The sequence below is a fragment of the Salvelinus alpinus genome, chromosome 4 (genome assembly GCF_045679555.1).
Source record: "Salvelinus alpinus chromosome 4, SLU_Salpinus.1, whole genome shotgun sequence".
NCBI classification, from domain to species: Eukaryota; Metazoa; Chordata; class Actinopteri; order Salmoniformes; family Salmonidae; genus Salvelinus; species Salvelinus alpinus.
Window position 1 is genome coordinate 42,996,122 of NC_092089.1, and position 56,142 is coordinate 43,052,263.

A 56,142-nucleotide genomic window follows, 5' to 3' on the forward strand; every position below is an offset into this window, starting at 1 on the left:
AAACATTTATTTTTACTGCTCCAATTACGTTGGTAACCGGTTTATAATAGCAATAAGGCACCTCAGGCGTTTGTGATATATTGCCAAAATACCATGGCTAAGGGTTGTGCCTAAGAACAGCCCTTAGCCGTGGTATAATGGCCATATACCACACCCTCTTGTGCGTTATTGCTTAAATATACCTCAACCAGCAATAGTGCACAAGTTTGCATGAACAGTTATATCCATTACGTCTGGATTAGGCTAGGTTTCTTCTTTTAGTCATGTTTCTATATGCATGTTTATGGAGAATGTGCATCTTATAAGCCTAGAGTTTCCTGGACTTAATTTTGGTGTTCATCTGGAACAATTAAGGGATATTAGAACAAAAACAAGAATGTGCACAACTGGCCTTAATGAGGTAGCTCAGCTTAGCTGTTGAATTTCACACAAATAGTGTATGATGTAAATGAAGACCAAGCTTTCTCCTGAACAATGATTTGTTTTATTTCCATTTATACTCAGCAGTCGACCCAGTAGCTGCTCCAATTTCCGGGGAGATATCCGTAAAATATCTATAAGAACTCTGGCGAAATCCACCCTTTGTGATATCCAGATCGATTGCAAATACTAACACTATAAGGAGCGTTTCTACTTTGTGCGACATTGTATTCTTTGTTTATTTGCAGGTCGCCTGACAGGACCCTACTGTTTGTTCAAACCTTCCCTGTGCCAATTCCACAAGGGATAAAAAAGGAGAGGAATAATAAATGTTAGTCTGCCTATTTAAAACATTACACAGCCTGGACCCAATGTCAACACGTCTATTTGCATGTTGTGTAGAGGCTCCCAGAGTTTTAATGGATGTTTTGATCACAGTGGGTGTCGTCACTGTGATCAAATGTCTTGATACATTATAATGATAATGTCTTGATACATTATATTATGACCTTAGAAAAATATATTTTTTATTACTATACTGAACAAAAATATAAATGCAACCTGTAAAGTGTTGGTCCCATGTTTCATGAGCTGAAATAAAAGATCCCTGAAATTTTCCATACACACACAAAGGTGATTTCTCTTAAATGGAACACAAATTTGTTTACATCCCTGGTAGTGAGCATTTCTCCTTTGACAAGATAATCCATCCACCTGACAGGTCTGGTATATTAAGAAGCTGATTGAACAGCATGATCATTACACATGTGCACCTTATGCTGGGGACAATAAAAGGCCACTCTAAAATATGCAGTTTTGTCACAACACAATGCCTCAGATGTCTCAGGTTGAGGGAGCATACAATTGAAATGATAACTGCAGGAATGTCCCCCAGAGCTGTTGCTAGAATATTGAATGTTTATTTCTCTACCATAAGCCGTCTCCAACATTGTTTTAGAGAATTTGGCAGTACGTCCAACTGGCCTCACAACTGCAGACCACATGTAACCATGCCAGCCCTGGACAACCACATCCAGCTTCTTCACCTGCAGGATCGTCTGAGGGGGTGCTGACGAGTATTTCTGTCTGCAATAAAGCCCTTTTGTGGAGAAAAACTCATTCTGATTAGCTGAGACTGGCTATGCCCTCCCAGGCCCACACATGTCTGCACCCTTGCCCAGTCATGTGAAATCCATAGATTAGGGCGTAATTTATATCAATTGACTGATTTCCTTATACGAACTGTAACTCAGTAAAATCTTTGACATTGTTGCATGTTACGTTTATATTTGTGTTCAGTAAATAAACTCAGCAAAAAAATTAACGTCCCTTTTTCAGGACCATCTTTCAAAGATAATTCGTAAAAATCCAAATAACTTCACAGATCTTCATTGTAAAGGATACTGTACTACAGTTTTCATTTTGCATATCTCCATTCCCTTCCCCCATATCCTGTTTTGTGCCACCCATAAGTAAGAAACCAACAGGCCTCCCGAGTGGCGGCCTGAGTACCACGAAAAAGGGGTGGGTAAAAATATCTATATCTAGATAGTGAGGATAAAAAAATATATATATATTTTTAAAGATGCCAATTATAGACTATAAACTCAGCAAAAAAGAAACATCCCTTTTTCAGGACCCTGTCTTTCAAAGATAATTCGTAAAAATCCAAATAACTTCACAGATCTTCACTATAAAGGGTTTAAACACTGTTTAATGCTTGTTCAATGAACCATAAACAATTAAAGAACATGCCCCTGTGGAACGGTCATTAAGACACTAACAGCTTACAGACAGTAGGCAATTAAGGTCACAGTTATGAAAACTTAGGACACAAAAGAGGCCTTTCTACTGACTGAAAAACACCAAAAGAAAGATGCCCAGGGTCCCTGCTCATCTGCATGAACGTGCCTTAGGCATGCTGCAAGGAGGCATGAGGACTGCGGATGGGGCCAGGGCAATAAATTGCAATGTCCGTACTGTGAGACGCCTAAGACAGCGTTACAGGGAGACAGGACGAACAGCTGATCGTCCTCACAGTGGCAGACCACGTGTAACAACACCTGCACAGGATCGGTACATCCGAACATCACACCTGCGGGACAGGTACAGGATGGCAACAACAACTGCCCGAGTTACACCAGGAACGCACAATCCCTCCATCAGTGCTCAGACTGTCCGCAATAGGCTGAGACAGGCTGGACTGAGGGCTTGTAGACCTGTTGTAAGGCAGTTCCTCACCAGACATCACTGGCAACAACGTCGCCTATGGGCGCAAACACACCGTCGCTGGACCAGACAGGACTGGCAAAAAGTGCTCTTCACTGACGAGTCGCGGTTGTCTCACCAGGGGTGATGGTCGGATTTGCGTTTATCGTCGAAGGAATGAGCGTTACACCGAGGCCTGTACTCAGAAGCGGGATCGATTTGGAGGTGGAGGGTCCGTCATGGTCTGGGGCGGTGTGTCACAGCATCATTGGACTGAGCTTGTCATTGCAAGCAATCTCAACGCTGTGCGTTACAAGGAAGACATCCTCCTCCCTCATGTGGTACCCTTCCTGCAGGCTCATCCTGACATGACCCTCCAGCTTGACAATGCCACCAGCCATACTGCTCATTCTGTGCGATATTTCCTGCAAGACAAGAATGTCAGTGTTCTGCCATGGCCAACGAAGAGCCCGGATCTCAATCCCATTGAGCACGTCGGGGACCTGTTGGATCGGAGAGTGAGAGCTAGGGCCATTTCCCCCAGAAATGTCTGGGAACTTGCAGGTGCCTTGGTGGAAGAGCGGGGTAACATCTCACAGTAAGAACTGGCAAATCTGGTGCAGTCCATGAGGAGATGCACTGCAGTACTTAATGCAGCTGCTGGCCACACCAGATACTGACTGTTACTTTTGATTTTGCCCCCCCCCCCCTTTTGTTCAGGGACACATTTTTCAATTTCTGTTAGTCACATGTCTGTGGAACTTGTTCAGTTTATGTCTCAGTTGTTGAATCTTGTTATGTTCATACAAATATTCACACATGTTAAGCTTGCTGAAAATAAACGCAGTTGACAGTGAGAGGACGCTTATTTTTTTTCTCCAGTTATATATATATATATATATATATATATATATATATATATATATATATATATAGTTGAAGTCGGATGTTCACATAAACTTAGGTTGGAGTCATTAAAACTCGTTTTTCAACCACGCTACAAATTTCTTGCTAACAAACTATAGTTTTGGCAAGTCGGTTAGAACATCTACTTCGTGCATGACAAGTAATTTTTCCAACAATTGTTTACAGACAGATTATTTCACTTATAATTCACTGGATCACAATTCCAGTGGGTCAGATGTTTACATGCACTAAGTTGACTGTGCCTTTAAACAACTTGGAAAATTCCAGAAAATGATGTCATGTATTTAGAAGCTTCTGATAGGCTAATTGACATAATTTGAGACAATTGGAGGCATACCTGTGGATGTTTTTGAAGGCCTACCTTCAAACTCAGTGCCTCTTTGAAAAGAAATCAGCCAAGACAAATTGTGGACATCCACAAGTCTGGTTCATCCTTGGATATTGCTGCCAGTAAGATTGCACCTAAATCAACCATTTATCGGATCATCAAGAACTTCAAGGAGAGCAGTTCAATTGTTGTGAAGAAGGCTTCAGGGCGCCCAAGAAAGTCCAGCAAGCGACAGGACCGTCTCCTGAAGTTGATTCAGCTTCGTGGAAATTAATATTTGTGTCATTCTCAAAACTTTTGGCCACGACTGTATATCATCCCACTTGACTAAAACACCTGAACTACCAATGAAGTTGAACCCCTACCTCTCATGATGTCACAGAGGAAGTGGAATCTCATGGACACACACAGGATGTGGTTGATAACTGGGGCTTTGATGGCATCCATGCAGTCCTGCCACTTGACCTCAAACCACTCCCGACAGCACTCTATCCCCTGCTCCACCACATCTGTCCCATAATGCAGAAAAACAGACGGTGAGTAATGTCAGTACATTCACAACTAATTATCTACCAATAACAACCAACTTCAATCTGCTGAATAGGTTTTTAAACGCAAACCAATACTCAGTCACATTGCATCATCGTCTTTGCTGCATACAAATCCTGGGTGCTGTTGCCAGCAAAACAGGGCCCTGTTCCATAGCCATACCTCCCCATGACCTCATATCTGATGCTCTGAAACTTCCTGCTCACACTCTTAGCCTCCTCCTGGAACTCCCCATTTATCCTCCTGACCCAGTAATGACATGAAGGAAACGTTGCGGCATATCCTTGAAATTTCAGTCGATAATGTGACACAAACCTACTGAACTAATACAATAGTGAACTGTATCGCCCTAGTGGATACTCAGACTGCTGTCAGGGCATATCTGCCAGTTATGACTAGCATTAGTGACTTTTCGTAGCAGGTTTGGAGAACTTACGCAGCAGGTTAGGATAATTATCGTGGCAGATTAGGATAATTAGGTTTAGGAAAAGGGTTAGGGTTAGCCAAAATTCACATCGCAAATATATCTAGCTAGAACCAGGCCTGCCCTGAGAACAGTCTTGGTTTCCACTAATGCTATTCTGGCAATAGTGATCCACTGAACATGATAATGTGCAACTTACCACAATACCCTGCACCACCTCCATGAAGGGCTCCATCATCACCCTCCACATGACCTTGCTGTGTTTGATCTGGAGTTCAATGTTGAACTCCATAGAGAAGGCCACATCCTGGACATTACGGTGGATGGGCCTGACAGGATGAGAGAACAGGGTGATCAGAGGATTGCCGGTTTGCACCACAGCGATGCCATACTGCAAGCAAACTATTTGGCAAGTATCAAGGCAATAAATTTTTTCCAGAGCTATTTTCAGTTACCCCTATACAGGCCGTAGAGGACAAACAGCATGAGGTACGTACTGCCACGGTAGCTGAGCATGCTGGGAAAGATCAGAGGACCGAGCAGCGACAGTAGGAGGAAAATGCCCCACCCAGAATACATACAGCTGAAAAATACACACAGAGCATGACTAATATGTTTCCAATTTGTTTACTTTACTGATTGACTCCAAACAGTGTTCAATTGCAGTACCACAATCTACTCACCAACAAAAGCATATCCTGCTAAGAGCCTGTTTACAGTGGGCATTGTGACATTGTGGAAGAGACTCAGAAATAAACCTGGAGGGAAGAATTCACAATGAGTTGGCCAAATTATAATAATAATAATTATTATTATACCATATAATGCTCCCAGGAAGAAATGAGCAACTGGGAACTCCTGTGACTGACTAAAGAGGAACCTTTGGGCAAAATCTGTCAGAACCAACTACTGAACCTCTCCAAGGCTGTGACAAAACACACACACACGGTAAGTATAGTACATTGAAGTTGTCTATGTCTATCAAATTGATCCTCAGTGGCACAAACACCAAGTCATTTTCTGGAATCTACTAACTGGAATGTGGTGCTTTTTTTGAGTCTTCTGAGTTCACTCAATTTAACCATCGTCACTGCCATTAAATAATTTTGAATCCACTCGTTTATAAGCAGGAAAAGGGAATAATTCCAGAAGAAAGAAGAATAACTCCATCTTGGTGACCTCAATGCAACTTAGTTCTGTGGAGGCCTGCAACAATAACAATTTCCTAGTGACAGAATTAGAAATAAGAAAACTGATCTTATGTCTATGGGGACAGCATAGCATACATGGTCTTCGGCAAAGGTCCGTGCAAAGTGACCAAGCTGCGATGGAGCGTTTGAGGGGGGTCCTCAAGCGGTAAGGAAATACATTGACATTATTGAGATGCATAGGCTTACTACATAATGTTGTCATTGGTGGGTGAGTTTAGCCTAAATATCTAACCTTTTTGACAAGATTCCCAAGGCGTCGCCCACGAAGCAAGACCAAACCTTTCCGTGATCCTCGTCTCAGTGGGCTCGTGCAGAGTTTGGGTGGGTTTTTGTTTGGCCTATTCCTCGCCCCTGTGTACGGAATGACTACACTGTTCGTACAGAACCAAGGACTGTGGTATTGCGTGTATACCACGATCGCCATAGCTTTCCTCTCAGCATTTGGCACGGCCTCTCCATCCGCGTGCGAGCGAATGTTGTGCTCATGATGCCAATGCTGTGTTCAAGTGAGTAGCCTACATGTGAAGATTGTTTTAACCATACCACAAAAAAATGGTATATGTGCTGTGAGTTGAAATGCACCCAGTTACACAGTCAAATCAACACTTTGGCAACATTTAGACAGATAGTCCAATTCTGATCTTTTTAAACCCACTATTTTGTCTTTTTACTAATCACATTAGCTCTGGAAAATATCTAATGTGATTTGTCAAAATACCAATTAGTGTGAAAAAATATCAGAATTGGGCTGCCTGTCTAAACGTAGCCTTTCAAACAGAGAGAGACAAACGGGATTGATGCAAACTGGATATATTGTTTCCCAGGCTGGTGAAGGCACTTGCAGTAGAAGGGAAAGACCACCATTTTGTACAAAACAGGTGGAGGTGCGTCCATGTCATAGCCTACCTGCAATCAATTAGAGCACACAAACAATTAATTCAAACGGACCAATAAGCTCAGTTCCAAAATCACATGGTTACCATGGTATTATGATACTGAGGATTTGTCTTCCACAGATTGTTTGTTTACATTTCTTCCATTGTGGCTAGATGGAGAAGGCCTACAGCTCAATCTAGTGGTAGGGTCGGGGACAACAATTGTTGACAACTAGCATTGTAGCTAAGCCTAACCCTAATCCTTTTCCTAACCTTAACCTCATTCTCCTAATGCATTACATTAATTCACCTAACCTGCCATGTTAGTTATCTTAGCCTGCTATGTAAACATACCATCTGTGACGACAAATCATCAGTATTACCACACTGGGAATGAACCTTTGTTTTGTTGTAGTACGCCAGAATACCCCACAGGCACCTCCAACCTGTTAACATTTTTCCCTGCTTTGAAAAGAAACATTTACTAAAAATAAAACACTACGTATGCTATCTTTCCTATAGGAGTTATGAGCAAGTGGCGACGCCTCCACGTTTACAAGTAGCTCACCCACTGGCTCAATCTCTTTAGGACAGTCAGTTTGGAGATGCCAGAAGGGCTGGTCCATATTCTTTCTAGTGGGCCTGTCTAACTTTTTTTGTGCAAAATTATCATGATCTGGCTTATAATGAGAGCCTCAAGGGGAAGAAAATGGGCCGTTGTGGGGGCCTCGAGGGGGGAGGGAAATGGGCTAGTGTTAGAAATGCCAGGACCGATTTCAGGTCACAGTCCGCCCCTGAGTTGACAAAAGCAGTGCAGAGGTGGAAGATGAGTAGGTAACTGCTGTTTGACTTGACAGGAAAATAAACTCAAGTTTTTAATCTTGGTGCTGAGCTAATGTGTTAATTAGTGCTAGCTAATTGCTGTAGACTATGGCATGTGATTGTTCTAGAATGGTATGTCCCTTATCGATGGGTGAATAAAGCTAAAGCAGCCAAGGTGATAATGGCTGGAGTTGTTTTTGCTTAGCCAAAGAACCCAACCAGACGTTCATTCAGGGGTTAAAGTTTTCCATTACTTCTGAGAGGTCGTTTTTTGAGTGTAGATCAGTGTAGATCCTCAATAATTTGAATATGGATTCATATGGATAATTTCAAATTCATTTATTTGAATAAATTAGGGCAGATGCAATGCGTCGCAGTTAAGCGAATTTTCAAAGCTATTTGTGATCCAGTTTGCTGATTTCCCATGGCGAGCCATCATGATTGGTTCTTGGCCACCCCAGGAAAAAAATCGGAGAAACGCCCCTGAGTGGAAGGAATGACCTACAATGCAATACTCAGTAGACCAACTTGTTCTGGGTACCACTAATGCACCTTTTTTTGAATTTCCTCACAGTGAAGGGCAAGAACTTCCTCCTGTTTCTTATCTTCTCCATCAAAGTTTTCCAGGGTGTTGGTCATGGGGCCCTGGACCAACACCCTGGAAAACTTTGACCGTGCAGCGGACAGCGTGGTGTGGGGCCGAACTTGCCATGAACCAGACCCAGCAGGTACGTCTGTGGGCCATGCTTATTCTAGCGCTGTCATTATTTGAAGACACTGTTAGTACAGTTACTGTATCTAACAATTTAACTCTCCAAATGAAGCCTTCCATTGATTTCTGTGCCCTCTGCCCCCTGTTACAGCTCGTTCCCTGAGAAACGTGTTACACTTCCTGGTCGGCATTGGCGAGATGTGTAATGACAAACTGGGCACCCCCTGTAAGAAATGTAACAAGCTGTTTTATGATGCCCGTGATGACTGCATGGAGCTCCTGTCTGCGTTCAACTTCCTTTGTCACATTGTGGATGGGTTCCGCCCCCTCTGTGGTCTAGCTCGAGGTTGGTTGACATGTTGTTCCATCATACAGTAGAATCACTATCCTCACTCACCCTTACTTCCATCAGCTGTCAGTAGTAGAGGAAGGGTAGCTGTTTGTCATAGTGTCAGATTAATAAATTATTGTCCACAGAGAAGCAGGTTAAAATCGCAAGAGTAGGAACCTGAAAGGCTTTAGCACATATACAGCTGTATCAATAGAGCAAAGGAAATGTGAAAAGGACATCAATCACTGTGGAAGGTGTCTGTTGTTTAAAAATAAGAAAATCTATGGTAGTGTTATAATTAGGTTGTCATATCTGTATTGTCATTGTCGCAGTCTTCGCTCAATGTTTCTCTTATAGAGCCATTATGAAGGACAACTTTGTTAGGGCCTTGCCTCCTAACCATTACATATTTTATCTGAGACGTTTGTTCTCTGTTTTTAAGTCATTCTCAGCTAGCACATTTGGTTCCTTAGCAGTTTTGGGAATGTACGTTTTTGGTTTCCCATTGGTTGTGGGAATGAAGCCATAAGTTTCCTTACCGTTAATTAAGGCTTTTGAAAAAGTTCTGAGACCAGAAGTGAAAATTTCACCTGTTCTGGGAACGTACATTTTCAGGTTGCAGGGAGGTTCTGAGGAAGTTTTCCTATGGTTTCCTGAGTTTTCCTGGGAGGTTTTATTAACAAATGGAAATTCTAGGTTATTTTAAGGTAATTAAATAACATTCTGAGAACATGTTTCAATAAGACTTAATAACACTGCTAGCTTAGGTTTACTGTTTTGAACTCCAAGCATAGATAGGACACATGGAAATGAATTTGCTTAGGCATTAATCATGCAAACACATTTGTTTTTTATTGTGGCATGGTGTCAGTGAGATTCAAACCTATGATATTCTGCTCTCTATCCATGGAATTAGTCCACTGCTCCATGAGGATGGAGCTAGCTAGCTAGTTTTTTAATTTTTGTCAATTCAAACAGATTCTATTTCAAAGGAAACAAGCACTCATTAAGATCAGGTGTGGCCAACACACCTGAAAACACTTAACAAGACAGAGGATAGAGATAGCTTTGTTGATGCTGAGAATGGAAAGTTTATGTTCTTTAAACGTTAATGTTTTTATGGAAACTTTTCTTAACGTTCTGAGAACATTACTTTAAATAGAACCACGAGGAAACCTGCAAAAATGTTATGCTGAAGTACTGGAATTCCCATAGTAGAACTTAATTTCCTAACATTCTCTGAACATTCTGAGAAAATTCCTTTAAATAGAACCATGAGGAAACCTGCAGAAAACATTATGCTGAAGTTCTTGAATTCACATAGAAGAACGTTGTTTCTTAATGTTCTCTGAACATTCGGAGAACGTGACTTTAACTACAACCATTAGGAAACCTGTAGAAAACCTTCTGCTGAAGTATTGGAATTCCCACAGAAGAACATAGCTTCTTAATGTTCTCTTAACGTTCTGAGGACATTACTTTAATTAGAATCATGAGGAAAGCTGTAGAAAACATTATACTGAAATGACCACCGAAGAACATTGTTTCTTAACGTTCTCTGAACAATTTGAGAACATTACTTTAAATAGAACCATGAAGAAACCTATAGGAAATGTTATGGGAAGGTTGCATGCAAAATAACCATAGGTCAACCACGCTCTCACCAAGCTCTAAACAACATATGGTTCTCAGAACATTATGTGCTAGCTGGGTGGTCAGTAGTTTAAAATCTTTTGAAACTCAGTTAAAATGTTCCCTTTTTTTGCACCCAAGCCTGTTTTTTCCGATTTTGGTGAAAAATTGCTGACATATGTTAGCTCATGGAAAAATATATCACCTATTGTTGTGAGGTTGACAATCAGTGTGGAGGTACAGCACAGCCCTCCTCTCTAGCTCTCTGGTAGCTCTGCGGTGCTCTGTGTTATTCTTTAGCCTAGGAGGGCAGGGTAACTTAGGATCCAAGGCCTAGTTAAAACCCTCCAGCCCCACACCGCCCTCAGGTTTCCTCTCACATTTCCCAGGAGGAGCGTGGCCGTGAGTCACCCTCCATCCCTCTACCTCCCCCTTCCATCCATCTGCCTCCCCTGTTTTCTTTTCAAATGAATTATTGTTTCATATCCACCGCTGCTCTCGGGCCAGCCAGGAGCCAGCCGGGCACTGGTGACTTTTTAATCCAAACATGACCCGAGGGCCAGAGACAGGAGGAAGAGAAAGAAGAGAAAGAAAAGATGAAACACACTTCCTGGCCTTTGGGAGATCTAGAATGCTGCTCTCAGCATAAAGTGAATGGTGGCATTTCACTTGCTAAACTATGAGTCATAAATCCTATATAATGCTGTCTTATAAACCTGACATGACACTTGGGTTTACTTTTAATGACCGTTCACAATGGTTTTATGAGACAATGAATACAGCCTGTGATGCAGAGATGCATTTGTCACGTAAATTAGCTAGAGGTTATGTCATTTGTAGGTATGAGGACAGTAATTATCAATACATTCCTCTCATGTCAGTTGGTCAGCTGTTTTGCATCATCCCTCCTTACATTGTTGGCCACATGAAGACAAAGATTGCTGCCCATAAGTAAAGTGCAGAGGTACAAAAACCTTGCCCTTATAATAGTTTCTACTACTTCTCTATTCCAAGGTAGAACATTTTTCAATTGCATAACTCTACTGTAACTCCTTTTTGATGACCATTCTAAACAGTCACAAATGCACAGTGGCATATTCTTGAAGTGCCTCTTTGCTCTCTTCCAGCAACCATAGCAGCTTTCGAGAAGATGGAGTTTGAGTTCAACATATCGGCCTCTATGCACTTTGACATGAATGTGAACACCAGTCAGTAGCTGCAACAGGTGTCACAGGATATGATGGAGGAAGTGTCGGTGTAGCTGGGACGTTTCCAGGAAGTGATGGGGCTAATAGCCTACATAGGTCTCTTCCTTCTGCTGCTAATGTACCTACGGTGAGTCTATATTCATTCACATGGGTCATGGAAACAAGGTTTGACAAGGAGCGGTATACTCTATAGCAGGGTTTCCCCTGATTTTGGGAAACCCTGCTCTATACTGTGTGTGTGTGTGTGTTTTTAAAGGGCTGTCCTGTACAAACACAAGTACCTGCACCAGAATGACTGACAACACTTACATCACAGAGCAGTTTGAGGAGCTCAAGGAGAGATTGGCTAGAGAGGGAAAACCCCCTGTCTAACCGCTCAGCCAGAGAGAGGCCCGCACCTACATCAGACCATGTGAGTGGAGCAGGAAGAATGCACAGGAAAGAGGAGAAGAAAAGATAAATGGATTGTAGGGGGGAAGCAGTGTGGGTGTTGATAGAAAAGGTAGGGAGCGAAAGGATATAGAGAAATAAAAAAAATGACAGAGAACAACAACAACAAAAACATCTAGAAAGGTGAAACGAGAAAGTCAGTGTAACATTGATGTCATGGCAGTGAAAACACCCATCTAACCTAACCTCCCCTCCCACACACCCATCTCTGTCCTCTAGTCTCAGTGTACCTGACGACCAGGGAGCGGTGGACGGCTGCCCTCAGCGCAGTGTCCATTCTCAGGCACATAGCCATGGGATGCCTGGTGGTGGCACTGGACCTGGTGGTCCAGTGCACCACCAAGCCCAGGGGGACATCGTGGACAGAGGTGAGACAGTCCGGCTACAGGGAAATGGATGATGTCCAGGTCAATTCAGTTCAAGGTTATTTACTGTAATAAATACATTTAAATCTTACTAGCCACCCCACCCATCAGTGTACTCACAGGTGCATGGTTAAAAACAGGAATAGATGAGAGGTATAATATCTGCATTCGTTATTGCTTCCAAAAAGTATATTTACCTGAATGAAACCAGAAACACTGCTAACAAACCGAGTCTCAAAACATGTTTGTACAGCTATTTTGTTTGTACACATTTTGTTTGGGCTGTTATTTTGGACATAACAGTTTATTTTATGAGAGAAAGTGGTTGTTCCGTGTGATGAATAACCTTGCCTGGAACCTGAAGTCTATCAGTTTACTCCATTCTATTCAGTCCAATAAAGGAATTAAACTGGACATCAGTTTCCAATTAAATACTATAGTACAGATTATTCTAATGAAATTGTATATCAAACCATATTTGGAACAAACAACATCATCCAAGACATTGTGCTCTCTAGCACCCATCGTATTGGTAGTGGAAGTAAATGGCACAGGCAATGCCTCGGACATCTTCAAGGACATAGTAGCTGCCTTTGCCATTCTGCAGAAGGGCAGCATCACTGTTCTCAGCAAGAAGTGTCTGATGAAGCCTTCAGAGCCAGACCACTCAGGATACATGCTCATACGTAGGTAACACTTAGACTAGTAGTATTTAGTATTTACTAGGATCCCCAAGGACAAGGCAGCAGCTACTCTACCTGGGGTCCAAACAGGAATAAAACAATTACATGAAAACAAAACAACAGCCTACATTATAAATACAATAATACAATACATTATTACACGTATTACAAATGTAGAATAGAACATTTACAATACTGAAATGAGGGGCTATGCACTCTATGGAAAATAATGAATGACGTGAAAGGTGTGTTCCACCAAGCCTTAGTGGAGTGGAACTGACCGTCCATGGAGTTACATTATTTTCCAGAGAATGCATAGAGCCACAAGTTGATTATCCCTTTTATACCATGGATATAACTAGTTAATTTAACACATTTGGCACAATTCAGTCAGAGTTTCCTCTTGTTTGTGAGCAATAGCATAAATTATTTGTTTAACAGTGTTATCTGACAAAGGTATTGACGTGAGTTTCTGTGCCTCTGCCTCCCAACACGTTGTTTTCACCATATCAATTCCAGCCGGTAATATCAAAGTCTCTGCAATAGTGTATCGTTTCATAGCGTAGTGGGCCTAGCCATTCACCGTGGGAATGATTCAAGTGCAACGGTCAAGTGCGGCCTTTTCCCATGATCTAAGAGCGCTCTCTGGTTTAATAATTTATATATAAAGGTATATATTTAGATTTTGGGGGGATTTTGGAAATTCTCCCGCAACTCCATTTTCATATCAGGCCCCCGCAGGGGGTCGCGAACCCTCGTTTGGAAACCGCTGGTTTGGCGAATGATTTGTACCAAGTACAATGCATTTAGGTTTTGATATATTTAGGACTAGCTTATTACTAGCCACCAATTCTAAAACTGACTTCAGATCTTTATGTTTTGCAGTGATTTCACTTGCTGTGGTAGTTGACGTGTATAATGTTGAGTCATCAGCGTACATATACGCACTGGTTTTACTAAGGCTAGTGGTAGGATATTAGTAAAAATAGAAAAAAGTAAAGGGCCAAGACAGCTACCTTGAGGTATGCATAAATCTACTTGGTTTAAGTTAGAGACATCCATTAAATAACACCCTCTGCGTTCTGCTAGACAGGTAACACTCGATCTACAATATGGCAGAGGATGTAAACCCATAAAACATAGTCTGCTGCTGAAAAAACCTATGATCGATAATGTCAATAGCTGCACTGAAGTCTAACAAAACAGCTCCCACAATCTTCTTATTATCAATTTCTTTCAGCCAATCATCAGCCATTTGTGTCAGTGCCATACATGTTGAGTGCCCTTCCCTATAAGCGTGCTGAAAGTCAGCTGTTAATTTGTTTACTGTGAAATAGCATTGTATCTAGTCAAACACAATTTTTCCCCAAAAGTTTACTAAGGGTCGGTAGCAGGATTGGTTGGCTGTTTGAATTAGTAAAGGGTGCTTTGTTATTCTTAGGTAGCAGAATGACTTTTGCTTCCCTCCAGGTCTGAGTACACACACTTTCCTGTAGGCTTAGATTGAAGAGGTGGCAATATAGTCCACAACCATTTTACTGAGTTACAGTTCATATAAGGAAATCAGTCAATTGAAATAAATTCATTAGGCCCTAATCTATGGATTTCACATGACTGGGCAGGGGTGCAGCCATGGATGGGTCTGGGAGGGCATAGGCCCACCTATTTGGGAGCCAGGCCCACCCATTGGGGATCCAGGCCCAGCCAATCAAAATAAGTTTTTCCCCACAAAGGGGCTTTATTACAGGCAGAAATACTCCTCAGTTTCATCAGCTGTCCAGGTGACTGATCTCAGAAAATTCTGCAGGTGAAGAAGCCGGATGTGTAAGTTTTGGACTGGCGTGGTTACATGTGGTCTGCGGTTGTGAGGCCGGTTGGATGTACTGCCAAATTCTCTAAAATGACGTTGGAGGCGGCTTATGATAGAGAAATTAACATTAAATTCTCTGGCAACAGCTCTGGGGGACATTCCTGCAGTCAGCATTTCAATTGTATGCTCCCTCAAAACTTGAGACATCTGTGGCATTGTGTTGTGTGACAAAACTGGGCATTTTAGTGGCCTGTTATTGTGCCCAGCACAAGATGCACCTGTGTAATGATCATGCTGTTTAATCAGCTTCTTGATATGCCACACCTGTCAGGTGGATGGATTATCTTGGCAGAGGAGAAATGGACACTAGCTGGGATGTTAACACATTTGTGCATAAAATGTGAGAGAAATAAGCTTTTTGTGTGTTTGGAAAATGTCTTAGATCTTTTGTTTCAGCTCATTAAACATGGCACAAACATTTTACATTTTGTGTTTATATTTTTGTTCAGTAAATGTATTTTTTTGTGGACTTTTAACATTAAAATATCTGGTAGAACTTGCCCCTAAGATTAACATGCAGGTAACTGCCAAAATAATGGAAACACTTGAGTAAATGGGGGATACAAAGTATATTGAAAGCAGATGCTTCCACACAGGTGTGGCTCCTGAGTTAATTAAGCAATTAACATCCCATCATGCTTAGGGTGATGTATAAAATTATTTGGGCCATTATTTTTGCTACCATGGCTATGCTCCCATAGGATGACAATGCTCCTATCCACAGGTGGTCACTGAATGTTTTGATGATCATGAAAACAATGTTAACCATATGCCATGGACTTCTCAGTCACCAGATCTCAACCCAATTGAACACCTATGGGAGATTCTGGAGCGGTGCCTGAGACCGTGTTTTCTATCATCAACAAAACACTAAATGATGGAATTTGTCATAGAAGAATGGTGTCTCATCCCTCTGATAGAGTTCCAGACACAACAGTCAATGCCTGGGTGCATTGAAGCTGTTCTGGCTCGTGGTGATCCAACTCCCTATTAAGATGCTTTATGTTGGTGTTTCCTTTATTTTGGCAGTTATCTGTATCTATGCCTTGGCCTAGGGTTATGGAGTAAATTCTACAGGGTCTCTGTATTTTTTGCTGTTTAACACTGACACCCAGTGGCCAAAATAAGCTGTTTGCTTTGCTTCCTCTCTCTCAACACAGGATTCCTCTATGGACTCTCCTTGTTCATTGTGTTCGCTGGAAGCTACGTCAAGTGCTTAAGGAGGCTCGTGTGTGCCAGGTACTACCCGAAACGAGAACGGGTACGTTATGACCCAGTCACAACTCTCTCCTTATCTGTCCAGTCCCAAACCCCTCTAGCCCTTACCACCTCTGTGTTTTGCTGATCTGAGGGAACCAGGTAGGTGTAGTAATAGCTGGATACATTCCCAGTGGACTTAGCTGTCGCTTACACCTATCCATTTCGTTTAGATCTGCAAACACTGACGAGTTACGGGTTGTCAGTTACATAAAAACTACACTGAAATAAAAAGATCCACAGATAGATTTGTTCACAATAGCCACTTCAGGTTGTGGTTTTGGGCAGGCACAATAGAACTTGTTCTGCAGTAGTCTGCTGGTCTGGGAGTCTAGGAGAAAGAGGAATGTGAACCATGCATAGAATTGAAACAATGCCAAGACTTCAGGGGAACAGGCAGGTCAGCACTGCACAACAATACAGATGTGCGTATCTTGATTCCAGGACAAAAGAACAGACAGAAATGTTATGCTTAAAAAGTTAATACAGTTTGATCACGTTCTCTTCTTGTCATGTCAAAGGTAGACAAACTATTTAACCAGATAAAAAAACTATATCCATTTTGTTGCCGATTCTGGTCTTATGTAGTGGCGGTCTTTGTCATTGTTTGTATACTAGTAGTGGCATGGTTAGCATCACACTCAGCTATTATCTTTTACAAACTGGTGTGACAGGGAAGGTGTTGCATCATTCTAATGGCAGTGTTCATACACGTTGCCAGCAGTTTCAGGTTTAGTGTCACTACATTTTATACTAGACTGTTGGATCAGATGGAATTCAAACCATGTACAGAATGTTGAGCATCAGCACCGGGTCTGTGTACCGTAACTTAATCTACGTGCACACATAACTCTATGTACAGGTAACTGCCAAAATAAAGGAAACACAAACTAAAAGTGTTCTAATAGGGCGTTGGGCCACCACAAGCCACCAGAACAGCTTCAATGCACCTTGGCATAGATTCTACAACTGTCTGGAACTCTAATGGAGGGATGCGACACCGTTCTTCCACGAGAAATTCCATAATTTGGGTTTCTGTTAAAATGGTGGTGGGAAACGCTGTCTCAAGCCTCGTTCACATCACCCATAAGCACCACGTTGCGTTGCGCCGGATGTCATGCATTTCAATGGGGACGTCCATAACGGAGTGCAAACGCAATGCCCCCTTGCAGTTTAAGGCTCCGTTGCAGGACGGACGCTGCAAACTTTGACATTTTTCAAACTTTGCGTCATCTTCAGTCCAGCCAGAGTCTGTCGAAGAACAGGAAGTTGCCAGACCACAGAGATATGTGGTTTTCGGTAATGGCTTTATGGGATAGCTAGCAACTTCCTATAAGTGAATACTATTTTAATAGCAATGTTAAATAATTATATTATACGACTGTTGCCTCCCGTTTTAAGTTTATTGTGATGATAATAACGTTTGTTTTTGATGATAATTATTAGGCGGAGGTCGCTAGCTACAATGGTATCTTCAACCTAGCCTAGCTTTTAGCTACCTGCTCTGCAGTGCCAGCTAGCTTGACTTGCTATAAAGTTATAGAAACAAGTTGAGGAAAAAGTAACTAAACAAAACATGTTTTATTATCACCTGTAACAATATATTTACCCTGTCTTGAATGAAAAGGTCACATTTGGTAATCTCACTAAATAAATGCAATCTCTGACGAGAAACAAGCTCTCCTCCATCTTGCATTACAAACACTACACTTGTCCATTCAGTAGTGGGGCAAGACTCCGTGAAGATGACGTACGGTGTAATGAAGTACGTCACAATGTAAACGGGGAGGGGGGGCGCCGTAAACATGCGCCACTACAGAATCTCCCATAAGTGTTCAATTGGGTTGAGAATTGAGATCTGGTGACTGAGACACACACACACACCCTTTAAACCCCCTGCTTTGAGACCCCTCTTTCATAGTCACTGAGAACGCTTCTAGCCATGGTAGCCAAAATAATGGGCAACTGGGCATTTTTATACATGACCCTAAGCATGATGGGATGTTAATTGCTTAATTAACTCAGGAACCACTGTAGTGGCATATTTCTGCTTTACCAAATGAGTTACAAACTACACACCAGTCAGAGTTATACTTAAACTACATCTTTAATAATAATAAGCTTTGCAATAGCATTTGACTTTCAACAATTCACTATTTCTAATGAACCGTTAAGTACCAACAGAAAAGTACAAAGATCTTTTATAGCCAAGATACACCCCTCTCAACTTACATGATGAATCACAGATCTTAGGAACAGTTCACAAAGAAAGACTTTTACTTGAGAAAGATATCTATAAACCATAGCAGACAGTTACTGCTGTGTCAACAGTTTTCATTGTAAAGACCAGTGTCTGGCCCCCTTACTCCAAAAGGGAACCGTCTCTCCCTGGTACGGCATAGAACAGAACCATTAGCTCATCCAATGGCATATATCAATTGTCAACTCTAGATACTCCCATCTCAAGTAAACCCCCTCTTGACTCCACTCCCGGACAAGCTCACTGAGGGGAGTGAGCCTCTAGGTCATACACTGTCCCAGGATAAGTGTAAGATCAGAGAGGACATACAATGTTTCCAGACACTGCCATACACCTCCCCCCAATGGGAAAAGGAGGGAGTGACTGGCGCACAGACATTGTGGAGACAAGTAATTGGTTCTCCATTAATCACGCCATCCCTTCACATGGTTTAAGAATAGGTAAAGACACATTCACATATGAAGACAATGTTCCATTCTGTCCTCTTCCCTTTCTGATATTCTGCATAGCACCAGGGACATGTGAAAGACAAGCCTGACCTCTCTGGGCCTCAGGTGACTGAGCCCCAGCTGAGGGAAAAGTGCAACTGCCAACACTATAGTCCAAAAGGATACATTCTAATGACAAGTATCTCACATAAGCATATTATGCAAATAAAACATCTTAATTATCTATGTTACCCAACTAATTCTGATTCATCCGCCACACCTGTGTGGAAGCATCTGCTTTCAATATACTTTGTATCCCTAATTTACTCACGTGTTTCCTTTATTTTGGCAATTACCTGTATATGTCTATTGTCTGCCGATAGGTATTTATTGTCTTTCCCTGGTGGCAATCTAATTTCTTCTCTGAGATTGACAAAGCATGATCAGGAAATTATATAGATTATCTACTGGGCCAGGCTGCAGATGCATTCTATTTGTCCAGCGCCTTTTCCAGATCCAGACACTTTAAACATAACATAGAGCAGGTAATGGTGTTTCTCGTTCCTCTGTGGGGCAGGAGCGGGTGCAGCTCCTCCACAGGAGGATCCAGTCTCTAGGTAAAGCCCTGCTGAGGTCTGTAGCCAGGAATAGGGCAGAAGGAGAGGGACCCAGATTCCTCCAGACACTCAGAACCTAGTCAAATGAACGTCAATTTCACCTAAATCTCCCATTCTTGAAGCCATTTCGCATCTTTTCACCATGTTAGTCTTTTAACTAGTGCATTTTTTTTGCCCATGCAAATCCAGAATGTACAGGACTGTAACACATTACACATATTTATAGTGGATGTGTGTACAGATAACTTTGACACATCACTAATGTTATTACAGCTAATGATGTGTTCTTTAATCTAGCCTCCCAGGTGGGTCCTACCTGGCTGAAATTCTGGGGGTGTCCTCTGTCTCTTGCATGGCCTGTGGAAGGGGAGGAGAGGGACAGGATGACCCCAGCATGGTCACATGCATCACCCCTCAGTGTAAAGGTACAGCAGCCGAACTCAGGCCTTTAAAGTTGTCTTTGTTTATAGGACCTCCTTGAAAAGTAGATAGATCTGTTTCCTCTACAAGCTCATAAATGTTACCTGCCTTTCATGTACCGCTTTTTTTTGTGTCATAAAATCTTTCCTTTTTCCTTGTAAAATGAAATGGAGTTTGACCTTACTGTGTGTACAGTGAGGGAGTTGACCCTGTTAAACTGTTGACTCAGCCTAGAAGGATAAGAATTCAGCTAACACCTTTGGTGAAGCACCACGAGGGGTGTTTCTCAAAGCCAGATTTGCAACTCTTTGGAACCACTTGTTACTTGTTGTTTCAGAATGTTAACCCATGTTTGCAGCCCATATCTTTGATGCTATTTTGTGAAATAGCCCCTGGTCTTGATGAGTTGTATGTTCCTCTTGGCAATCTGACTTTTCTGTTCCATTCAACTGCTCCACTGTGGTTTGTTGCACTCTAATCCGTGTGCTGTTTTAACGTTACACAGGGGTATACTGTAAGCAGTGCTTCCAGAGTATGGGCCAGGTGTGCGCAGTTTGCATGGGACCCCTGACCTTTCAGGAGGACTGTGAGGAAGAGCTGGGAGTCTTCCACAGGGACACATTACACATGATGACCACCTGTTAGACTGTTAAACCTGTTAGACTCTAGCTGACCACCTAACAATCATGTTACACTTTGTTTGGTTACACTTAAAATACAGTAAGTTACTCACTTGCCCCAATTGCATTTTGTCACTAGAAACCACTTGTCACATGGAGATGTGGCTCTTCATATTTATGATTATGATCACTACTATCATTACCATCAGAATTAACATGATCTGACATTTAATTGAGCATTCATTAACTCTGCCTGTCAACCCCAGTGAGCCAGATATGACTTACCAAGACTACTCAGAACAGGACCACTCTGAGCCTAGTGACCATTACTATAACCACAACCCCAACCCAACATTGTCCCTCTTGGCCGTCTGTGTGAGCGGGGGGGCTGGAGACCCAAGGGTGCGAGAGTGACACTTCATACAGTGACGCCTCATTTCACTCTGTCACCTCTGACTGGATTGACCACTCTCCGTATGGATCCCTGAGAACGGTCACAGTCCACAGCCTTGACCACAACTCACAACTTTCTCAGGGATGACCACCTTAACCAACCAGCTCCACTTACATTCAGAAGGAACTAATTGTGCTCAGCTCAGAATACTGCAGTCTGTGATAAAGAGGCTACAGATGCTAATAGGGAAGAGCAAATTACTTTCTAAGTTATATACATTTAATTTAGTATTCAAATACATGTTTTCCATGTTATCAAAGCATTAGCCCATTTTTATTTTCCATATGTAAGTACGATAAAAATAGGGGAACTTCATAGTGAACTATTAGATGCATTTGAAGTGTTCTCCAAATCTAGAATGTAAATGAGCTTTGGTTTTGGTTAAATTCCCACCATTTATGATTTAGTAACATTGGAATGCACTGCATTTATCACCTGCACTCCAGCGGTTCATTTATAATCAAACTGATGATAACCTTAGATGCTATAGGGCCAATGACCTTAGAGTTATTTGAAAAATGAATAGTACAAGCTGATTTTAAGAGAATAAATACATTATTTAAGATTTACATTTTATAATGTTAGTCAAAGACTGTTTTGTGATATTCATATTTGTATGTCTCTGTGGAAAGTTGGAAACAGAAAATGACTTTGTAAATGGGGTGGTAAACGCCCACAAAATTTGAATTAAAAAGTACAATAAATAAGTAAACTGAATAACAACGCACACGTCTCATGTTTCCACCCTCAGTTCATTATACAGTCCCAGTGTTAAATGTCGGCGTTTCTCCTCCCCATTCCTTGTCTGATGCCAGGGTGGATTCCAGTTTTTTTTTTTTTTTGTGGGAGGATACGAGATTCCAGCCAGGATGGCAATGGAACGCTGACAAGAAAAGTTTCCTCTTGACTGGACAGACCAAAACGGACTCAATGGCGACCAAGGTATGATATACCACCTTGTAAGAGTTGTTTTCTTGTCATTAATAATCTTTAAGTCATTAATGATCTGTTTATTATTTTGATATTTAGAATTTGTGATTCAAACGCACAGGAGACTAATCAAGTTTATTAGCTAGGTCGCCGGCGCTCACCTATAGGACTTTCGTGCAAACTGACATCAGCGCATGATGTACGATAAAGCGCTAACATGTTAGAGCGTAACAAATCGAAACCAATTTTTCTATTTTACCAGAGTATACCATTAGCCTACATTATGCTCACTGGTCTTGTCGATTTCATTTTGACACGGAATGCGCAATCTGGGTGCCAGTTATTTTGGAGCAGTTGAGTGCCCTGTGCCTCGACAGTCGGCGCAGAGTAATAGAAAGCACGGGGAATCAATCAGGTTCACGCATCCCTTTCTACGGAAACGTTGGAATGGGGTCCATTGCATGCACAGTTTCGATACGCTTTTTTGTTAAGGAGGAACGTCTATAATTTTGCGCGGCTATTTGAATGATATCTGAATTTATTGCATTGACAATTGGTTTCTAGCCACCATTGATAGTAAATGTTGATGCCTCGCACATATAATAGGTGCAGTGCAGTGGGATTTAATGAGCCCAAAGTTCAGCTATGGATATGCAATGTATTACAAAAGGCTACCCGAGATTTAATAGGAATAACGTTCTACAGTTTTGGCCAACACCCAGAAGGTAAATCTGTGAGAGCTGCCAGTGCAGACTGACAGGGGGTGCTACAACGCTTGAGTGGGATTGTTATATGAATGAATCAGTCAGTCAACCATTAGTTTAATAGAATTCTGATGAAATATACACTAAGTGCACAACACATTAGGAGCACCCCCCTTTGCCCTCAGAACAACCTCAATTCATCTGGGCATGGGCTCTACACGGTGTCGAACGCGTTCCACATTGATGCTGGCCCATATTGACTCCAATTCTTCAGAGTTGTGTCAAGTTGGCTGGATGTCCTTTTGGGTGGTGGACCATTCTTGATGCAGACGGAAACTGTTGCATGTGAAAAACCCAGCAGCATTGTAGTTCTTGACACACTCAAACCGGTATGCCTGGCACCTACTACATACACTTAAATATTTTGAATTGCCCATTCACCCTCTAAATGGCACACATACACAATCCATGTCTCAATTGTCCCAAGGCTTTAAAATATTTCTTTAACCTGTCTCCTCCCCTTCATATACACTAATTAAAGTAGATTTAACCTCCACGGGACAGTTGAGCAAATGTGCACTAATATGATTAGCATAAGGTTGTAAGTACCAAGAAAATTTCCCAGGGCATAGACATATCTGATATGGGCAGAAAGCTTAAATTCTTGTTAATCTAACTGCACTGTCCAATTCACAGTAGCTATTACAGTGAAATAATACCTGCTATTGTTTGAGGAGAGTGCAGAGTTGTGAACTTGAATGTATTAATAAACCAATTAGGCACATTTGGGCAGACTTGATGCAACCTTTTTAACAGAAATGCAATGGGTCATTGGATCAGTCTAAAACGTTGTATATACACTGCTGCCATCTAGTGGTCAATCTAAATTACGCTTAAACTGGAATAATACATTGGCTTTTGTCTTGCATTTCAAAGATGATGGAAAAAGGAGGGAAAAAACGGCATGTTTTTTTCTTTGTATTATCTTTGACCAGATCTAATGTGTTATATTCTCCGAAATTAATTTCACATTTCCACAAACTTAAAAGTGCTTCCTTTCAAATGGTATCAAGAATATGCATATCTTTGCTTCAGGTCCTGAGCTACAGGCAGTTAGATTTGGGTATGTCATTTTAGGCAAAAATTGAAAAAAAGAGTCCGATCCTTAAGAGGTTTTAACAGGTGACATCAATAAGGGACGATAGCTTTCACCTGGTCAGTCTCATGGAAAGAGCATGTGTTCCTAATGTTTTGTACACTCAGTGTATATGTAAACAAATGAAACACTTCAGAATGCTATACAATCCACCCTCAATTGAATTTTGGAATTGTACCAATTCTTTCTGAATCTGAGATTCTGCCATCAATGTTTTTCCCATGATGATGCAGATATTGTGGCAGATAAATCAACATTTGCTGTAATATCAAATAAATTAGGAAATGTCACAATCTGTCTGCTGTGTAATAGCGGTTTAACTCATTACAACTGGGGAACTCCATTCAAATGCTTCAAAAGTACAGGTCATTTTATCATAAGGGTGTGTCAAGCGACAAGCCCTAAACAATGTTCATGACTAGCCCTGAGGCTTAACACATTGTGGTATTGTTCTTGGGTAAACATTCTTCTAACAGTAGTGTGTGTGACGCATATATGTTTTACTACCAGGTGTGCACTGTGCAGGATACTGATCATAATGTGATTGCAAATGAGTAACTTACACTCATTATTATGTTGTGTTATGCATAATACAATTTATCTGTCAAACACTATTAAAGTGTATACTTCCTTCAAATCTGCTCTTAATCTTTGTGTTATTCTCTCTCACACACCACAAGTACTCAGATCTGGAGTTGGCGTTGAACACCCTGGTAAGTCAGTTCCATGGTGCTGGAGCCAACAATGCCCCCACACTAACCACAGAGGAGTTCCAGACCCTGGTCTCCACACAACTACCCACCCTTGACAAGGTAATATGAACCCACACAGTAAAGTATAACTCTGTTCCAATATTTCCAATATGTTCCTTCCTTCCTTGCGGTAATCACTAATCTGACATCACTGAATTCAGGAAATCTATGTAGTTTAACCCTGGCTTAAACCTATCCAGCCATGTTATATACATTTTTATCCCAAGGAAAGGATGAAGGAAGAATGCATTTGAAGTATTGGGCCAGGGAGATGTCTCATTTTGATTGATAAATTCTTCCCTTCTATGGCAACCTCTGAACAAATAGAAGTGCAATCCCAAAATGATTCCTTAGCAGTCTAATCTCTACCATCAGGCTGTGTGTTGCCTCCCCCTTGTGGATCTGAGAGGATTGGAATTAGGTTGTGGCTCCACCTAGTTCAACTGGATATATTGCGTAATTACATGCTTACATCTATCCAGCCATTACTGATTCATGGAGGGTGGATTGATAGTGTGTTTGGATGGCTCTATTTAAATATGGACCGTAAATTATGTTATATTTTTCAACCCTTTTTTTTTCTCAATATATATATTTTCTTAACAAAACATACAAACGACAACATCACACAAACATCAACTACATCACACCTGCCCAGACCCACATGCTCATGCCGCCATCTCCAGCGCCCGCCTCACTCTCTGACACATGGCCTCAAACTTTACCATTTTATTTCTCTGTCACCCACACACTTTCAACATTGTGTTAACGATGAATGATTGGTTGATTTCCAGTTTAAGTGTATGTTTTTTCAAGATGATTGACGAGAAAAGTATCGTCCAACCCATCGGGTGTCCCACTGCACCCTCATATGCCAAGTCTTGAAATATGCTGCCAGACAGATTAAAAGTACATTTACATTGTAATACTTCTGACAGACAACTTTGTAACTCCGCCCATAACTTTTGGACTTTTTCCTAATAGACAGCAGGAGATGAACAAGGCTTGAGCCAGCTGCTGCAGCAGATTGGAGTGAAGGATGGAAAGGGGGTCTCCTTTGAGAACTTTTGGAACTTAGTCCAGACACTGGCCACCATTCAATACGGACAGAGGAGCCAGGAGAAGACAATCAAGTGTAACTGCGATCTACAGTGAGGAGCTGGTCAAACATTATCTTGGGAAACCTACCACTTAAGGGAACAGTTTACACCACCCAGAAAATCAAACTTTAACCTGGGCCTCTCCACCCACCCCATCCTAGTATTCTAACTCCCTAACTCCTCCTCCCTGGCTGTTCACACCTGGTTGTTATGTGTCTGCCGCAGAGAGGGTTAATAAAGTTGTAGGCCTATTGGATGGTTAAATGAAAGGTTTACATTATAGTCTTCTATTCCATCTGCAATTACCCAACATTATTATTTCAACTTCATTGTTATGTCAGTTCTTATGGATAATAGCATGCTATTTATGTTTTCATTATTTACATTGTTGTCACACTTATTAAAACCAACATGTCAAATGCAAAAATGACTAGAAATGAAACATAGTATGTGTGTTATGTTCATGATAATTGTATTACTTGTTGAATAAAACTTAACATTTTGTTACCTGTTTTGTGTTATTCATGCTTTTTTCCCCTAACATAAGTATAGGCTATAGGCTAGGTCTATATCATGGAAACTACCAACTCTAGAATACACAACAAAACTATACAGTCTACTCCTTTATGTAGGTCTTACTCTACCTACTGACTCTGGATCTGATCATATGTCATTCCTAGAGCTAATGTAAGAATTAGAGGTAGAGTAATCTGATCCTATATCTGTGGTTATGGTCTCGCTCAAAGCAACCGAACCAGAGAGTTTCTAAACCCAGAGGTGCAACATTGCGGAACTTCCGGGAAGGCCTGCTAAACAGACCAAGCAGACCAGGCCTGGACTTTGGGTTTGAGAAGTCAATGGGCCGTGCTCGATAGTATCACAACTGTAATGTATCGTGGCTAAATGGACTGATCTAAAAAAATAATAAAGAGTAGTTATTTATGATGGAAGGTGATTTGTAGATCAGTCAGTCGGCGGTCGCCTGCACAGTCTGCTGCAACTTCGAACAAGTTTAATGAGAAGTAAAACATTCTTAGTTGTTCATTTTCTCTAAAGGCACACCTAAATTGGAGCCAATTTCTCAAGTTGTTGAACAATTTCTAACTCTAACCTCGTGAAAGTGACAAACTGTCACATTTTCGTCAAAAACTAATTTATATGGAAGCAGTGCCTTTGACGGCCTGCACATGCGCAGTTCGGCGCAAAACCAATGTTTACGTGATTCTGCGCATGAGTTTAGCTAGCCAACGTCGCCATGGACCTCGCCTAATGCAACCGTCGTGCTTGGGAGAAGCAGTTTATGCCTAGCTGGACTATCTTTGACCAAACTATGCTCAAACTTCTTCCGTTGCAATGTTTTTTTAGTCTGAAAGAATATCCGGAGTAGCCTGCCCTGGTTTAGAACCTGCGCAAGGTAAATACAAAAACAGTTTAACGGTTTTTATTCTCATTTGCGTGCGAACAATCATCAATAGAGGTAAGTCTCGCCTTAGATATGCATACATTATGATTATGAATAGTAATGCAAGTCTCGTTTTTCTCTCATTAAAAGCTATTTATCCCGGAATAACTCTTCCACACAGATGTACCATGGCGGGCAAAGCGGCGGTGACTTTCCGTTTGGGCCGAACGTTGTAAAAGAATCGGGAACCTATGGAAATTGTGTCCTCTGTGGGTTAACTTTAAACCATGAGCGATATCCCCAACTTCTTCCCTGTTTGCACTCTATTTGTCAAGCATGCCTGCCCCCAGACAATCCAGGGTTGCAGAAAGGTATGAAGCACGTTTGTTGAACACATGGGTTTGGTGAATTTACTGTATCGAGCCCTTGGAATAAGGACTGTTCTATCTGACATTTGGTCAAAAATGAGTTATTCACATAGCTAGTTAGAGTTGTTCTTGACTTTAGTTGGTGTCCTTCACAGCTCTTTAGATGGTCTTCACACGTGAGACCTCAGGTTATTGGAAAAAGTCAATTTACGACGGGAAAAGAAATAAGAAATAGGAAGTTTTATTTGCACAAACAGCTTTGGTTTGAACTTGGTTTTATAAGGTTATATTTGCAATGCAATCACACAATGCTGGGTTTCCAATAAAAAATAATGTAAAGTGATGTCATGAAAGGGGAAGACATCACAAAACAGTTCTGACATCTGGGACTCTCCATATCTTAAAACTATACATTTTGATAAAACCAATAGTTCCATGTCCTTGATTATTCATATCATTGGTTCTGAAGCTCTTTTTCAATTATTTCGATTTGTTTCACCATTTTTGTAGAATAATGCCTGGCCACAACTTCTGCTCTTTATGGCAAAAATAAGTAAATACGGGTACCTTGGATGATCCCTTAAAGGCCCATTGGCGAGGCATCCCTGTTTTTTATCTTGTTCTATATAGATATTGAAAGAGTATTTCACTGAAAATACAAACTTACCAGATTGCATGGATAACTAGTAAGTCGTTTGCTTTCACTGGGCATCAAAGACCAGAACAATATACCAGTTTACTCATCCAGAGCTAAGCTTTAGCCATGTTGCTAGTTATCCATGGTGTATTTGTCATTTTAGTGAACTATTGCTTTAACAAATATATGGTGAACATGAATGAATGTATTTATGTGGTTTGAAGGATGGAGGGGATACTCTTTATTTAACGATTACATGGCTTTACTTTTCTTTTGAAATTAAATTAATCTTATAATTCAGTGCCAGATAGAACCGTTTTACTCAACCCAGATCCACATATGAGAATGCTCAATATCTCATAACTAGACTTTTGGCAGATAGAACCTTATAATTCCAAGGTCACAGTATCATTATCTAGGGGAGAGGCCAAAGACTATTCAGAGAAACCCACAAGACAATCACACAGTGTTTTAGACAGGAAACACTGAGAAGGGAAACGTTACAACATTACAACAATAGTCTATTTCTCTCTCTCTCTCCAGATCTCTCTATCTCTCCAGCATGTCCGTCCTGTGACCTGCCATTTAATATTCTGGAAGTCAAAGATAATCTCTTTATTAAGAGCTCTTCCAACGAACTCTGGACTGGTAATGTCCAGGTGAGACACTTTGGGGGTTAATATGAATAACTCAATAATATTAACTCAGTCAATGATAGTGCTGTTCCCATAGCCTGTGAATGCCTTTACAAATTCTGTGTATTCCATCATCACGTCTGTGACTGCAGTGTACCTGTTGTGAGGGGTTCGTGGCGAGTGGCTGGTGTGTGGAGTGTGGAGAGGCGCTGTGTTCGGAGTGTGTATCTGCACACAGGAGAGTGAAGGTGACGAAGGACCACACTATCCGGCTCCAACCCCCAACAGGTCTGCCCTAGAAAATCATCATCTGGAATTATATACCCTCAATACCATGCTTTTGAGCATTATGGCTATTTTTTTCAGAGACTTCTACTCATGTAGATTTTGATTAAATTATCTACAGACATATCTTATCTGCTTAAAGATTTTTACAAACATCATACCATCTTATGCAAACACTTTGTAATATTCAAGTTATATTTTATTATCTGGTCACTACGCGCACACACACGCACACAAAAGACCTGGGCCTCCCAAACATTGACTTAGAGGTCAGACTGAGTCAGACACAGCCATCAAACACTTGTTGATAATACCAGGACACTGAAATAGCATGTTCATATACTAGAATGTATCATATTTTTGTATTCCCCTGCAGGAGTCTCCGCCCCCACAGTGTTTTGTCCCACACACAAACATGAGCCAATCAAGCTCTTCTGTTTGACCTGCGATCAGCTGACCTGTCGAGACTGCCAACTAATGGATCACAGGAACCACAGGTAAGTTTCCTGGCATATTGTAAAAACAGTCACAGTATCATGGAATGTGAGGTTGGGCCTAGTTCAAATACTGTAGAAGAAGCATCCTTACCTACCTTGAAGTAATCACTAAAACACAATTCGATAGGTAAAAAATAAGTCACGTGATTACTTCAAGGAAGAGAGGAGGACAAGATGGATTCTTTAAGCATTTCAACAGGGCAGAAGTCTGTTCTCCTGAGTCTCCTCTTCCATTCCCATGCAGTTTCCAGTTCCTCCATGAGGCGATGGTCAGCCAGAAAGAGCAGCTTCAGTCCCTGGTGCAGAGAGTGAGGCAGCAGAGAGTTGCAGTGAAGCAGAGTCTCCTGGACATGGATGGCAGGTAATAACTAGTCAATTACACTGGAATGAAATTACAATATTGGTAGTCATGCTGGTTAAGTGTGCCTTAATTTCATGAATTCAAGTGTGCCTTGAATTATTTGCTTATTTGATCTGTTCTTGACATAATTTGGACTTGTTCGCCCTATTTGGTAAAAGACCTTCTGTATACCACCCCTACCTTGTCACAACACAACTGATTGGCTCAAACGCATTAATAAGGAAAGAAATTCCACAAATTAACTTTTTTAACAAGGCACACCTTTTAATTGAAATGCATTCCAGGTGACTACCTCTTGAAGCTGGTTCAGAAAATGCTAAGAGTGTGCAAAGCTGTTGTCGTGTCTTTACTGTGATTATATTATATGACATGCTATTTTATCAAATCGATTACCTAATGTTTAATTGATTACGTGATTGAATTAAACCATGCAACAATTAAAAGATGAGTAACCTGGGTCACCACGGAAGCATTCATTTATATAGAGCGGTTATCTCCCAAATCCACTCTCTTAAAGTTTGAAGGTCTTTTATATCAATAGCAGTCAATTATTAATCACTATTAATTGTTACCTTCTATCAGTCTCATCTGAACGTCTTAAAATCCTTGGTTATCTGCACGAACCATAGCTTAAATTATGAATAAGCGATATACAAATTGGCTTAATTATTTATTTACTAACTAATCAAGTCACAGAAATACATGAAAACAAACAGTAGATATTATACATTGGGTTGTTAACAATGATACAAAGAAAAAGCCCCTATATGACGGCTTGATAGACAAAAGAAAGGGGTGTGCAGTTCAAGAGCGGGAAACTCATAGAGGATTACTACACTCATAGAAATTGCTAATACTTTACATGAACGACCGCTCATTCCAAAATAAATTGCAATTCATATTTACGCCCTTATGTCGTTGTTGTCTTCTCTGTTGGAATCCTTGATCGTCCTGTAGGGTTCATCAGAGTTTCTGGTTAACTTTCATTGAAGTCAGTCTTTCGTGGTTGAAGGTGGTTAGAATGGATACTTCAGAGTACCATTCAGAAATGTTCTTATAGAATAGATGCTTCGGCGGGTGTCTGTATTCTCATCCTAGGTTTACGTAATTTCTAGCTACAGACTTGTAATTCGTGTCTAAGATTTGCTCTTATTCTGTAGGGATCGATAGTCTCAGAGTTTAACCATTTCCAGCCATGTAGCCAATGCTCCACGTGGTATAGTCTTGTCCTTTGGTAGAGTTGTAGTTTAAACCACTTCACACACCAGCGTCACCCGGCATGTTTTGGTCTTAGAAATTCAACCATTTGCAACCTTTGCTTACACCGGGGTTTGCATGGTCTGGTGTGAATTTCATCAGGAGTGTGTTTTATGCGTTTCAGTAGAAAAGGGCAGTCCATGAGCCTGACGTAATGTCTATGCTCACGTGGGCGTGGCCACTGACTAGTTAATCTCTATATGAAAATCCATACTCTCATTTAGGTTAACATTACATTTAATCTTTTCACAAATAGTTTCATGTTTAATCACATACGTTTCACAATATTTAGATGTAAACCTGACAGCTGGGAAATGTACACTTTAAGAGATACAGTTGCTGTCCTTCATGAGATCACCAAATGAAACACACTCGTCATAACTGTCCCTTAAGTGTCCACGGACCCTTCCCACATTCTCAAAAGTAGAGATATTGTTTAATTCTCCCATTTTGGGGATTTAGGAGTTTGGCCAAGTGAAGTCCTTTGTGCTCTCCCTCTCTTTCTGCATGACCAGGGGGAGAGAGTCTCGGCCAGGAATTTATGACCTGAGATAACAAAACCTGGGTTTAGGAGAGAGTGTGAGGGTGGGGGGGGCACGATCTACACCCAGAAAGGGCCACGTCATGACACTGTCCTCAAGGCAAAGGGTGGCTACTTTGGAGAATCTCAAATATCAAATATATTTTGATTTGTTTAACACTTTTTTTGGTTACTACATGATTCCATATGTGTTATTTCATAGTTTTGATGTCTTCACTATTATTCTACAATGTATAAAATAGTACAAATAAAGAAACCTTTGAATGAGTATGTGTGTCAACGTTTGACTGGTACTGCATATATCAAAGGGACGCAAAAGCCATTAATTTCATGGAAAGACCCACATGTTCTCTCCCACTTGCAGATTGCTAGACATAACACAACTCAAGTCAAAGCTGAGGGAGAGCCTGAAGAGAATACTTCTTGCTACTGTTCAACTCTTGAAATCGAGAGCCATGTCGCTCTACAGCAACATACTGGTATTTCCGCTATACAAGACTAACACAATGCATGAAAGCTAAAGAAGGTGTGTGTGTGTGTGTGTGTGCATGCTTGTATGTGATTTTACTCAGTTTGAGTCGATAAAATGCTTGCTCATGTCCATCCAGACAATGTGTAATGCCGAGGTGGCAGGGATCGAGACGAGACGGAGTGCACTAAACAGACTGGGGCAGAGGCAGGAGTATGTTGCTGACTTTGCTGAGAAAGCCCTGAATGTGGAGGACTTCTTTGCCCTGCTCTCCTGCAAAGGGCAGGTAGGAACCCACTTGTTCTGCCTGTACAAAGCTGCTCACACATTTCTTTGTTTTTCTTTTGGCTTATATGAAAGTGCCTTATCCCCCATCTCCCCCAAAGACACTTCATTCTGAATTGAGTTGTGAATTTCTATTTAATTTAAATTTTTGAATTGAACTTGGATTGGCCACACCCCACATGAAGCAGAATTTGAATGAAAGGAAGTAGAATTGAATTCTATCAAATTCAATAAAATTCAAAATGGCTTATTTTTCCAACAAATCACCATAGAATTTTTTTTTTTGACATAATGTATGGTTACCAATACCATGTAGCATAAGTTTGAACATTTTCATTTTAAAAACTCATTTTCCTAAAACCATTTAAAATGATTACTGTTGTCTGGAAATATTCTAAGATCATGTTGTGGGTTTTCTATAATAATTCATCATTCCCTTAATGGTTTTAAATATCAGAATACATTTCCCAGAATGCATTAGGTCAAACACTGCACTATGGAAGGGAATAATCTAACATCTCATGACAAAGAAAATTACATATTTGAGTTATAATCAAACTAATATTTGAAATGGTATGTGTGTATTATTTGCATCAATAAGTGGCATATCCTTCTTGATAAAATATTTGTCAAATGAATGATACTTTCATGTTTTATGTCTTAGTTCAATTGGTTTGAATTAAATGTTACTTCCTTCAATTCAAATTCAATTCAAATGTTGCTTTCTGTGGGGTGTGGCAAATTCAATTGTATTGTTCGAAATTGAATTAAATTCCAAATTGACCCCAATTCTGCGTCACAAACATTACCACATCAACACACATGCACAACCCTATGGACACATGCTCCTCTCACTCCACAGATTGGATCCCAGTTACAGCATCTCTTGACTCAGAGTACTGAGCCCCCGGGGACCATGCTTAAGTTGCAGCTGGTGATTACTGATGACTTCAAGAAACAAATAGCTTCCTTTGGTAAGTCAAGATACTCAATCTCATATTCATGTAGGCTTTGCTGGCTTGGATCTTAACAAAATTCTTAGATTAAATCAGGAAAAAAATGTTTTCGCATTGATTACCACATAACGATGTGGTAGTCCAGTATTGGCCATTTTAGTGTTGTTAAAATAACATGCCAAAATCGACCCAAGGAAATTTTTCAATGGGTATGGGACCCCAGGACGCAAGCTTGAGACTGTTTGGTCGTGACCATCGCATTTTATATCATCGCTCCTACAATTGTATTATTTTTCTTCCTTTTTTCCAGGTAAACTTTTGGGCGATATTGTTCCCTTTGCCCAATCACATGTTAGTCAAGACAACCCCATGGAAAACCAAGAAAGACCCAATGCTCCCTCTGGCCAGACTTCTTCCAGTGCTTCTAACATGTCCATCCATTCTGTACCCCCTCATAACCCTGTCTTCCAGCCCCCACGCCCCTCTTACACTGCCCCATCCAACCCCCTCAGTCAGCCCTCAACTTCCCAGCCCCGCACCTCCCGTGAGCCTCCTCCTTATCGCTCCCTGCCTGTCCACACCCCTTCAAACCTTCCATTGAGCCATCCTGTGACACCCCAGCCCTGCCCATCTACACTAGCACCATCTCACCCCTCCCTGAATATACATAATCCACCATTCTGTCTTCCATCAAACCCTGCCCAGCCATCACTTGTCCCTGCACTTCATGTCCAATCAGCGTTGGTCCCCACAAACCATGCCCAGCTATCCCCTGTTCAGCCTCCAAATTCCCCATCTCCCCAATCACTGATCGAAACCACACCTAGACTTTATGGTATGTTCAAGGCAACTCCTCCACCTGCACCTGGACGATCTCGGAGAGGTAAGGATGGAAAGTCCTGGACGTTCCACTCGTACTCACCTGTAGAGATCTGCCTCCCACCTTCTGGCTCCTCCTCTCCTGCAGCCGTAGCTCAGCATCAGAATAGGAACTTTCCAGAATCGCACCTACTGTGGATCCTCCATCAGCCTCCCCCTGTAAACCCCATCCCTGTCCTCCCGGTTAAGGCCCTAGCAGACTCCCCCTGTGATAGAAGCCTGCCTCCTACTGGTCTGGCAGACCCTGACCCAAACTCTCAGGGCAGGGAGAACGAGCCTACCTCTACTGTCACTGAATTAGAGACTGACACAGAGGCAGACAGTGCAATCGAGTTGGAGGTCCCGTCAGCCTGGGGTGATAGAAAGGCAGCTGCCTGCTCGGACAGTACTTCTTCAGATCTGCCGTTCACAGGGACTTTGTCTACTGAGAGGACTTCTAATCATCTCTCTCACAGTGTCTTAACCCACACCCACCACCCCAAAGAAGAAACTGACATGGACCCTAACAGTAAACCCTATTCTGTGGGTAGGACCCATACTGCCCCCCACAACAATAAAAAGATAGCTTATGACCAAGAACATGAGGACGCTAAGGCTATCAGGTCACTTCATCGGCATGTGAATAACTGGAGAACTGAGCTACCAACACGCATTAGAGTGCTACTGGAGGGCCCCTCTCCAAGCCCCAACAGGACAGGTTTGGTGGTGGCCTCTGAAATGCCAACCAGGCAACCCAATACCACCGAGCCACCGAGCTTGACCAATGTTAACAACTCAAGGTACTGGCAACCCAGGGTCTTGATGTTTCGGCTACCCATCTCCACTCCCACTCCTGGAAGCGCTCTTCCTCAGTTCCTGCTCGTCCAAGGGGCCAGCAAAGATGAGATTATTCTGCAAGAGATTGCAGAAGACCACCAGGTAAGCATGTTGCTGCACTACATGTTTTGTTCCTGATTTAAAGTCTGGGTTAAGGTTAGTGATAAAGCACTTTACATTGTTCTTTTTAGCTTAGTAAGATCGTGATGATGATCTATCCCCTCTGCTGTTGTTGCAGTCCCATGGCGATGACATCACACCACCAGAGTCAGACAACCTCCTCTGGACTAAGGCCCTGTCTTCCCCAGAGAGTCCCCCACTGCTCCAGTATGTGACCTGTGCGGCCTGCCACACTGTTGGCGGTTCGCTATTCTGTGTGGAGTGTGGGAGGGGCTACCACCAAGATTGTCATATCCCACCCATTGGTCCTTCCTTCTGGTAATCTCCCTAAAGACTTACAGTAGTAGTTTCTGTGTGAAGTTCCAGTTTGGTGGAGTTGATATGGAGGGAATATGCTAGTCTGAGTTCCTTGTGTTAAAGCTGTGTGCTGTCTGTTTCCCTCTTTGGTAGGGAGGAGTGGAAGTGTTCACTTTGTCAGGACCTGGCCGACACCACAGACCCCTACAGTGATGACAGGCACAGGACTATGTGCCTCAGCCTAGCAGACCAGAGGGTAAGATTCACCCTGTTGTGGATCTGAATTTGGATCCTCCTGCTGTGTTGGATAGCATTTTTAAATTGAACTTTTGGACCTGTAACTTCTTAGATTCAATGCTGGCATTAACCAGATCTTGTTATTTTCTTTGCTAACAGAAATGTGAGCATCTCCTACTCTTTCTAAGGTGTGAGAATGACAGAAACATTCTTTGCAGCATGGCTGAGGTGTGTATGAAAATATATATTAAAAACATGTTCTTTTTTTATGATTATTCTGTCCTGACCAAAATGGCATATTGTAACTCAATGGCATTAGTGATATTTGTAAATAATCTTATCTGTTGCTATTATTTAGCACATTTCTAATGAGAGCTCTCATACTTTTCTCTTCAGCCCCCCTCAGATTCAATATGTCTTGACTCCATACATGGAAGGCTGCTACAACATCGATCACCCCCTTACCGTACCCCCTCCGAATTTGTCTCTGACGTCTGGGTCCTTTTCGACACCATGTTGATGAACTCAAAGGTTGCCACATATTTTCAAATGTAATTTATATAGTAAAAATGTCATTACTGGAAGCATTTTCTAAACTTACCAAATTACCTGAGAATTTACAGACAAAAATACCAGACAAATTATATTGAATGTGCATTTTTTATAATCTCAAAGGACCAGGAATTGGTTGTCACGCTACGGGGCAGCTTTCAGAGGAAGTTAGGGGAAGTGTTTGGGACAGCTCTCCACCCCTCCCTCCTCAGCCACCCTAACAGCAACTGGACTGCGACGGGGGAACCTGAGGAACCAACAGCTGCAGAGTCTCTGAAGAGGATGAGGGAGTTGCTGAATATGACCAAAGTGCCAAAAGCTAAGAAACATCACTCCCAGGTCAGAGTTGAAACAGATGAAAATGAAACTAATGTGAAAAAAATGAAAAAAGATGCAGACTGAATAATGGCCATTGAAGTGGAGTCTCAGAGATGCTATGTTAGTCAATTATATACAACTGACATTGTACTTTGTTTCATTAAATTAAATACAAAAGGGATTGTGTGTGTGACTTTGTTTTTGCACATTTGTAACAACTATGCAATACTGTAGCCTTTTGTACTGTACGCTAGTATATCAAATATTCTATGTATGCCTGTGTTTCAAACGTGCTAAAGTTGGCCTAGATGAAAGGTGCACTGCATGAGCATAAGGCAGCTAAAGAGTCAACCAGTGTTCTTGGCGATGCTGATACAACGCCACCAGATGGCGCCTGAGTAAAAGCACATTGATCAGGGGTGAACAACTTCTGACTGTCCTCCAGGGCTGCATTCCTGGTTGTTTATGATTTTCCCCTAACTGATCAATTAGTAGACACCCTGGGGAATCAGTGATATTAACTGTCAATGGTGTGTGCAATGCACACATTTGCCCTCCCAGAGTTAAAGCAGTTTAAATGATCAAAATGTTTATAAAATGATTTGGTTAGTGGTTCACATTTCTCTGATATGTTCATATTTTCAGTAGTTTTGTGTAGAGGGGATTTACCAATTGATTAAAGTAATGAAAAATGTTGAATGTGAGATTTTAACCAACCTGAAACAGTTAATTAAATTATCACAAGAAAACTAGCCATCATGATCACATAACTAACTGTATGAGCTCTATTATCAACTCACACGAAGGCAATACAGTCAGCCTTATCAAATGAATCAGAGTTGTGACCCAGCCCACTTAATTAAACAGGCTATCTTCTCATTGGTTCATAAATGGCTCTACCTATCCTCCAGCTCTTGCAAACTATGTATTTATAGTCACTGTACAGTACCCTATATAAAAACAGGGTATTGAAAATAGCTTTTTGAAGCATAATCCAGTCCAAATGGTTGTCCAGGTCAAACCCAGCTCACACCACTGCAGCAAGACAATTGAGGGAACTCAGCAAAAAGTGGAAGCTAATATCTTATTACTTGTGGCTGAAAAAGTCGGGAAATCAGGTAAGAATATGTTATTGTCTTTGTGTTTAATATGCACCTTGCAATGTTCCCAGAGAGAGGTGTTGTCAACAGTTAACGAGTTATATGCTCTGCCATCCTTCACTCAAAAGGGCATTCAAGTATCTGACATCTGACAATACTGTTGATCTGACGGAAGGTCTACCAATTGCATACTGTTGGGGAATTTATTTTCGGTGACGATGTACACTCAAAGTTTGTACAAGCCATTAAAATACATGTTGATTAAACTGTACACAACTTTTTGTCTTTTCCAGCGCTCACCGTCCGATTTATTACCAGAAGATTTATAGGCGAGTACGGTGAAATAGGTACGCTTGCCATATTGTGCGTAATGCTGACCATTTAATACATTATGACGTTTTTTATTTAATTCATATGTTTCTCCGTCAGAATCAATTTACAGTCATATTGACACAATTGACGGGAGGGAAATATCCTTCAACATATGGGACTCGCTCTACCCACAGGTAAACACTCTTGGACTACGCAAATGTCGCTATTCATCATTACGCATTTGCCAATTTGTCATCGAACCATACTGACAACTCATACGTCAAGTTTGTATGTGTTTTTAGGACAGTGCAATCACTGAGTCGATAAGTGAGAAACAGCTTCAATGGGCAGACGGCGTGATACTGGTATACAGCATCTGCGACCGCTCCAGTTTTGAGGTAGTGCGCCAACATGTGCAGCGCATCCGCCACGTCAGTAGGAAGATGTCTGCAACAGCGCCCATCATCATTGTTGCTGGAAACAAACGCGATTTGCAGCACGGACGGACAGTCTCAAGTGAGGAGGGCCGACTCCTTGCTCTCTCGGAAGACTGCGTATTTTTTTAGATATCCGCAGCTGAAACATACCACGGTGTTTTGCTGGTGTTCCATGGACTGATAGATCTTATCGAAGAGTCGAGAGCGGAAAGGTGCTGCGGGTATTAAAAGTATAGTGAGGAGCATGTCAGCTGTATTCGGGAAGAAACGTGCAGAGTAATCTACCACAGGATAGGCTACATTATGCGCAATGGGATTTGGTTAGTCAGAACATGTAGGTAGCTACACCGTTGGCAATTGAGAAACATGGTCTATGGCAGGTTGTAGTGCAACAGCAGGTGCGTTCTAACAACTTCAACTGGTTTTGAGAGGGAACTTAATTGGGACGGTTTTCAGAAAGGAGAAATTGGTTATCTTGTAGAGTTACACGAAAGATTGAATTGCAGATGGAAGCAGTCATTCAATAATTTATTCTACTTTTTGAAGTTGAAAAGTAGGCTTACAGTACTGTAGATAAACTGTATGAGAAATCATGTGCACTTCCATCCTTCACTCAATATGTATTCAATGTGAAGCATGAACAGGAATCTGGAGTAGTTGACATCTGACACTACTGTTGATCTGATGGAAGTCTTACCCATTGCCAATTGTTAGGGAATTTCTTTTCAGTGACAATGTACACTCAGTTTGTAAAATGTTGAAGGCTTGATGTGTGTATAATCAGCAATGCAAAACAGCAAACAATTACATTTCAGTATTATACTTTATCTGAAAACAAACAACTTTAAAATTAGTAATGTAACTATGTTACAAGTTCTAGCAGACTTGATGCTTATTTGTTTGAGAATTGTAAATAAATAAATGAATATATTAATGTGAGAGATAATACAGTAGACGGCACGCGTCAAACGTTTGATTTATGACCCTATGTCCGGATGACGCATGCATGCCCATATTTGGGCATCCGGTCAGGACATCCTGGCGGGAAGTTATCACGTGCTCTAGGGAGTGCCAATACAGGGGGATCATGTCAGGACATCCTGTTCCTGTTCTCATGCCTTAGAGTGAGTGTTAATTTATGCATATAGTGCATCTATTCCTTTGAAGCTGTCACTCTTTAGTTGGTGTTTATTTAACAAGATAGTATTTCTAGTATTCTAGTATTTCTACTTTGCACATTCACCTACTGCAAATCTACAATTCCAGTGTTTTTAATTGCTATATTATATTTACTTCGCCACCGTGGCCTTTTTATTGCCTTTACCTCCCTTATCTCACCTCATTTGCTCACATTGTATATAGACTTGTTTTTGTAATGTATTATTGACTGTATGTTTGTTTTACTCCATGTGTAACTAACTCTGTGTTGTTGTATGTTTCGAACTGCTTTGCTTTTTCTTGGCCAGGTCGCAGTTGTAAATGAGAACTTGTTCTCAACTTGCCTACCTGGTTAAACAAAGGTAAAATAAATAAAATAAAAATAGTGCATCTGTATATGTTAAAGTATGTGTAGGCATTTGATCTATCCTGGTGTGTGTGTGTGTGTGTGTGTGTGTGTGTGTGTGTGTGTGTGTGTGTGTGTGTGTCTCTGTCTCTGCAGGGGTGTTTGAAACAATGTTTTTTTTTTTATCTAAACAATTCAACAATAGGAGGGCATATACATATCGCTTATTAATTAATGCTGTGGGATAAATCAGGTGTTTCTTGGTGGTCTTAAACAAATCTACTGTGAACACATTCTTGTAAGTTGTCTACGTTGACATTTCTGGGTATGTCTCGCATGTAACATAATAATAATAATAATAAAGATTATGATAATAATGTTATATTATTTTTATAATAATACATATCTGCAAACCAAATGTATTTCTGAAAACCCCTTTTTTGCATCTTCAATAGTTATAACCGTTAATGTTGGATGCCTCCAAATCAATTATTCCCGGTCTCAGCTGAGTATCCTATAGACGTTTTAAATAATTGAAAGATTATTGGAATCTGTGCTGGTAGCTGGACAGGTAGTATGACTGACAGTGAAGGTGAACAGGTACCCGAGGAATGGTTAAGACTGTGGCCTGAATTGCTTTAACCATAAAAATTGTATATTTACGGAGTAGTATGTGCTGCATAACATAGAAACAGAATAACAGGTATCACAATCAAATTCAAAACCGGTATCCAAGCAAATTCATAATCACAAAGATCAAATCCTAACAATCATTATTAACATACTTAGGGAATTCCACATGCCGGTTCATTAAGAAGTCAATAGGTATCATCCTTGAGTCATTTATATTTCACCCTTTCAAGTGTTTTCATGTGTACATGTAATTTCATGACATATTAACCATATAACTTTGGCATAATTAGCCTGTGATAATCCGTAGAGTCTTGATCATTGACCAAATCACATTACACGTTAGATTTGAAGCGTGCGCTCCAAGCCGCTCGCCGCGGTAATAACTATAAACCAATAACTGATGGCCCACTCTCCCGATCGCAACGGAAAGTTCCTATGAAAGGTAACCGCTTCGGTGGACTTCCATGGATTCCTGGACGCATAGAACTTCTGGATTAGATGGAGTTAAGGAAGAGAAAGCAGCGAGATCGGGTTATGGCTATTTCCTCATTTGATGGGATGAGATCTGTTGTACATTACCACCCGACCTAATTAAGGCATCCCCCGGCACTGCTGAAAATGAGGCCTCGAATTAAAGGACGTTTCCACCAATATCCTTGGGATTTTCTACAATAATATTCAACTATAATTATTGAAAATATATACAAAAAAATCTAAATATATATATTTTATCATAAAAAATACATACAATTGACATAGAGATATATCGTGAAAATCGTTGTCCTCCAGTTTTAGAATATCTTGACTGAATATTGGTTCTATCTCGGAGTTGTCCTTATCATGTTGTCTGTCCATTTCAAACAAATGTATTTCTTAAAACCCCTTTTTGCATCTTCAATAGTTGTCACAATGTGTTTTACAGATACCCTGTCTATAAAATCTAAGACCTATCAATGCATATGCCTCAGCACAGCCTCTTGGAAACACTCCTTAGAAGTCATAAACCTAGGAACAAAATTATAGAGGTACCATGCTCTGAGTGGACATTTAAGAGTACATGTGCCCCTTACTGTTTTTCAAGATGTTCCAACGTTCGTAGATGACCCTCAGGGTCATATAATAACCAGGGTGGCTGTAGAGTGGGCATAAGTTCAACACTCGGGAGTCAATGTCCTGTCTTTTGTTTTTTTCATAGCCTGAGAGAGAGAGCAAGAGAGAGAATATATCACCTAAAGTTAGCACAGCTGCACTCTATGAGGCACATTATATTGATAATTGTCTAAAATTGTATGTCATTGTCTTTCATAAATGTTGCAATACCGAATGTTTAAACGTTGTTAAATATTTGTTACTTTGGTATACATTGAGAGAGTAATATTATACACTTAAATAATAGATCATCATTCACACACACAGCCATTCATTCACACACTTCATAGTTTATTATCATAGTTTGATCATAGTTTTGTCATAGTATCTAATTATCGTTTCTAATCACAGTTTGAACATAGTTGGCCATGGTTTCTAATCATACTTCCTAACCATACTTTCTAATCATACTTTCTAGTCTGAGAGGTTTGATATAATAAGCGGGTCAAATAGACCCTAAGAGGGCCGAAGCTATTGTTTACAAACAGTATGAATAAAAACAATGGTTCAATGGATAAATAGCCTTCATTTTTAGAAAACATACATGTAAATGCAAAGAATTAATACCTATCATTCTTAAATAATATATATCTATATACAAACATCCCATTGAATATTCAACTCACCTTCAAAAAAAGTTCCATGAGAAAGGAAGGATCCACCGATTATCTTTTAGCTGTTCTGGGCTGATGGCTGGTGTTTGGAGTTAGGCCGTTAGTACAAAACCCTAGAATAGCATCTGTTTCATCTGCTCCTCCGAAGTCGTGTCCCTAACACGTCATGTGGGGTAAATTTACAGAGTGGTGGTGTTTTTATGGGGCGCCGTCCTGTATGCAAAAATGGACCTGTAGTACCCCAGAATGTTTAGAGAACAAAACAATGATTTAAAACAACAGGAGGGGATGTCTAGACATATTCTATGCTGGCTGCATTGCCTTTTGATTTCCTACAACGTCTGGGATATAACACCTGTTTTTAGTTTTTTTTTGAGGAACCCAGTATGCATATGTCACCGGTATAACATTGTTTTAAACCCTAGGGGCTGTCTCGACATAATGTATTCTGTCTGGGCTGTTTGACTTTTGCGCCCCACACATCTTCTGGGGTGAAATAAATACGGATTTGAAAGGCTTGTGTGGTAATGAATCGAAAGTGCCGTTATTGTTTCAAGAGCAATTGAAGAGACGCCCACACACTTCTTGATGGGGGTAGACAGATATCTGTACATACAGTTTGCATGATAGTGCAAACCTTGGTTTCAAATGCCCCATGCAGAGACACACACCCCCCACCCCTCTTTGTTTTTGAAACACACACATACACGCACACGTCTTTCCAGAAAGCCTTTTTTCTCAGGGACATGCTTGGTGATAGAGCGAAAATACATATTCCTTTCATTAAAGGTGAGATACTGTTTTAAATTCCTTTATTTAATTCTAAATCTTTAGTACAAACCTTTTTAAAACATGCACTGCTAATATTTAAACATGCACAAATGTGTTATGTATAAACATTGTTGTACTATAGTTGTACATCATTACCACACACAGTCCTGCACTTTAATAACCTTTTAAATATTTATGTTTATAACATGCTGTTGTAGGAAAGACGTATAAAATAATACATTGTTTTGAAACGCACAGACCCATTTTCCCAGAAAAGCCTTTCTCCGCGAGAGAGAAAACGATCGATTCCCGTTCGTTAAAGGGTGAGATACAAATTTAAAACCATTTATTTAATTCAAAATATTTAGTACAGACCTTTTAAAACATGTTGTAATTAATTAAACAATTTTACTATTCCTTTCTTACAGATAAAGGGCCCGGTTATAGGTTTATACATCCTGCCGTTTCCAATTCCACCCCGTCGTCAAGACAGGCTCTCTTGCTCGTAGGATATCCCACACAAGCCCCAGCTCCGTAAGTTTTCCAGGCACAATGTAGTTCACATCCAGACAGGCTTTGGATAATACATACAAACTAGCAGATTTTGTAGCATCTCTACTATATCTGACATGTTACTGTGGTCTTTTTTTAAAAAGTCAAGTGTACACTTTTGTTTCACAGTAGATTTTTTTAAGACCACCAAGAAACACCTGATTTATCCCACAGCATTAATTAATACGCGATATGTATATGCCCTCCTATTGTTGAATTGTTTAGATTAAAAAAAAAACATTGTTTCAAACACCCCTGCAGAGACACACACACACACACACACACACAACTTCCCGCCAGGATGTCCTGACCAAATATGGGCATGCACACGTCATCCGGACATAGGGTCATAAATCAAACGTTTGACGCGTGCCGTCTACTGTATTCTCTCTAATGTGGATTAAACTATTTAATTTCTGTGTAATAAATCTTGGGGAAAAGTTATATGTTGTAATGTTCACCTTTATGCAATGCATGAAAACGGAATGGGTTAATCTGGGAAAGTACATGTATGAACTGAATACTGTACTGTAGATGGGGAAATGACACTTTATTTCACTCTTCATAACCTCAAAATATTTCACCGCAGCAATAAAAATGTTATTTATTTCTTGAATACAACCAATATTATGTTGATGCATACTGTAGGACAATCTAAACGTGTCATGTATTATATGTTATGAAATATTAAATGTTATGACATTGTAATAAAGACATACACATTTTCTACTGTCTATTCGATGCTCATTCCTCAATCAACACATTCAACATGCTTCCATCTTTAGGCCAATCCATCCATATTCTACCTTTAATCATGACAAGCTATGTTTCTCACGCCTACTTAGTGTAACAGAAAACAGAATGCGACATCAGGTTAGCACATCATTGAAGAATAGTTAGGTCTAATATATAATGGGGTACAAGGTGTATAATGTCACATGATGCTCAGTTAGGAAAGCAAAACAAATGTAGGTTGGCATCTGTACATGAAGTAGAGCGCCTGAATCTTTCAGTGACATACATTGACACATTTTGTATTCCAATGGACCTATCACAGATTATGTCTGCTGAAATATGGCCCCCCTATGTGTACCCACAAACTAAAATCAACTAATAAGTCTTACACCTGGGCCTGCAAAGGGGGGCCATTTCTAGGACACTGGTGACTTCTTAATGCTCTGTGGCCTCCACCACGGGTATTTCGGCCTCTTCTATATCGGCCTTTTCTGAGTGCCCAGGGTTCAGGTACTGCAGGATGGGGTCTAGGAGGACCTCGACAGCCCAGGAGCGGCGACGCATGGCGCTGATTGAAGGGAGGGCCAGGGTGTCCAACTCCTCCAGACTGTCCTGCATCTGGCTGCCCTGGCGGTCATTGTGTGAGTTGTCCGGGGCTAGCCCGGGGGCTGGGGTGTTGCCTCCACTGGATGAGCTCCTGTGGGAGCGGATTGACAGGCTCTTGCGTCTGAGTGGGCTGCCGTTTCCTTCGTCAAAGTAGTACTCAGTGGTCTCCACCTCGGGCACAACAGCACTGGATGAGCTCCTGCGGGAGCGGGGAGACAGGCTCTGGTGTCTGGGTGGGCTCTCGTCTTTTGCGTGTGCGTTCTTGTCTGCGGTCTCCACCTCGGGTATAACGGTCTTGTCTGAGGATGGTTCAGAGCTCAGGTACTGGAGGATGGGGCCAAGGAGGACCTCGGCAGCCAAGGATCGGCGGCGCAAAGCACTGGTAGAAGAGACCTCCAGGATGTCGAACTCCACAGAGAGAGGCTCGTCATTCCACATCTGGCTACCCTGGCGGACGTTTGATGGGTTGCCAGCACTTGATGAGCTTCTGCGGGAGTGAACAGACAGGCTCTTGCTTCTGGGTGGGCTCTCGTCTCTGGCTTCTGTGTGGTTCTTGGTGGTCTCCACCTCGGGTACAACAGGCTCGTCTGAGTGTGGCTCAGAGCTAATGTACTGGAGGATGGAACCTGGAAGGACCTCGGCCGAGGAGGGGTGACCCACAGTGCTGGTAGAATTAAGCTCTAGGGGGTCCAGCTCCAGAGAAAGAGGCTGGTTGTCTGGCTTCTGGCTGCCCTGGCGAGAGAGAGGTTGGTCGTCTGGCTTCTGGCTGCCCCGGTGAGAGAGAGGTTGGTCATCCGGGTTACCAGCACTTGATGACCTTCTGTGGGAGTGGGGAGACAGGCTGTTGCGTCTGGATGGGCTCACGTCTCTGGCATCTGAGTAGTACTCAGTGCTCTCCACCTCGAGTGCCATGGCCTCATCTGAGACTTTCTCAGGGCTCAGGTCCTCAGTGGTCTCCACCTCGGGTGCAACAGCACTGGACGAGCTCCAGCGGGAGCGAGCAGACAGGCTCTTGCGTCTTGGTGAGCTTTCATCTCTGGCTTCTGTGTGGTTCTCGGTGGTCTCCACCTCGGGTATAATGGTCTCATCTGAGGGTGGCTCAGAGCTCAGGTACTGGAGGATGGAGCCAAGGAGGACTTCGGCAGCCGAGGAGGGGCGAAGCACGGTGCTTGTAGAAGGGAGCTCCAGGGGGTCTAGCTCCAGAGAGAGAGGCTGATCGTCTGGCTTCTGGCTGCCCCGGCGAGAGAGAGGCTGGTCATCTGGGTTGCCAGCACTTGAGGAGCTTCTTTGGGAGTGGGCAGACATGCTCTTGCGTCTGGATGGGCTCTCGTCTCTTGCATCTATGTCTGAGTAGTACTCAGTGCTCTCCACCTCGAGTGCAATGGCCTCATCTGAGACTTGTTCAGGACTCAGGTCCTCAGTGGTCTCCACCTCGCGTGCAACGGCATTGGATGAGCTCCAGTGGGAGCGGGCAGACAGGCTCTGGCGTATGGTTGGGCTCTCGTCTCTTGTGTCTGCATGGAACTTGGTGGACTCCACCTCAGGTATAACAATCTCATCTGAGAGTGGCTCAGGGCTCAGGTACTGAATGATGGGGGCTAAGAGGAACTTGATGGCTGAGGAGCGGCGACACACAGTGCTGTACAGCTCCACAAAGGAAGGCTGGTCTTCCTGCTTTTGGCTGCCCTGGCGAGAGAGAGGCTGGTCGTCAGGCTTCTGGCTGCCCTGGCGAGAAAGAGGCTGGTCATCAGGCTTCTGGCTGCCCTGGCGAGAGAGAGGCTGGTCATCGTTGTTGGCTGGGTTACCCGGGGCTGGGTCGGGAGCTGGGCTGGGGTCTGGGGGATTGATGCCGCTGGATGAGCCCCTGCGTACTGAAGAGCGATGACACACAGCGATGGTGGAAGGGAGATCCAGGTTCTTGAGCTCCAGAGATAGAGTCTGGTCATCCTGCTTCTGGCTGCCACGGCTGCCGTTGGGCGATTTGGCTGGGGCTGGACTGGGGGCACTGGTTGAGCCCCTTTGGGAGCGGGCATACGAGCTTGTGCGTTTGTGTGGGCGGCCGTCCATGGCCTTGAGAAAGAGGCTATTCGCAGAACTGCGGCGAGTGGTGTCAGAGGACATGGATTCCTGCTGGTTGAGGAAGTCCTCCACATCCTGATCACTTGGCTGCTGGAGCTGAGACAGAGACAGAGATAGAGAGAGAAAGAGAGACAGACAGAGAGAGAGAGAGACAGAGAGAGAAAGCGACCGAGATAAAAGGTGGGGGTACACAGGGGATTAAGACTGTGGGGAATATACATACAGAGAGACATATAAGGGCAAATAAAGGAGAGATTAGACGAGGGGAGATGATACAAAGAGGAAGGTTAAGTAACCTAGTAAGGAAGGGTGCAACTATAATTTAGAATGCTCACCATGTTGTAGAGAGGGGTGCTGTTGACCAGCAGCTGCAGTAGGATCTTGCCCAGCTCCTGCAGGTCGGCCAACACAAGCTGCACCTGAGCAGGCAGTCCCAGCAGCTGCTTGACGGGCCCCAGTTCAGCCAGGACTCGTACCTGGGCCTTCAGCTGGTCCAGGGTCAGCCTCCTCACGGCCTCTAGACGCAACACCGGGTACACATAGAGCAGCTGCAGCCTCTGGAGCACAGAGCCCACCACCTCCAGCAGCCTGCTCAGGCCGATCTGATGATACAATGATAAGGCACTTAGCTGAAGACTTACAGACTTATAATGGCAGTTACAGTTGAAGTCAGAAGTTTACATACACCTCAGCCAAATACATTTAAACTTAGTTTTTCACAATTCCTGACATTTAATCCCAGTAAAGATTCCCTGTCTTAGGTCAGTTAGGATCACCACTTTATTTTAAGAATGTGAAATGTCAGAATAATAGTAGAGAGAATGATTTATTTCAGCTTTTATTTCATTCATCACATTCCCAGTGGATCAGAAGTTTACATACACTCAATTAGTATTTGGTAGCATTGCCTTTAAATTGTTTAACTTGTGTCAAACGTTTCGGGTAGCCTTCCACAACCTTCCCACAATAAGTTGGGTGGGTGATTTTGCCCAATTCCGCCTGACAGAGCTGGTGTAACTGAGTCAGGTTTGTAGGCCTCCTTGCTCGCTCACACTTTCTCATTTCTGCCAACAAATGTTCTATAGGATTGAGGTCAGGGCTTTGTGATGGCCACTACAATACCTTGACTTTGTTGTCCTTAAGCCATTTTGCCACAACTTTGGAAGTATGCTTGGGGTCATTGTCCATTTGGAAGACCCATTTGCAACCAAGCTTTAACTTCCTGACTGATGTCTTGAGATGTTGCTTCAATATATCCACATAATTTTCCTCCCTCATGATGTCATCTATTTTGTGAAGTGCACCAGTCCCTCCTGCAGCAAAGCCCCCCCCACAATATGATGCTGCCACCCCGTGCTTCACGGTTGGGATGATGTTCTTCGGCTTGCAAGCCTCCCCCTTTTTCCTCCAAACATAACGATGGTCATTATGGCCAAACAGTTCTATTTTTGTTTCATCAGACCAGAGGACATTTCTCCAAAAAGTACAATCTTTGTCCCCATGCAAAAAAGTCTGGCTTTTTTACGGCGATTTTGGAACAGTGGCCTTTTCCATGCTGAGCGGCCTTTCAGGTTATGTCGATATAGGACTCGTTTTTACTGTGGATATAGATACTTTTGTACCTGTTTCCTCCAGAATCTTCCCAAGGTCCTTTGCTGTTGTTCTGGGATTGATTTGCACTTTTCACACCAAAGTACGTTCATCTCTAGGAGACAGAACGCATCACCTTCCTGAGTGCTATGACGGCTGCGTGGTCCCACGGTGTTTATACTTGCATACTATTGTTTGTACAGATGAACGTGGTACCTTCAGCGTTTGGAAATTGCTCCCAAGGATGAACCAGACTTGTGGAGGTCTACAATTTTTTTTCTGAGGTCTTGGCTCAGGAGGATTTTCCCATGATGTCAAGCGAAGAGGCACTGAGTTTGAAGGTAGGCCTTGAAATACATCCACAGGTACACCTCCAATTGACTCAAATTATGTCAATTAGCCTTTCAGAAGATTCTAAAGCCATGACATAATTTTCTGGAATTTTTCAAGCTGTTTAAAGGCACAGTCAACTTAGTGTATGTAAACTTCTGACCCACTGGAATTATGAAACTGTGAGTTATAAGTCAAATAATCTGTCTGTAAACAATTGTTGGAAAAATTACTTGTGTCATGCACAAAGTAGATGTCCTAATCGACTTGCCAAAACTATAGTTTGTTAACAAGAAATTTGTGGAGTGGTTGAAAAACGAGTTTTAATGACTCCAACCTAAGTGTATGTAAACTTCCGACTTCCAACTGTATATGAATTTCATCAGTCTTTGGGGAAATTGTTGAAAGCGATTTCTCGCCACTATTTGTGAAGTTGAAAAAACAAACATGACAAACTGACAGCCACTGTAAAACTAGTAATTTACCCATAAAAAGCAACCAATGTCCATCCACTGCCTAGAGGATGTCATCTGACCTGGAGGACACTTGAATATGACCATTGATGAAATGCGTCATTCTTTTTACGTCTGTTCTCTTCTGCATTATAAGATCTGACATATCACATCACTTGGCTCGATGTGGCCGCGAAAAAATGCCTGGCAGCGTATCTTGTTTACCGCAGCAGTTACGTGGAACTAGAAGCAGATCAAATCACACCATCCTCCAGGCTTTTACATGTGAGCTTGTAGTGTGGCTCAACAGCTCCAGATAGGCAAACACGTTTTACCAAGTCTCTAGAACTAGGCCAAAAGTCCCACAGTTTTGGTGGGGAAGACAAAAAGAGGTGGGAGAGGTATTTGGGTCAGCTAAGTGACAGGCTATCCCCTTCTGTTCCTGCTGTGTGAAACCAAACCAAGGATTCTGGTGAGGGGACAGGACACTGGCCCAAAGTAGCCTGGGGACAGACTCAGGGCAAACGTAACAATGCAGCATGGTACCCGCTGCCAAATTTCATCGATGTAGGACTTCTGAGGACACCACACACACACACACGCAAACGCTGTCTCACACACACACGTTTCTGTCCCAGTTTCTCAGTCTCTATGGGAGAGTGTGCAGGAGCATTAATGAGGGTGTTTGTCTGATGAGGCCGACCCTCATTGGTGGGCTTTCAGCACCAGCCTATTCTCCTCTCTCTCCAGCCAGCAGCCTGCAGCAGCAGTTAGGGTCATTTAGCACCAATTACCCCTGGGAAAAATGGGGACTCAGGTTGTTTCATCACAGCACATTACAAGAGGTTCAAGCAAAGAGGCTGCTGGAAACCCCTATAGTTGTAAGGAAAAATATATAATATATCTACGAAAGTTCATGAAACATTTCCTAGTGTTACTGTTTATTTTTATATTTTTCTATTTAGTAACTACTTTGACAGCTTCACTTTAAACCCAATTTTAGTTCATAGAACCGTAAACCTAAAAATTAATGTACTATAAAACAATCCATTGAAATTCTAGTAGTTATCCTTCTCAATGTTCATCCTCTTTCCTAAAAGCCTCCTTGAGGTGCCCCATATAGTGGCCCTGTTATTGAAAATATCCCCCAATTTCAACTGACCTAAACCCAGCTTGAGCTTCATAACAACAGCAAGCCTCACAATGAATTAATTTGTAAATATTCCACCATACTGTTTTTTGTTAGTTTCCACAACTCTTGCATTCAGAGAGCTGTGTATGTTCACTGTCTGTGTCTTATTGGTCCATCAAAGTCTTGCCCCCCAGCCCTCATATCTCCTCATCGCTCTGTGTGTTTGTCTGTCTGAGTGTGTGCTGCAGGGACAGTGGTAGGCTCTAAAGCTCACGTAGGCCAAATCCCACAGGGACCACTCTCGGGACGGGAGGTAGCTTAGTGGTTAGAGCGCTGGGCCAGTACCCAAAAGGTTGCTGGATCGACTCTCCGAGCTGACAAGGTAAAATCTGGCTTTCTGCCCATGAACAAGGCAGTTAACCCACTGTTCCCCGGTAGGCTGTCATTCTAAATAAGAATTTGTTCTTAACTGACTTGCCTAGTTAAATAAAGGTTAAATATATATTTTTTATCTTTGTCCCTTTCAAGTTGTTAATTTGGATGGCAGTGGTGCCATTGTCATGATGCTTTTCATGTTGACGTACTATGTATCTCTTGTGGACATTTTTGTTGCAGATTTCATGTCCCTTTCTGTCCCTTTCCCTGTGCATGATCAAAATAAATTCCTCAAAAGATAACAAGGATAACAAAAACGTTTTATGTGAACTATCTATTCAAATGTTGTCGTCTCACTTGTCTCATAAGCCCTCCCTCCCTCCCCTCCTTCTGTCCTAAGCCATAGAGTCTGCTATAGCCCCAGGAGATTTGAGTCTGGTACATCTTTATGATGGTGCTCAGAACTCTGTTCCCGGGTAAGGGTAATACTGAGCCCCAGCCCTCTGCTCATGTAGACAGGAAATGCAGGGAGTGCCCTAGAGCCTTCACAGAGAGCACTGACCATGTCTCTGGGCACGTAGCCTGCTTCTATTTAACCCGAACCCAATAAAGGCAGACAGAGACAGCCGAGGATGTTGTGGTGGTTAGAGAACCTCCCGAGGGACCTAGCATCAAGTGATTACAGAGGAGGTCAACAAAGAGCAGCTGAGGTGCTGCCTGAAAATGCTCTGTTTTATTCATCCATTTAAAGTTATTCTGTTGTGTCGTTATTTTATTATTACATTGTTATTATCATTATGTTACACTTTTAGTATAAATTATTATATTGTCTGAATGTTAGACTATTTTAACTGTACATCTAAATGTCTTTAATACCTTGTTCGATTTTGTGCTGTACCCTGATTGAGTAAAGAGGAGGCGGTATAGTTTATCAGGATGGACGCGAGGTCTGACAGCAATGAGGAACAGATTGGTGTGTGGAGGAAAACGAGAAGGAAGAGAAAGGTGTAAAAAACACAGGGGAGTGAGACACGGAGGGTGGCAAAGGATGGGTAGTTCAGATGAATGAGAGTCATAGTGTGAGAAAGGGCGAAGAGGAGAGAGCAGATTGATCTGGGCTAGGACGTGATATGTGTAAAGCAAGAGGCCTGTAGTTGAGACTACAGGAAACGAAAGCAGACAAAGGTTTGTTTTAGGGACACAGCCATAGAGAGGATTCTAGGTGTTTCTCACCCTTTCGGTAGCATCCTGTAGCATCACCATGGCCTGCTCCAGCCTGTTTCTGAGCTTCAGCAGGCGGTGGTACAGCTGCAGGCTCAGACAGAGCAGGAGGCTTCGGAACCGCGTCCACAACCCAGGCTCATCCTCCCCATCTTCATCCTCAAACTGCTGTGTCCTCCTCTCCCACTCTAGGCCTGGGGAACACACAGAGGCAAGTCAAAAGACAAATATGGTGTGGTCAACTCAACAGAAAGATGTAGATGTGTCTTTGTTGCCAAAACTTGCCCTCGTAACTGTAGCGTCCAATATTCGAAGCAGACTGGACACAGCCATATTGACAGAGCGAGGTGTTAGGGTCATATACTTCCCACTGGGCACACACTGGTTGAATCAACGTTGAACCAATGTGGAGTAGACATTGAATTGACGTCTGTGTGCCCAGTGGGAAGGCTATGTGTCATTTCTTCCACACAGGCATCACAACTCCTTTCACCCCTTCCAAACACCTCTTCCCCCACACACAGAGGATCATCAGTGTGACACACTGTCTGATCAACACAGTCTATGCACTCTACAATTACACACCATCATCTAAAAACATGCTTGATTGTTTACATGTTGATGAATGATGAAAGGAAATAGTATTTACAAGCACACTTTATATTTCAAGTGAGGATATGAGTCAGTATGATTTGATAATGTACTGCAATGTTACCAAGACAACAGTGCATCACATCAATCTGGTTTTCATGTTGATTTGATCTCCTTTACAGACAGCAGATATCAATTATACTCTATTTTAATGAGTTAATTACTATATGTTTTCCTATGATTAAAATATTTACAAAACAACACAATAGAAAGATTTGAAAATAAGTTTTTATTCTCAAATCTGTTATTATGGATGTCATTGTGTATTAGAACAGCCTCAAAGCAAATTAGTAGGGACATTATCAAACACTTGAAGAGCATTATCGCCCCCCTGTGGTAAAGCTCAGAAAGCAGCAATAGGATGACCATGCAGATTGTGGTGTACACTGTATACTCTTACCTGACTTTAGACCAAAGACCTCATAAAGCATTCATGAATACACTTCAGCGGAAAGACAGCCTCCCAATCCACCATTCGGCAGAGACTGTGTAAAGTGCACTAGCCCCTCCACTACCCTCCACCCAAACTCACGCAGTGTAGCCGTCAGGGGCATGTACTTGGCCATGGCCTCCTCTGAGCGTGTGAGGATGTCGTCCAGGCCCGAGGTGGCCATCTGACCCAGCTGTGACTCCTGCAGAGCTAGGAGGTAGTACCAGGTGGCATCAGTCAGCTTGTCCCAGCGCCCCTGTATCCCGTCCAGCTCATCATTCACACGAAGTTGCACGTCATCCAGGGTCAGAAAGAAGGCATCCTTCAGGTGACCCAATACCTGTGGGGAGGATGGTGGGTGGAGGAGAGGAGGGTTGTAGGGAATAGGGTGATAAAGAAGTAGCAGGGTGTTGAGATAATGAAAGAAGTGAAAGATGGCGAGTGAAGAAAAGGGGGGAGGTGGGAGTGGTAGAATAGTTGTAGATTATAAGGCAGAAAGAAAGGGAGAGAGGCAGTTTGGAATTTAGAAAAAGGGAGAAATAATCAGTCAGAGCAACAGTAGGATGTTATAAATGGAATCCTTCCAACATGATTAATGGTCAGCAGCAGTAACCTTCCACATAGTCTAACACCATGCAAACTTAATGTCAATGTCAACTATTGAAACTCTGGTAATGCATCTAATAGACTATAAAGTGGTGTGAAAGGTCAGTTAATGCTGGAACAATCAGAATGTGTCTACGATAACAGACCAGTCAGTCAGGCTCACACACTGCATCATCACCCACTGGGCCAGGCAGAACAGAAACAGAGAGAGAAGACACCCACCTCCTCTGTAGACTGGTGCAGGACGGGAAAGTTCTTTTCCAGCTGGTCCAAGCCCATACAAGCATAGTTATTGACGACCTCAACTGCAATATGGAGGAGAGAACCAATGGTGAGGGAAGGAAACCAAAAGTTAGAGTTATTTGGTGGTAGCGGTGGCATCCATGTTAAAGTTATTCACATTTTGCATTTTATATTTGATGGCAGATGAGAGTTATAAGGCAATAGGGTAGAATAAATCAGTAGAGTTTTCAGTATTCAGTGTACTCACTCTGGGGTTCCAGACTAAGTAGGAGGGGGGTGGCACGGAGAATGGCAGCCTGGGACACATTACGCACCCCAATCTCAGCCACGCCCCCAACCACACCCAGGAGCGGGTAACGGCCCTTTACGTCCGTGTAAACTGAAACAACAGATTTCAGGGCGGAGTCGAAGAGCGGCAGACTAGCCACCCGTTGCACGGCGTTGGCCTGGAGAAAGAAGGACAATTTACTCCCTTGAAATCAAGCGTTTAACCCCTGGTTATTGTTTTTATATATTTTCCAGCTCACCTCAATGTAATGATTATTTGTGTACGACATGTCCTTTTCACCAATCCTGTAAAACAGAATATGTAGAAAGAGTGAATTACCTTAGTGACTGTCAGGCAAACACCTCATAGGGACACAGGGGGCAAAGCAGAATGCCCCAAGCAGTCTTTCCCACATCTGTTTCATAATGACTTTCTTATCTTGAATCTAACATCCTGTTTACATGGTAATGTCAGCTGCTAGGGTGCCACAATGATAACAGTTGTTCTATGCTCCTAGCATGCAAATCTAGTTATCCCTTCAATGGGCGCTGACCATACCCAAGGAGGATGACAGTGAACAATGGGAGTCGTGAAAGGGAATGAACTGTTCAGCAGTGCTGCAATGAAGAAACCATTTCAAACAATTCTGTAATTAATTTAAGCAACAGTAAGGAACTCAATAAATATTTACATAAACCAGAGGTCATCCATCCTTACATCAAGGTTTTAGTATGATCAAATATTAAGCCACAGCCTAGTGGCATTGACCAGAAACATAAACACAGAAAGCAATTCTGCTCACACTATCAAATTTAAAGGAAAATATTGAAAGACAAGACAATTATATGCTTCAAATAAGATCAAGTAAGCAGAGCTTTGGATAGAATTACTGTCAATGATATATATAAAAACTATATGCCAACATAGGCTACCACTAACACCTTGTTGTAGCCCAGGCTAATGACTCCATCTGCCTTAAGTTTGACCAACTAGGTAGCCTCGCCTAGGCAAATAAGGAAACATTTCTTGAAGGCGGATAAAAACGATGGAATAACATTCTTACCTCTGAAAATTGTGGTTTTAAAGATTTGAAGTATAATATGAAATTTAACAAACTCTTCTTCAAGTGTTTATGCAGGTCTGGCTTGCACAACTTTCAATTCAGCCTATCAACTCCTGAACTTCCAGAGCCTTTCAGCACTAAATAAGTATAGCTGCTGAAGTGCGCGGGTTATGACATCTTTGCAATTCGTAAAGGACGCGCATGTGATCGAACTGCGAATCACAGTTTTGCATTCAGCAATTAGAGGAGCATAGCAAATTGACAGATACGTTGCTTCTGCATTGATATTTCATGCATATTATTAGACTTTACGCCACCAGAAAAGCAGCCCCTGGATGTATTTTTTGTTGTTGCTTGTTTATAGCCTTGTACAGTTTGCAAAGTGCAAGCTTGTTATTTTTCTTGTTCTGTGGTGGAATGTCTACAACAGTCACGATAACAGCTGAAAACACCCTCCGGAGGTAGAAGGGTCAGCATTTGAACATCAGGTATTCCAAGACGGCTGAACAGGATTCTGAAGCCTGAGCGCTCAGTCTAAATTAAAGCCTAGGTCTACTACTTAGCCCTTCAAAAACTGTACTAGAAACTTAATGTTGAAGTAGGGGCTTTTAATATCCTATACCTTGCAACAGTCACTGAATAAATAAATGAAACATGCATAAGT

The 56,142-nt window shown here is 42.0% G+C and overlaps 2 protein-coding genes, 1 long non-coding RNA gene and 2 pseudogenes across 4 annotated transcripts; 3 read left to right on the forward strand and 2 right to left on the reverse strand.

The window, feature by feature from the left end:
- The first annotated feature begins 6,183 nt into the window (after positions 1-6,183).
- LOC139572588 (DC-STAMP domain-containing protein 2-like) lies at positions 6,184-19,657 on the forward strand (annotated as a pseudogene).
- Positions 19,658-26,947: 7,290 nt separating this feature from the next.
- LOC139573595 (transcription intermediary factor 1-alpha-like) lies at positions 26,948-36,806 on the forward strand. 2 transcript variants are annotated; one of them, XM_071397228.1, is made up of 15 exons: positions 26,948-27,127; positions 27,297-27,486; positions 28,664-28,779; positions 28,908-29,043; positions 29,417-29,537; positions 29,782-29,898; positions 32,061-32,175; positions 32,305-32,451; positions 33,313-33,424; positions 33,717-35,203; positions 35,340-35,539; positions 35,672-35,774; positions 35,915-35,983; positions 36,152-36,286; positions 36,431-36,806. In XM_071397228.1, exons 2-15 carry the CDS (start codon positions 27,297-27,299, stop codon positions 36,707-36,709), a joined length of 3,327 nt encoding a protein of 1,108 aa, XP_071253329.1. In that variant the 5' UTR covers positions 26,948-27,127; the 3' UTR covers positions 36,710-36,806. The 2 variants fall into 2 exon arrangements, with proteins under 2 accessions (XP_071253329.1, XP_071253328.1); XM_071397227.1 differs by having other exon boundaries at positions 26,949-27,190.
- On the reverse strand, positions 29,794-42,506 carry LOC139573598 (uncharacterized). Its single transcript, XR_011674631.1, has 3 exons — positions 42,387-42,506; positions 41,682-41,807; positions 29,794-29,881 (listed from the first exon to the last, which is right to left on the reverse strand). It is a non-coding gene; the product is annotated as an uncharacterized lncRNA (long non-coding RNA).
- LOC139573597 (ras-related and estrogen-regulated growth inhibitor-like protein) lies at positions 37,522-44,423 on the forward strand (annotated as a pseudogene).
- LOC139573594 (uncharacterized) lies at positions 43,172-55,629 on the reverse strand. The gene is made up of 8 exons (XM_071397226.1): positions 55,479-55,629; positions 54,675-54,720; positions 54,395-54,593; positions 54,127-54,209; positions 53,401-53,638; positions 52,230-52,411; positions 47,453-47,719; positions 43,172-47,213 (listed from the first exon to the last, which is right to left on the reverse strand). Exons 2-8 carry the CDS (start codon positions 54,702-54,704, stop codon positions 44,868-44,870), a joined length of 3,345 nt encoding a protein of 1,114 aa, XP_071253327.1. The 5' UTR covers positions 54,705-54,720; positions 55,479-55,629; the 3' UTR covers positions 43,172-44,867.
- Between the last annotated feature and the right edge of the window lie 513 nt (positions 55,630-56,142).

Coding starts and splice junctions, on each gene's coding strand:
- LOC139573595 (XM_071397228.1), top strand. CDS start 27,297: ATGTACCATGGCGGGCAAAGCGGCGGTGACTTTCCGTTTGGGCCGAAC. Junction 32,452..33,312: donor TGCTCTCCTGCAAAGGGCAG/GTAGGAACCCAC, acceptor CTCACTCCACAG/ATTGGATCCCAGTTACAGCA. Junction 35,540..35,671: donor CCCATTGGTCCTTCCTTCTG/GTAATCTCCCTA, acceptor CCTCTTTGGTAG/GGAGGAGTGGAAGTGTTCAC.
- LOC139573594 (XM_071397226.1), bottom strand. CDS start 54,704: ATGTCGTACACAAATAATCATTACATTGAG. Junction 54,210..54,394: donor ACTTAGTCTGGAACCCCAGA/GTGAGTACACTG, acceptor TCCATATTGCAG/TTGAGGTCGTCAATAACTAT. Junction 47,720..52,229: donor TACAGGATGCTACCGAAAGG/GTGAGAAACACC, acceptor TTGTATCATCAG/ATCGGCCTGAGCAGGCTGCT.